The 51,836-nt window shown below is 36.7% G+C and overlaps 1 protein-coding gene and 1 pseudogene across 9 annotated transcripts; both read right to left on the bottom strand.

Annotated features, from left to right (window-relative positions):
• Window positions 1-1,384: 1,384 nt before the first annotated feature.
• On the bottom strand, window positions 1,385-16,020 carry LOC118801885 (annotated as a pseudogene).
• Window positions 16,021-19,211: 3,191 nt separating this feature from the next.
• On the bottom strand, window positions 19,212-45,907 carry LOC118801886 (butyrophilin subfamily 2 member A2-like). 9 transcript variants are annotated; one of them, XM_036562283.1, is made up of 23 exons: window positions 45,508-45,907; window positions 43,041-43,091; window positions 41,593-41,940; window positions 41,201-41,353; window positions 39,914-40,084; window positions 39,735-39,827; window positions 39,614-39,652; window positions 39,390-39,413; window positions 38,392-38,424; window positions 37,867-37,944; window positions 33,693-33,737; window positions 32,427-32,477; window positions 32,084-32,098; window positions 31,715-31,771; window positions 31,155-31,205; window positions 30,879-30,953; window positions 30,589-30,618; window positions 23,308-23,385; window positions 22,516-22,563; window positions 22,051-22,098; window positions 21,484-21,561; window positions 20,828-20,854; window positions 19,212-20,609 (listed from the first exon to the last, which is right to left on the bottom strand). In XM_036562283.1, exons 2-23 carry the CDS (start codon window positions 43,087-43,089, stop codon window positions 20,134-20,136), a joined length of 2,067 nt encoding a protein of 688 aa, XP_036418176.1. In that variant the 5' UTR covers window positions 43,090-43,091; window positions 45,508-45,907; the 3' UTR covers window positions 19,212-20,133. The 9 variants fall into 9 exon arrangements, with proteins under 9 accessions (XP_036418176.1, XP_036418178.1, XP_036418175.1 ...); XM_036562285.1 differs by having other exon boundaries at window positions 31,155-31,202; XM_036562282.1 differs by having other exon boundaries at window positions 19,215-20,609; window positions 30,879-30,956; window positions 32,427-32,474.
• Between the last annotated feature and the right edge of the window lie 5,929 nt (window positions 45,908-51,836).

Raw genomic sequence — 51,836 nt, 5'->3', positions numbered from 1 at the left:
GCAATCAACTGTACGTAGAAACAGTTGATTACAGTACAGTAACTATATAGTACAGTATTAATACTCTAAGTAACCAGTAAATTACTGGCCAAATGTCCGCCAGTAAATGACAGCAGTTTTACAGGGAAGGAACAAGGAAGCTTGCGGTCTTCCCAGGGGGCAGAAGGCTGAACAGTCCTTGGGCAGGGTGGGTGGGGTCTCTGACTATCTTGGTGGCTCTGATTACATTACTGGTGCCATTTAAGGTGGAATGGGACAATTTGAACAAGAAGATGATGAATGAGAAACAGACTAAAGCCTCATATGAAGTCGAACTTTGAAAGACATTTTACAAGAAACTCTTTTGCGGAAAAGTTTTCTCCCAACTGAGATGAGAGCTACATGAAATGACAAATGACAAAATGGCTCTTTTTAATATTTCGGTTGCAACCCCTGAGCTAAGCCTCCTAGTAAGGGGTGATCAGCGCGTGGGGGCAGCGCGTCCCCGTTTGCTCAAACTGTCCACGGCTCAGTCAGGATTGCACAATCGCCACCAGCCCAGTTAACGGCCGCGTTCTGTGGTTCAGATTTTGCCTAGATTGACGGAAGCCTGTGTCAAAATTGTAGCGAAAATTATCACTATAGCTACACAAAAATTTGTAGGCGCTACAGCTACTAGCTACATTTCATAAAACTGTAGCAGCTACAGCTATTAGCTGCAAAAATTTGTAGCTAACTACAAAAAGTAGCACGCTACTTAGCTACTCCCCCATCCCTGGATAAAGGCTACCAGGAACAATAAATGCCAGATGTCTCGGCATGGAGTTGAGGTTCCTAATGGTGTCCTGCGATAATCCGTCCCATGCAGCTTGAATATTCTCATGCAGTTCCTGCAAATTTTGCAGTAGGGTGGTGTGTTGATAGCGCATCCTATAGCGTCCCACACATTTCCAATCAGGGGTAGGTCTTGTGATGCGGCTGGCCATTGCACAGTATCTGTGTCTTCAAGGCAAACTCTTGAGAAGGCAGCAGTATACGGACAAGCGCTGTCCTGTTGCAATAGCGCACCGGAGTGTGCGTTCAGAAAAGTTAGGGCCACTGGTTGTAGGACCACATTGACGTAACATTGGGCTGTCAAAGTGCCTGTTATAAAGACCAAAGATAATCTGGCATCGCACGAAATTGCACCGCAAACCACGAGACCAGGCCTTCTGGACGCGTGACAGCAAACTGTTCACCTTGGCGCTGATTATGGTGCCTCCACACATGGATTCATTGGTCGTCTCCACCAAGACTGAAGTGGGACTCGTCACTGAGGATGTTGCCAGTCGTCGTAACGGTCTGCGTTCATGTAGTCCTGCGTTGGGTGCTCATCTGCCAATGGTGCTGGCACTAACAGGATGACTCATGGGGGCATCACTGCTCGCTGAATGTCCACAATCGTGGCTGTTGGGTCACTCTGCGCATGTCGGACAATCCGTTGGTTTGGTTCATGTAGGTCTCCCAGATCCTTCATGTCGCTGGTGCATGCCTTCTTCTGTCCACTGCAGCCAACAATGTGCTATGGTAATATCCGCACGACCGGTATGGCGCGCCATCTCGCTTCTTGTGATGCGACACCTCTCGAACTCTTCCAACTGCTCAAATTGCTTTCAGACTCTTCTCTGAGTCATCCTTGCTTGCAAAGAATGCTACCAACACAACAGCACAAGTCAGAATGGGAAGCACGTGCAACAGGATGACCTTATATAGCTAGTCAGGTACAGCGATAAGGCCCGCCCTTGCTTACGTCACATGAAACTTGGATCGTTCACATGATCACAATATCAAACCTACGCACCAAATTTCATTCCTGTCGGTTGATTTCTTCTGGGTGCAACTATTTTTTTGATGATGAGTGTATATCCACTATAATAATTATCAGAGAAAATGTTAGAAATTTTGTAGAGCGAACACTGTAAAAATAAAACTTAGAAACGACTGTTACTAAAGCAAATTGTTAGGAAGTTAATAAGTGAAATGCACATTTTGGTGTATCTGCACTGCTAGGGGCACTATAACATAGAATAAAGTGTCATGCAGCCAAAGATTCCCAGCTTTACGTGATTTTATGCATGCTGCAACTATTCAGTGCTATCAGGTTTTTAATCACTTATTATTTTAATCACCCTATCACTATCATTCAGATTAACACTTCATTGTAGTCATTTCTTTGTAATCTTTTGTGCTTTTTTGCCTTTTTAACAAAAAAGAAATAATAATAGTACCATTTTCAACCATTTTTGGTGGCTGAAATTTCAGTACAGCCCTGCAACCCAGAGTGTAGAATTTACCTTTCATTCCATATATGTTGTTTGTCCGCCAGGTGTTTCTGGATCTGTTAAAAGGAAAACAGAGTTAGGGGAATAGTTTGTTGAAAAATCAAATTAACTTGATTTATCACCTACCCGATGTAGTCGATCAGCCAAGACATGGCTGGAACGCTGCTATCAAACACTGGGATTGGACTATCAGCAGACTCATCTGGAGAAGTATGTGCCAAAATCTTATTTTATTTGTTAGATGTCTTGGCTTATCAACTGCATCTTGGGTAAGTGACAAATCATATTACTTAGATTTTTTACAGCACTACTACTTTATTTCACAAACACTCATTCAAATATCATCCATAACACACTGAATTTGAAAATCATTTTGAATTAATAATAATGAGTAAATAATTGAAATATTCATGCTGAGTTTGTGTGTTTTATCATAGTGTTTGCTGTGTGCTACATTTAGTATGTGTTTCCTTCATAACATAGGTCAAAGGTTAGTGCAGTCTCAGTAATTTGAAAGATATGTGAGTTTAAATGTGCCTAAAACATGATTTAATCAGTAAAAGTGGAGTAAAGCTATTTCCCCAATTGAAAATTCCAGGAGGGGAATTGATTCCTCTTGTGCCCTGTAAAGAAACAGCAAATTTACAGCGAAAACACTGCAGTAATGTATTGAATTCCTGTACAAAAGAGCAGATTCCTATGAAAAATGGTCCATTCTGATAGAAACACATCAAGCTTATAGTCGACAAATTTAAAATGTTGGATTTTACAGCAATTAGCTGTTATCTACAAGGCACATTATGAAAGAGGGCGGTGCTTTGTAAAAACCCACATACTCTGTTCTAACTCAGAAACACTTTGGCGGATTGTTATGAAACTTCACAGCATGAACCTTGTTTTATTTGTATATTTGCTTTATTCTTTTGTAATCATGCTAATTTCTCTTCCTACTCGAAATAGAACTGCGTAAGTAAAGTACTTCAAGCGTAATAGAGGTTCTGCCATAAATATCCACAGGAAATATTAACAGCAACTAGATAATATACTCAACAGTTCTTTTATTCAATACTATGTAATTTCTTTCTTTATAGTGTTGATTAACACAAACTTCAAAATTATGTTCTTTCCTAAGAAATCTCATTTTCTTTTCTTAGTAATCGTGTTTCTTTTAAAAGTAGAATTGTTAGAGGTTTCAAGTAGTTTTATGTAACTGCTGTGTGAAATCAGAGTGCTTTAAGTATAATAGGTTGTATGTTCATTAGCAATGCTTATGTATGAAATCACATGTTTAGAATGTTCCTTTACTTAGTTATTTAAATACAGTTTAGATCATGTAAATGAGAAGATGCAGCTTTGTAGAGCTACAGCTCAGTAAAGCTCATCAACCACACTGTCATAATTGTGAATGTAGATTACTGAATTTTACTTTGTGTTTCTTTATCTGTAACTGTTTCTTTATTAGCTGTTTTTGGACCTGCTGAGAAGAAAAGAATCTTCTCATTTTAAATTCTAAATATTTATATGCACAGTTTGTTGCTTTCTACCTTAACAGTGTATTATGATTCTTGGGTTACAGTTTCAGTAGCCTACGTTCAAATGTACTAGTTTTTAGTGTTTTTACTGGCCTTGTATTTTTATATGTATTTATATTGTGTGTAGTAGCAATATTTTAATGTCTAATAAGTTACCTGAGGTCTGAGTGGCTCCGTCAGTTCTGTTTGTTTCTCTCAGAACACAAACTGGACATGGTGGAGGGCTGAGATCTGCTTTAAAGTAAACAGTGTTAGATCTCATGATTTCATACACACTTCTTTACAGATTACAAAATACATCATATTAATTAATACTAACATATTTACAAAATTATTATGACAGTATTTATTATATTCCTGTTTTCTTTGTTTTTAAAGTATCTTAAACGCGTTTAGTGCTTATGTTATTATATGAACTGTATATGATGGTGTATTAGATGGTGTTACCTGAGGTCTGAGTGGCTCCATCAGTTCTGTTTATTTCTCTCAGAACGCAAACTGGACAAGATGGAGGACTGAGAACTGCTTTAAAATATTACATTATTTGATTGCTCAGTGACTCAAAAACTGAAACATTATTAAAATACTGAATTTGTCCATAGAAAGACAGTCAACTCCAGAATTGTTGGCACCCCCTCAGGAAACTGACCAAAACAACTACATCAAATAACCAATTGACACAATGAGGAGAACAACAGATGTGCTACATTTTCAAGAAACACTGTTAATTATTAAAAAATGTGAAAGCTGTTTCTGGACCTGCTGAAAGGAAAACAGGTTAAATGTCATCTCAACTCATTTATACTATATAAAAATAATGATAACATTTTAGGAGTTTCTGCAGTTTATTATAACTTTTGTTTTCTTTATTTTTTTTAAGTGTTTCAATTCTGTTTCTGTTTCTATGTAATTACATGTCCTGTAAATGATGGTGATGGTGATGGATGGTGTTACCTGAGGTCTGAGTGGCTCCATCAGTTCTGTTTATTTCTCTCACAGCACAAACTGGACATGATGGAGGACTGAGATCTGTTTTAAAATAAACATTCATAGATTAATATGCTCATACATGTTTCCTTTTATGTTTTTTAAATGCTTTGATTGCTCAGTGACTCAAAAACGGAATCATAATTTTAATACTGAATTTGTCCTTAGATAGACAGTCAAGTGAAGAAATTATTGGCACCCCTCAGGATCACATAAAACAACGGAAACAGTGATTTAAATCTTCCTCAAAATGTTCAGAGAACAACAGATAAGCTTTTCTTTTTGCTTGTTTAATGTCATCATCATTCATTTAAATCATATACAAAATAATGCTAACTTTTATGCAAAGTTATTATGACAGTATATGCAGTTTATTATAATTTCTGTTTTCTTTTATATTTTAGTAATGTATAGTATAGTATATTGTTGTAATGATATGTACTGTAAATGATGGTGATGGTGATGGATGGTGTTACCTGAGGTCTGAGTGGCTCCATCAGTTCTGTTTATTTGTCTCACAGCACAAACGGGACGTGATGGAGGACTGAGATCTGCTTTAAAATATGACATTCAGAGATAAGTATATTCATGCAGATTTTTGTTACGCTTTACGATGTTTTGATTGCTCAAGTTATTAAAAAATGTAACCGTAAGTACAGTAACACATTTCTCATTAATGGCAAAGTCATTAATATACATAACATGTTTAGAGGACAAGAGTTTCAGATAATAACAATAAAAAAACAATAGCTGAGCTACATTTCAGTTACCTGAGGTTTGAGTGGCTCCATCAGCTCTGATCACTTCTCTCAGAACAGAAACTTGAGTTGATGGGACGCTGAGCTCTTCTTAAAAATGTGACATACAGAATTTCATATTAGCCAAAATATTTACTGTTCTATTTCATCGTTGGATGGAAAACATTGACCTTAATATTTGACAAGAACATTTCCACAAACTGTATGTTTACTGCCACAGAATCTTCATGTAATGGTAACACACTATATGGCCAAAAGTATGTGGACATTCCTCCTAATTACTCAGTTCAGGTGTTTCAGTCACATATTCAGTACTTTTAACCCTAATACAATGATGTCGTATATGACGTATATGACATCGAAGGATGTTGCACTTAAAAGTATAAATTTTGGGAACGCTGCATGCTACAGACTTACTTTTATTTGGAAGGCTAACCGCAGCAATAACTCTTTAACAAGAGAAATGGATACATAATCACAGAAGAGATTCAGTGTTGGGTGTGACATTATAGATTTATTTTAGTCCCAAAAAAGACAGTGCAGCTGAAGCCTGGCTTACAAAGGGATACAATCGCCCCAGAGCCCTCATTAAAATGGCATAATGCTACAAAATAAAAGTAATACTCTTAAGAGGCAGTTTTCCCAAGATTTAGTCTTTGAGGTACAACGTCAAGTGATGAGAAGGGTAAACCTGAGAAGGGTAAAACCTGACACTGTCATAGGATGCCATCTGTGCCACAGGTCAGTTTGTGATATTTCTGCCCTGCTAGATCTGCCCCTGTCAACTGCACTATTATTGTGAAATGGAAGTGTCTTGGAGCAACAACAGCTCAGCCATTAAGCGGTAGACCACACAAACTCACAGAGCGGGGCCACCAAGTGAAGTGTGTAGCGTGTAAGAGTTGCCTATCATCTGTTGCTAAATGGCCTCACACAAACCAAAGATCACTATGTGCAATGCCAAGTGTTGGCTGGAGTGGTGTAAAACACACCGTCACTGGACTCAGTGAAAACATGTTTTCTGGAGCGATTAATCTGGGTTTGGCGAATGCCAGGAGAACACTACCTACAGGAATGCATAGGGCCAACAGTAAAGTTTGGTGGAGGAGGGATAATGAGCTGGGACTGTTCTTCAGGGTTTGGTCCCCTCAGTTCCAGTGAAGGGTGATGTTGATGCTACAGCACACAAAGACATTTTACACAGTTACACACTTCCAACTTTGTGGCACCAGTTTGGGGAAGATCCTTTCCTGTTCCAGCATGACTGAGCCCCTGTTCTTTATAAAGGTTTGACAAGTTTGGTGTGGAGGAACTCCAGTGGCCTGCATAGAGCCCTGACCTCAACCACACTGAACACCTTTGGGATGAACTGGAATGTTGACTGTGAGCCAGACCTTCTCGTCCAACATCAGTACCTCACAAATGCTTTTTTGACTGAATGGTCACATATTTCCACAGACACACTCCAACATCTTGTGGAAAGCCTTTTCAGAAGAGTAGAAGCTGTTATAGCCATAAAGGGGGGACAACTTCATTATTTTTCATGGATTTGAAATGGGATATGGAACAAGCTCGTATAGGTGTGATGGTCAGGTGTCCACATTCTTTTGGCCACACAGTGTATGTATATGTTAAGAAAATCTAAGGCAGAGGCAATACAAATCACAAAATGCCACAAAATCATTAATCCAGTGCAGCTTATACCGATGCAGAGCATGCTCTATTCATTATTAGCTGAAAAAGCTAAAGTAAAAGGCTGTGTAAGTAAAAACGCAATGCAAACATGGACAGCTCCACAGTGGATCACATTTAAAATCAGTGCTTGTTGAGTGACCTTTTCATTTTCATTGTATTTGGTAGATCCATCTTCAAATGTTTCTTAGTATTTTTATCCTCTTTCAAAATGAATTTTATCTTTGATTTGAATGAAAAGTACAACCCCATTTCCAAAAAAGTTGGGATGCTGTGTAAAATGTGAATAAAAACAAAATTCAATGATGTGCAAATCATTTAAACCCTATATTTTACTGCAAATAGTACAAAAACAACAAATCAAATGTTGAAAGTGAGAAATTTTATTGTTTTTTGAAAAATATATGCCCATTTTGAAATTGATGCCAACAACACATTCCAAAAAAGCTGGGATGGGGGCTCGTTTACCACTGTGTTTCATCATGTGAGGTTCAACAACACTGTAAGTGTTTGGGAATTGAGGAGACACTGCTGTAGTTTTGAAAGTGAAATGTTTTCCCATTCTTGTTTGATACAGGATTTCAGCTGCTCAACAGTTCAGGGTCTCCTTTGTCATATTTTTCATTTTATAATGCTCCAAATGTTTTCAGTGGGTCAGGACTGCAGGCAGGTCAGTTTAGCACCCGGACTTCTTTAATGCTGTTGTAATACGTGCAGAATGTAGTTTCACACTGTCTTGCTGAAATAATCAAGGCCTTCCCTCTCTGAAAAAGACACCGTCTGGATGGCAGCATGTCGCCAAAACCTGTATATATCGTTCAGTATTAATGGTGCCTTCACAGATGAGCATGTTGTCCATGCCATGTGCACTAATGCATCCCTATACCATCATGAATACTGGCTTTTGAACTGTGCACTGATAACAAGCTGAGTGGTCTTTAGCCTGGAGGACACAGTGTCCATGATTTTCAAAAAGAAATTTGAAAATGTTGTTTTGTTGGACCACAGGACAATTTTCCACTTCACCTCAGTCCACTTTAAATGAGCTCGGGCCCAGAGAAGGTGGCAGCATTTCTAGATCCTGTTTATATCTGGTTTCTTCTTTGCGTTTTAGAGTTTTAACTTGCATTTGTGGATACAGCGACGAACTGTTTTCGCAGACAATGGTTTTCAGAAGTGTTTCTGAGCCCATGCAGTGATTTCCTCTACAGAATCATGTCTGTTTTTAATGCAGTGCCGCCTGAGGGCCCAAGATCACTGCCAGCAAATACTGGTTTTTGGCCTTGTCCCTTACATACAGAGATTTCTTCAGATTCTCTGAATCTTTTAATGATATTATGTACTGTAGATGATGAAGAGCAAAAGTTCTTTGATATTTTATGTTGAGAAACGTTATTCTTCAATTGTTGCACTTTGATGGTGCAGTCTTTCACAGAGTGGTGAACCCCTCCTCATCTTTACTTCTGAAAGACTGCTTTTTTATACCCAGTCATGTTACTGACCTGTTGTCAATCAACCATTAGGTGTTTTTTAAGCATTACACTTTACCAGCCTTGTGTTGCCCCCGTCCCAACTTTTTTGGAATGTGTTTATGGCATATACTTTTCAAAAAACAATAAAATTTCTCAGTTTCAACATTTGATATGTTGTCTTTGGTGCATTGTCAATGAAATATAGGGTTTAAATGATTTGCACATCATTGCATTTTGTTTTTATTTACATTTTTCACAGCATCACAACTTTTTTGGAAATGGGGTTGTAGTATGAATTCTGTCTTGTTCTTTCACTAGTTGTTAGAATACTGTTTGAATACAACTCTACTCTAAATTAAATGCTAGAATGACAGAACATAAAACATTTGTGCACTGTTTCCAGGAGGATTCTTCTCCGTATGCAAACATTATCACTGTACTAGATAGATGAGGAACAACATTTGAAGGTGAAACAATGTTTAATGTGTTTTACGTCTTTGATGTGTATATGATGGTGCACTGGTGAAGAACTGTTACCTGAGGTCTGAGTGGCTCCTTCAGTTCTGTTTATTTCTCTCACAGCACAAACTGGACATGACGGAGGGCTGAACTCTCCTGTAAATAACTTAGTGTTAGATCTAATCATTTATACTTTATTATTTATTGATCAGTTTTTCAATGTTGAGTATTTGTTCAATAATTGGATCATAACTGGAATGCTGTTTTCTCGTGTGGAAATATCACTATAAACTGTCTTTTCTTCTGTCTTACACTTGCAAAAGCTGCATTCCAGGCTTTGAAATAAAGAGAAAACTAGCTGAGCTACATTAACAGTAAATGCATGGAACTGAAATGGATTAGATTCAAAACCAATAAATCTCTTCCATGCACTTCTTACAGCGTGATTATTAAATACAACTCAGAGCAGCTGTACAGTTTCATGTAAAGTTTGAATTGTTTTTTAATTGTAAGTGAAAATAGGTTAATTGTTTAATAGGTTACTTATGTTTTGCATAGACTACATTTTTTTGACTCTGACTCAGATTTTTCAACCTTCTCCAATGTGTTTAATTCAGCAAATAATCAGTAATTGTGCATTAAAATGTGTAGAAGTGTTTTCTCTGTAGAGGATGTGTAACTTATTTACACTCAGAAAATCAACAAAACGTCATTTGACCAGGGGCGCCCAAACTTTTGACTACAACTGTGAATTAATGATGGTAACTATGCAGCTTTATAGAGGAAAGGAGTAAAGCTCATCCACCACTCTCTGTAAAATACTGTGAATGCAGATTTCAGTGTTTTACCTTGTGTTTCTTTATCTTTACTTGTTTCTTGGTTAATCGTTTCTGGACCTGCAAAAGGAAAAAAGTTACATGGTTAATGTGATCTAGATAGCGCTCTATCTGTACATATTTACAAACATATTCAGATACATATCTGAATGTATTATTAAAACTGGAGTACTGCATAATTAGCAGTTATAATAATATGTTAAACTGCTAAAAATAACTGGATTTGTTATTTTTTCCATCAGAATATTGACAGAGGTGGGCAATATGGCTAAAAATCATGATACTTCAAGACAATTTCATGATACACGATATGTCACTGTTTTTATTTGTATTAAAATACTGTCAAAAACAGTGAGCATAATATTTTTGTCAGTATCTGGCACTAAATCCAGTTAAACAATATATATCGTCATAATGATCAGCCCTATGGACAATAAACAAAGAATGAGTAATAAATAAATAAATAATTTTTGTTAAAAACAGTGGGCATAGCTAGATGATTTTGGGATACCATTCAGATCTTTCAAAAGGGAATTCCACTGATCTTTTGGTTAAGTAAAGAAAGCCATTCAGAGTAGTTTGATGTAAATAAGCTGCCTTATGTGAGTGAAAATGAAAATGCAGTGAAAGGGTTAAGGGTGTTAATCAGCTCTACTCACCAACAAGGAAACATGTTTCTTCTTCTAAATGACCGCAAGAAAAAAAATGATATCTTGAAAAGATTTGCCTCATTTATCTCTTACTTTTTAATAAATATAGTTAGTTCTCATATAGTGCTCAGTAAAAATATTATGCATGTTCAGGCTGCTTTCTGTGAAGATGTAATCAGGACATTTGTATTAATGATGGAGATGCAACTTCCTCACAACAACAAACTGAGTCTTACCTACTGGTGTGGGCTCTGGGTCCTTTTGGAAAATGTGGCCTGATAGCAAAAAATAGAAGACATGATGACAGTGTTATTACAATAACTGAAAGGCAAAAGAAGCATTTTGAAAAAACACTATCAAAAATGATTGTATTTGACAGTTCACACACTGCGCTGCACTAAATCCAATTAAACTGGACTAGTTTTGCTGTCCATGTGATAAAACATGAAGTTAGTGTTCTTTATGCACTGACGAAACCAATAATACACTCAGAAAAGCATATTGTGACATTATCACAGTAATAATAAATATTGTTATATCGTGAACCCCTGCTGATGACTAAACATCCCTTACCTCTGATCTTTAAGATGAGGGCTGCTATTACAACCAACAACAACAGACAGATCACCAGTGAGATGATGAAGGCCGTCCATCCGGGAGAAACTCCTGGTTCTCCTGGTAATAATATACCACATTTTTCCTTATTTATCTGAGAACCAAAACTGTTCAGATGTTTAGATGATCATTAAACCGCATCACAAAGAAAGTTAGTGGTCTTACCTGTTCGATCTTGAGAGGCAGGTCTGAGTGTTAGCACTCTTCCCTCTCTCGTCTCCTGATCAGATAAACCCACAGAACAGGAGATCCACTCTGACTCCGAGGGAGAGAGAAGCAGCCAAGAGCTCACACTGACCAACCCTTCAGAGTCTTAAAGAGAGAGAGAGAGACAGAGAGGACGTAGAACACACTGACACATTGAGCACAAGTAGTAAATGCTCCAGGGGATCCTCATGGCGTCTGTCGAGAAAGTCCCGCCCTATAAGCAAAGGAGCCAAACAGCTTGCTAGTTAAACCACGAGTGGGGAAAGCCCTCCTTGTTGTTGAGATCTACAAAAGTGCAGTAATCCGAGACAAATGCTATGAGGCTGGGCCGGCAGTTGAGCAATGCTACACTGCAGCTATGAGGCTGGGCTGGCTGTTGAGTGATGCTACACTGCAGCTATGAGGCTGGGCCAGCTGTTGAGTGATGCCACACTGCAGCTGTGAGGCTGGGCTGGCTGTTGAGTGATGCTACACTGCAGCTATGAGGCTGGGCCGGCTGTTGAGTGATGCCACACTGCAGCTGTGAGGCTGGGCCGGCTGTTGAGTGATGCCACACTGCAGCTATGAGGCTGGGCCAGCTGTTGAGTGATGCCACACTGCAGCTGTGAGGCTGGGCCGGCTGTTGAGTGATGCTACACTGCAGCTATGAGGCTGGGCCAGCTGTTGAGTGAAGCTACACTGCAGCTATGAGGCTGGGCCGGCTGTTGAGTGATGCTACACTGCAGCTATGAGGCTGGGCCGGCTGTTGAGTGATGCTACACTGCAGCTGTGAGGCTGGGCCGGCAGTTGAGCGATGTTACACTGTAGCTATAAGACTGGGCTGGCTGTTAAGCGATGCCACACTGCGGCTATGAGTCTGATCCGGCAGTTGAGCAATGTTACACTGCAGCTATGAGGCTGGGCCGGCTGTTGAGCGATGCTACACTGCAGCTGTGAGGCTGGTCCGGCAGTTGAGCGATGTTACACTGTAGCTATGAGGCTGGGCTGGCTGTTGAGCGATGCCACACTGCGGCTATGAGGCTGGACCGGTGGATGAACAATGCTTAACTGCATTTATGAGGCCCGGCTGGCTGTTGGTGCGTTGGATCTGAACTCAAGATCAGGATTGAGCACCCCTGGAATAGAACTTCAGGCCAAAATGTAAGACACATGCTCTACACTGCCCTCTGATGGAGTTCAGGGTTCAGACAGCACATAGGTGTAAGCTGAGAACATATAACATAAACATTGGAATCTTATTCAGTTTCAGCCAAACTGGTTTTTCAAGAGTTAATGTTTCATGTTATGCATTGTTTCTGCTGTTTGTAAAGCAGATATAGATCATTAAAACATTAAAAAAAAGGTAATAACCACTTTTAAAGGTCAGGCACATCTTTTCACAGCTGTCCATTGCTTTATATTGTTTTTAGAAAACAAGACTGAGATTATTCTGAATATGTTGCTGTATATTCCACTAGAACTGAAACACATTTTGATTTCTAACTCTACCTAAAGCTATAACCAAGAATGTTGGTCACTTTGAAATTTAACACAGTTTTAAATCTGTTTATAGTGTTTACAAACAACACTGTCAACACTGTTTCTGAGGTCTCTTCCTTCTTCGTTTCTCCAGGTTAGAGTGGGCTTTGGTGACCACCCACTTGATGCACAGGTAACATTCACCTGTTCTCCAGCTTCAGCCAATGAGAGGAGAAGAGGAGATCCAACCACTAGAGGATTGAATAGAGTGTAAGTTGGGTTTGTTCATTATTTTACACTGAATTATACAACACTGTGTAAAAACACTTAAAACATAAACATTTTGCATACAATTGAAATAACAATTGGAGTATTAAATAACAAATTTAGTAACAATGTGGAACCAAGAAAGGTGGTAACATGTCTGTTTAACCTAGTGACAGATCAAGGTTAACCAAAACACCCTGATGAGGGCTCATGTTTATGTGTTAAACCATGTCTTAACCTGGAACAGTGAAGAACATGCTTCCCTTTTCATACCATCGATGACTCTCGACAAAACACACATATTCTCCTCTGTCTGCTACTGTGAGGTTCTCCAGTTTCAGAGAGACGTTCCCTTTCTGCAGTTCTCCAGAGAGACACTCTGCCTCTGTACTGAGGATCTCCAGCGTTCTCCTGGACCTTTCGGTCTTTGTACAGTAGAATTGGGTTTTCTTTGTCATTGGGGCTGTACCAGTGTATTTCATAGTCCTTACAGTTCAGTGGTGGAGAGAGTGAGCACGGCAGGACAACTGAAGATCCTTTCTGTCCTAATACACCATCAGGAACCACCAGAGAGAATTTATCTAAAAAAGAGAGATTATTTTTGTTAAAATGAAATTTGAAATCCAACATTTATGGAAATATAAGACCCTCTTTACATCTGGACCTTTCATGTATCAGGATTATATATAAATAGGGCTCATCCACATAAAAATGCAGGTGTAAATGCACCCATTTAAAACTGAGATCTGAGATCTGAAATCTGATCACTTAAACTACTTCAGAAGGTCCGAGATGCATCTTTAGTCAGATCTTATACAACTCTAAAGGCATCCATCTCTCCAAGTCACATTAGACCAACAAAACCCCTCTTATTACTGTGAAGACGCCTCTACTTGCTGTTTTGCTTATGGAGGAAAATATGCCCACTAGACTGTGATGCCTAAAGAGAAGCATTAACTCCTGAGTTTCTCCTCTGGGACTAATTCAGTAGTCTTCTGCACCCTGAGCCAGTTAAAGCACTAGTTTGGCCAGTTTGGTCTTTACTTCACCTCATCGTTATTCGCTGTTTTGTTTCAGTACATTACATAACAAATGATATGCATGATCAAGGACTTAAAGCCGCATTATGCGAAAATTGGTATGTTTTGCTCTTTGGCTCCCCAATCCATATGCCTGTGTGTATGCGAAGGGGATTCAGATTCTGCCGGGGAGTTGGAATTCTGCACAACACCAGCAAAGGCAACATCAGAAAAAAAGATCCATGTCAACTTACAAGGTAGAGTAGCATTACAGGACTTTATTCCAGGAGGTTGCACACATTCAAGGCTTATTCAGCTGAGACTGACAAAGACTGACCGAACTCTTTGATTGAATGGGATGAGGTTTTTTTTTGCATGCTAGCCCGAAACTAGACTGAGGTTAAATGACTTAATGCATCCGTAAAAACTACAAAACACCATGAGACAGGGTTGACAGATAAGGTTACAGCCTTCGGTGCAATCTTTCATTAATAACTTTGGTAGGGATGAATACTGTTGAATTTTGTTGTTTTCCCGTTAGCCATGACTGTTTTGCATCCTTTAATCTCTTTTAGCTCTCACCAATGAGTAAAAGCCAGTCTGAGATCTTCTCCACTTCCACCGACAATGTCTTCTTCTGTTTCTTTGGAGCCTCTGCCATGATGTCAATGCTGGGAACACCAAGCTAGGTTCTTCTTAAAGCTAGCTGAATACCTATAGTTGTTTGAGTGTGACATGGTGCCAAAATGTGTTGCGCAGTTCCTGTGAGTGTTCTCACGCTGCTCCTCCAAAGTTACATAGCGCTATAGCAGGTGTTCAGGGCCTGGAATGGCAATAACAGAGATGCCACTCTACCATCATAATAATGAGGCTGTCAATTTAACCTTTTAACTCCTTGGGACCACAATAGTCAAATAGATGGGCGATGTCATTTTAAACTCTTATAATAAAAGAAGCTGAACTCACAATTTTTTTTCCTACTGAAAGTCGACCCATTTTTCCACAAATCTGAGCTATAAACTGGATCTTAGATGGCGTCTCTTCAGTGATATGCTCTGTAAAAATCATTTTTATTAAAAAATACAAAGAGCGTCTAAGATTTTTGGCTTTCAGCAGTAAATTGTAAGCATATAGCAATATGCACATAATCATAAAACACATTTTCTGCATCAATTAATATTGTGTCAATTTTTTTAATTGGGGAAATTTAACCCAATAACGAAGGGGCCATGTGGCACAGTACATTTAGCATTCAAGTCCAAAAAAATTATTTCTTGGCAAAATATAAATAGGCCTGGAGCTTTATTTACAGAAAATAATCACATTTAGATCACAATGGCAATATTGGTATGAAAAATCGCAGTTAAATATTTTTCCAAATCGTTCAGCCATGACCACAATAACTAACACAGGAGGCTAATAATTCTAAACAGACAGTATTATAAACACTGGTGTGAAGCCAGTGTAATGAAATTAATAACCTCCTGAAAAATTGTAATTTTCAAAGTGACAACTGTATTTTTTTATAGAGCAGAAAAAACAATTAACAACATGTTATTGGTTGTTGTATATGAGCTGATCTGTATATTACCAATCAAATCTGTCGAGTCTGAAGTGCATTTGCGTTTGGTTAAAATCTTGTTTCAATCCAGATACAAGTGACATGAAATGACCAGGTATAAACAGGGACTAAGGGTTTTGGTGACACCAATGAATTACCTGCATTTGAACAGCTAAGAAGGTTAAACATCAGCAATAGGAGAAGCATAACTGTAAATGGAAAGCAATATTAGTTAGCCTAAGCGTGACCCAGTGCATTAGTTTGTGTATCGCAGTAAAAGCAATTTTACCTGATAAGTGAGCCGCAGCTCCTCTTACTGCACACAAACTCACTACTGTCTATAGGTCTGTGCTATGTAAGTATGCTGAACTCAAACAGAGGGTGGTGGGTCAATGCCCCACTACAGCAGTGGGAGAAATGCTCGCATGTTCCTGAGGTTCTGGTGGCTCTGATGCATACATACACATTGTCCAAAAGTCTGAGACGAAGAAGTTAAAATGCTATTTTGCACTTCTTTCTAATTTAATAGAAGGTTTTTCATTACAAATGACAGTATCAGCACAGCAATTGGAGTGAAAAGTAGAATCTTACTCAATTTCAACATGAATTTCAGAATTTCTTAGTATTTGGTACAGTATGTCCCTCTTTTACTTTAATGAAACTTGAGCTACCAGGAACTTCTGAAAAAAGACTTCAAAAAGTAGATCAGATCTACCTGACAGTCAATGCAAGATGTAAAGATTAATAGAACAGGTCTGACTTGTCTTCTACAAAAGTCCTAACATGGTCAGTGTTCCAAAAGCGCTTAGATTTAAATAGTGACGAAAAAATGATGCAGAATCTTGAACGTCTTCTCCATTTTAGTTGCCATGATTTTTCTTTGTTTTAAATATTTCTAAACTCTTTTGTTCCCTTTTTTGTTAATTAACATTTTTTTGTATTATTTGTTAATTATTTCCAGGTTTAAATGAAAAACATCCTAGATTTTCAAAGTGATCTCAGACCACAGTCCTTATTGACTTTGTCCAGTTAAAGCAACAAAGCACAGTAAGGACTGTAACACACAAAATAAGATACATTTAAGTAGTACTGAATGTTAACAGCATTAAAAATAATGTGATAGAATTATAATAAAATCAAACATGAAAAAATATTAAACAAACACCCTTTTATATGCAATGATGCTTTTAGGACACACCATGTGATATAATCTACACATTATCATCCCCAACTGTGAACGTTCACCATTTCACTTTCACTTTTTAATGTTTTTTTCAACTCCAGTAATCAAGTCATAACACTGTATGTAAAATGTATGAAAATGAGAAACACAGACTGAAACATGATGAACTGTGTTTTCTTTCGAGTCTTCTACATGCAGAGTTAACGTAAAGATGGAGTGTTAAATGAAAAGCTCAGCCTACCTTCATGTGGAGCTGCTGAGGCGTAACTGAATAAGAAGAGCTTCAGGATGGTCTACAGATCCAGAGTCCACCTGCTCACTGATCACTGAGATCATTGAGAGCTTTAATCAGCTCTGTTTCAGACACTACAGTGTTCAGGTTTAATGAGTTTGTAGATCTGGAGCTGCTGAGATCTTTTAACCTCACCAGCTTACCTGGAAACTCCCGGAAGAGGCGCGAGGAGACGCGGGCGGAGAGTCAGAGTCCAGGTGAGGGTTAAAATGAAACTGGTTGAACTGGATAGATAGTCAACTTTATCTCCTCAGTTTATCGTCTATCGACAGAACATGTATGTTCTACTGCTACAAAGACAAACAACTCCAACTATATATATATATATATATATATATATATATATATATATATATATATATATACATATATACACACAACTATGTAACAACTTTTTTCACTGATGTTGAAGGTTTGGTTAACCCAGCCCAGCCACCTGAAGTGGAGGAATTCACATATTTTCAACCGTTAGTGATAAAGGTTACTGAAGCAGTAGTAATCACATTAATAAAATGTGTTTATATGTGAAATACACTTCAAATACATTGTTTCATTTCAAACACCAAAGTACATTCAGCAAAAAAATCTTTCAGAGTCGCTTCCTTTTGATCCAAAATTGAGGTCAGCTGGGCTCAGCATTTCTATGCTTACCACAGAGCAGGTCATGAGTGTGTACCTTAATTGTAACATGTCTGGAAGCACCTGCACTTGTTATGTTTCTCCACTCATTTATTCAGGATTTCCATTCATTTGTTTCTCTCTCCACATGTAACTGTAGTAGTACAGACGATTTCACATCTATAAATCTTTTTCCTGACCTAAACCAAAACCTTAGGCTTAGAAAAAAATGGCCTTACAATTCACCAAGAAAATTACATTTTGTGGCAGGTTTAAAGGAAGCTGCTGTCTTTACTGTGTGTGTTTTGCCTTGTTTTAGTGAAATCTATTGGTACCTTAACTATGCACTTTTGTAACACTCACAGACTGTTGTTTTAGTACATTATGGTCTATTACGGTATTATGTGGCAGAATGTCCTCTCATTGGGAATAAAGCAATATCTAAGACTTTAGATCAGTGGTCACCAACACTCCTTCTGGAGATCTATTTTCCTGCAGAGTGTCATTCAAACCTGCATCTAACATGCTGCTCCACCCAAATCTGTAGCTTCACTCCTGATTCAAACATTAAGAAATCAGAGGCAAGATGAAAGATGATTGGCTCTAGAAAATGTTCAGTAGTTCCTGCTTTATCACATCAGACAAACTCCTGAATGAAGCAGAAAGCTGGTTATAGGTTATACGTTAGGCGTCGAATTACAGTACAGACAAATTTAACTATGTAGTTTGCTCTTAACAAATCCGAGCGCTAGCATTCTGCTTTCCAAAGAATACTTACAAAAACATTAACCTGAAATCATTTACAAAACCAAAACATAGTACAATCACAACTCCAACTGGCTTTTTTTTTTTCTTTTCTTTCGTTCTTTCTAATAATAAACCGTTTGAACAGTTTTCATCCTACTCTTTTACAGTCAGCAGCATAACAGGCTAACTCACGCTGACTAGCATGAGAACAGATGAGTTTAACTCACCGGAGTTGCTCATTAAAAGGAGAAATAATCGACAGCAAAAGATCTTGATGGATAATTTCACCTTTACAGAGTGAAATAAGTAAAATATGGCTCAGTTCTAGTCTTCTGTAGGTCAATAAATTCAATGCTCTTAAGTGTAGTAAATCCGAAGCTAAGCTGCAAGTGGTTTCGTGGTATCGTTCGTCTAAAACTGGTTTGGACCGGTTTTCCCAGCTGGCTCAGACCATCTACAGGAAATTTCGAGAACTGCAACAACTATACCTATATATTTAAGTGTAGTACAAACATGAAATGAAAATAAACCTTCACTTTAAGTGGGTTACACTGTACAGTTCTGGAGTGAGCTTTCTTCTAGATAATGTCGTCAAAGTGTAGAACAAAATGATATAGAAAATATTTTAAAGGCTTATTATGCATTACATATTGTTGTCGTTAATACAAAACCTCATATCTCATATATTTTTCGTTCTTTTTAAAATACTTTTGAAATTTCCAGTTACCCTTCATATTGTGTCAAAATTCCATGATGAACCCACTAATAGATATAGTCCAAAATGAGTTGGAATAAATGACCTCTCCATTAACAAAAAATGTTTTTACTTCTCCTATAAAGTTACTTTCTGGGAGATATGAGGCTTTGTTCTGACAGCGACAATATGTAAGCATAAATGTTCAGTAAAACAGTGGCTGCATTTCAAAACAACAGCTGTTTTGATGATGTAAAGGTGGAAATTTAACAAATATTTATGAAAGATCTGCAAACAGTTTTAATTCATAAATATATACCTTTTTTATGAGGTGGCTTTATGTTAAGTATAGTTTTTACCTTTCACTTATAAAAATACACTGGATCTATCATACCATTTTGTGCTTTCAAGATTTCTAATGTTGTTTCCTTTCTCTGAGAGCCTTTAAATGTGTCTTTAATACCACACTGATTCATAAAAGTAACCGAATTACCTTTTTATATGTGTTGTGTGGTATTAAAAAATAAATAATGCTCAAAAGAATGCTCAGTGCATGAAAATAAGTACAAATTAATCTTATGTACAGCCCATTTTAAGCACTGTCATTGTTCGAAATTAAAATATATGCATAGTCAAGTCATAACTTTGTGCACTGTTACATTTTTTTTCAGATGTATGTATAATTACATTCTTTCATTGTAATTCTTGTCACTATTATAAAACATACAGTACAGATACAGGAACTGATCTTCAATCAAAACTGCTGTAGATAAAGTTCATCACTTTTCACACAGTTTGAGATATTTCGAGTGTATATCGAGGTTTGAGTCCGGGATATAAAAGTGGAATCAGAGATGTTGAAGGTACACCATAGAAAGTGTAGAGATGTGTCTGTTTATCACAGTCGTAAAAAGACAGCTTGTGTTCATCACAGTCTAAAAACACTCCCAGCTTTGAGAACCGATCTCTCACTAGAACAGGAGTCTGAGAGGGATCATTAACATAGTAACCTTTCTCTCCATCATAGTGAAGAACCCAGTAGCCGTTCTGTGGAGTTAAAAGAACTTTTCTCCTCTTCTCTGCTGTTTCAATGGTCACTCCAACATACCAGGATGTTGGACACTTATATCGCTTATCTGAAGATGGAGTGGTTGCTGTTTGTCCTGTCAGTCCAGTCACCTCCCAGTAATATTGTCCTGAAGACATTCTCTCTTTAAATATGGTTCCCAAAGGAAAATTAGATGAAACTGGTTTGATGGTCACTAGAAAAACACATATACATGAAATTCAAACATATTTCTAATAAGAGAAAAGAAATATAGTCATTACTCATGTTACAAAATTTGTACTTGTGCAATATTATTTATTCACAATGTTTCTATTATAAACATTTTTCTTTTGTTGCTTTTATTGCTACCATAATACTGCATTCTAACATAAAAGATGGAGGTGGGGAGAGGGGAACAGGATGGGGGTTTACCTTTGCATACAAGCATCTTTTCCCAATCTGGACAAAAGATCAAAGAGAAGAATTGGAGCATATTTTAAAAGAGCAGATGTATTTGTTTCTTTGCTACATTTCTCTGAGGCTGATCAAAGAAAAACATGTAAATGTTCTCTTGTCCACTGTGAAATGATCTTTTACTGAGATTCAAAACTAAAAATTTAAGAAATCAGGATGAGTACTCCTCTAAACCTAATGGTTACATAACAATGAACTGGATTGGGACACTTTGTACTTGAGTCTAAGTTTTTGACCTGATGGAGCATTGAACTTTAAAGAAAAAGGCTTTAACCTTTAGACCCTGTAGAGGACAAAAAGCCTTTAGAGATTTCTTTGAACTTTCAAATGGCCAAAAACCACCTGCAGGTCCATGTGTCCATTCATCTCTCCTGCAACTTGGTCAGTTTGTATTGTAGTCGATGCAGTTACTCAATCTTTATAATGTATAAGTCTTGGATTTGAAAGGTTTACATTAATAATAGCCTCTTTGTAGAAAGTGTGAAGACCAGGAGAGTCTTTGTGAATGTAATTACTAGTTTTCAGTGTTTTATGTGTTTCTAAAGTGTAACTGTATCCATATTTTGATGCATATATCATAAGTACATGATGGTGTTCTGGTGGAGATCTGTTACCTGAGGCCTGAGTGGCTCCTTCAGTTCTGTTTGTTTCTGTCACAGCAGAAACTGGAGTCGATGGAGAGCTGCCCTCTCCTTTAACGTAAACACCAAAACTTAATATCAGGTACAATAATTTCATATGAACTTTATGATATTGCTATTGAATGAAGAGCATTTACTGCTGAATGACTCAATAACTGGACCATAAGTGCAAAACTGACTGTGTACATGATGGTAATGTTATTACTACTAATGTGATCTTTTCAGGAAGAAACTATATATTTTATTGTATATCATAACTGTGGATTCTGTGTTGTAGATCATCATTTGAAATAAAGAACATTAGTTTAGCTATATTTTACATAAAATGTATGTACAGAGTTGGATCTCATTCAGTTACATTAAAAATGTACATGTATGTATTTTGATACAACACAGTGTGATTATTTAGATATAGTTTAGATGCTATTGATAAAATATAGCTTTAGTGATGGATTATGACGCACACAGCTGTACAATGCAAGAAACAAAACATTTAGACTTAGTTTATTAAATACTCTTACTGTGAGTGTGTAAATGTACCTTGTATTTCGTTATCTGGACGTGTGTTATTATTTGCTGCTTGGGGACCTGTTGAATGAAAAATAATGTATATTTCTTTCAAATATTAATTTAAATGCCCTCCTTAACATACAACACATTTTTGAAGAGATAATATCTCTGTTCATTTCTCTCAGAGCAGAAACTGGACTTTACTGAAGAGTTGAACTCTTCTTTATATTTATATTCTTCTTTATCTTCTTTATTTTATATTTTTCTTCTTTATGATTAATATATGTTGTATTTCTTTATCTGTACTTGTATATTGTTAGTTGTTTCTGGAGTTATTAAAAAGTTTACAATTATGATGATGACACTCATTAAAACCATATAGAAAATAAAACTAACACTTATGCAAAGCTATAAACTTTATAACTGTAAGTTTCAAAACATATTTTGGTTCATCAGCCAAATTTAATATTGTAAATCCTAACTGTGGACAGTTACCTTGTATTTGTTCATTTGTACTTGTTCCTTGGGTATCAGGTTCTTGAACTGTTTTGAGAAAAATAGCATGAATTATTTTATTAACATTCATTTTAAAACCAGAATAAAATACAACACAATCCAAGTAAAACGTTACACTACAAATAATGACAAAAGCATTGAAATATTTGTGTTGAGTTCTTTGCTTATGATCACTTCAGTCAGAATTCAGGCCCAGAGACATTGATGTACTGAGGATGATGACCACCAACCAGCCAACTGCACTGTAGCTGAATCATTAGAAACTCACCCACCTGTTTACGTCATCAGAGGGACACATTTTGGAAAATTAAGAACAACACGTCCCATTTAACTGACTAATATTAGTTACCATAACAATTCACTGCATATCACAGCAGCTAAAGCCTAATTATCCAGAGTCCCACCTTCTACAGCACTAGCAGTAGATGTTTAGGATGAAGGCTGCAAAGGTCTCATCGTTTTTTAACAGTATTGAACTTGTTTACCATCAACATCTACTACTCTCCATCTAGAAAAGTAGCCTATATAAACTAGCACAGCTCAGCTAAGCTCTCTAGAGGAAACTCTCAGGAGAAACAGTGCAGCAAAGCTAACGCTGTAGCGTCTTTACATTAAAAATGACCTCTTTGTAGAAAGTGTGAAGACCAGGAGAGTCTTTGTGAATGTAATTACTAGTTTTCAGTTTTCAATGTGTTTCTAAAGTGTAACTGTATCCATATTTTGATGCATATGTCATAACTACATGATGGTGTTCTGGTGGAGATCTGTTACCTGAGGTCTGAGTGGCTCCATCAGGTCTGTTTGTTTCTCTCACAGCAGAAACTGGAATCAATGGAGGGTCGACCTCTCCTTTAATGTAAACACCAACATTTAATATCAGGTACAATAATTTCATATGAACTTTTTGATAGGTTATATTTAATGAAGAGCATGTACTCCTGAATGACTCAGTAACTGGACGCCATTATGCGGGCCCTCAATTAGCTATGAGGGAATCAGAGATTTGATGGATTTTCTGCAGAACTGACAGACCATATGACAATGGTTAGAAACCATGTTGACAAAGCTAACCGGGATCAGTCTGAAACTAGAGGGCTGAAAAGGGAGGTGAGTATGATTACCTCGGAGATAGACAAATTACGGGAGAAAATAGCTGCACTTGAGGACCGCGAGAGACGCAACAACATACGCATCGTGAATTTTGCGCCCAGTCAGGAAGGGGATGACACCATTGGTTTGTTACAAAAGATGCTCCCAAAGTGGTTGCCCTTCCTCGGTACTGAACCACTACAGATTGAAAGGGTACACAGAATCTACAATCCACAGCCAAAGAATACGGACACTCTGAGCACTCTGAAATTCAAGGTCCTGCGGTACAAAGACCAACAAGCCATACTATAAGGGGCTAGAAATGTGAGGAAGAGCGACAACCCCATTCAAGACACAGGGAGAAACATTCTGTTTTTCGCAGATTACAGTGCCCATACAGTCCAGAGAAGGAAGGCTTTCAGTCTCATTCAGAAAGAACTGTGGGCAAGAGGGATGTCCACGTTTATGATCTACCCTGGTACCCTTCACCTGACATTTCAAGGTAAACAGCTGTCGTTCACATCGGCTCGAGAGGCAGAAGAGTTCACAAAACGTTTGTCCGAGGATACTGACAAAGGTCCGTCTGTTTCTTCGAGACGAAAGCTTCCCTTCGAGGCAATACGTGGTAAGAACCTTGCGTTTGTGTCGTTGTATGCTTCTACAATATATGATAGCACCTTTTTCCCATGGATAGCCAAAGAGCTGTTGGCCCTTTCAGGCTATGATTTCATAATTGGAGGTGACATGAATGTTGTAATTGATAATATTAATATTAATTCATTGGACAGATCAACACAAAATTCACCCATTTCTCAACAACTGGCATAAATGGCTTTGACTAAGTTTATTGAGGATTTAAATCTCCTTGATGTTTGCCGTGCGCATAATTTAGGTGTTCAAGATTACAAATGTTTCTCTATACGCCACAAAACAGTTTCAATAATTTATTTTTTTCTACTTTCCAGAAACTTAAATAGGTTGGTAGAATCTAGTTCAATTCTCCCAGCAGTATTGTCTGATCATAGCCCAGTAGTGGTGGTAATGGATTTAGGAATTAAGGTTAGAAGGTCACCAAGATGGAAATTTAATACTAGCTTACTACAAAGTGAGGTTTTTCTAATTGGTTAGGGTTAGGATTAGGTTTAGGGTTAGGTTAGGGTTAGGGATTTAAATCAAATCTACAAGAATTATTAGTGATTAACAAGGAATCTGTTAAGGATCCAAGGTTGGTCTGGATGGCCACTAAAGGCTTTATAAGGAATTTCTCGTCTGCTTTTGCTGCCCATCTGAACAAGGATAAACTTCACAGAATCAGTATCTTGGAACATCAATACCATGTATTGGAAAGTCTTAAAAGGATATATAATGAAGATTAAAAATAAACTTTGCGTAATTAAAGCAAAATTGAATGATTTGTTAAGAAGAAAAGCTGAGTTCATTATACACAGAGTTCGACAAAGATACTACATTAACGGAAGCAGATCTAGCAAGCTTCTTACTCTGAAATTAAAGCAGTGTGAAAGGTTTGCTATGATATATTCCATCCACTCTTCTTCAAAAGGTTTAGTAGTTGACCCAAAGGACATTAATTATACTTTCAAATCATTCTATCAGGATTTATATTCTTCTAGGGGTGACTTTTATACTGAGGATTGTAGACGATTTTTAGATAACCTTGACCTTCCAAAGCTAAGTGAAGTTGAAGCAGAAGAATTAGGCAGCCCTGTATCTTTAGAAGAACTACATTTAGCACTGAAAAATACCCCTAAAGGTAAAGCACCTGGACCAGATGGTATTCCACCAGATACTGTTACTGTGCTTTTGGGATATTCTTGGTCCGGTGTTGTATGAAGCCATACAGTTTGCAATTGAGGTAGGCTCTTTTCATGACCATATGAATGTTGCTATGATATCCTTGTTACCTAAAAAAGGTAAAGATCTTACTCCAATTTCATTGATAAATTCTGATATTAAATTGTATTCTAAGGTGCTAGCCTATAGACTCGATAAATATATTGGGAAATTAATACACTCTGACCAGTGTGGGTTCTTGAAAGGATAGCTTGTGGCAGATAATATTCGGCATTAAATGCATGTTTTACATGAGTCACAACAACAAGATGCTCAGTGTGCAGTCTTGTCTTTGGACGCTGAGAAAGCGTTCAATAGAATTGAGTGGGATTATCTGTGGATGGTGTCAGAGAAGTTTAGTCTAGGATTTTATTCTTTCTATTGAACCCTTAGCTCAGCATTTAAGACAGAACAAAGTTATATCATCAATTCAGATTAAAGGTTGTCCTCACATCATATCCCTCTACGCAGATGATATCATCCTTTAAATGACCGATATTGTTCAGTCCATCTCCAATTTATTACCAGCATTTGAAAGCTTTTAAGCATTATCGGGTTACAAAATTAATTGGTCAAAATCAGCTTTAATGTTACTTAATAGCAACGCAAAAAATATCTCTGTACCATCAATAATTCCTGTTAGAACACAGCTGAATTATTTGGGTATAAACATTCAGACTTCTTTGAATGGCACAGTGAAATATAATAACGGGAAGAAATATAAGAAAGTGGAGCGTGACTGTGTTTGATGGGCCAACATGCCAGCATCCTTACAGACAAGAGTTGCAACAATTAAAATGAACATCTAACCTCGTATTAATTTTGTTAGTATGATGATTCCTTTACCACCACCGTCTGGCTACTGGATTAAGGTAGATAAACTGCTGTGCAACTATATTTGGAATGGTAAACACCCTAAAATACGTTTTAATTCTTTGCATCGCCCCAAAACAAAAGGGGGATTGTCCCTTCCACATTTTAAACTTTACCACCAGTCTTTCCAGTTGCGTCCTGTAACAACATGGATGAACTCTTCATCATCTGCCTCTTGGAGGAATTTGGAAGAAGCATTGATTCATCCAATCAGACTTCAAGATTTACTGTTTTCTAATATTTCTAACACTAAATGTTTACTTAACTTCAATCCCATTATAGCTTACACAATAGCCAATTTTAGAGTGGTTGAGAAGCGAATGATGATGATTCAGATGGGCTTCGCAGTTTTCAAGACCTTTGTCTCTTGTTTGATATCCCAGGAACATCATTTTTTCTGTATTTGAGGCTATGATTGGCGCTCCGAGCGTATGGGGTTCCTTGGAGATCAGGACTTGTAACTCATCCAGTTATGGAACAGATACTAAAGTGCCCTTCCAAAGGCTTTGTTTCATACATATACTCATGGCTGCAAGGAATATATGTATCCTGTGAGACACTAGGTCCCAGCTGGGAAGGAAACTGGAGGGGCACAAGGACCCAGCAGGAAGGCTAGTTTTCAGAGTTGGGAGCAAGCGAATATCTTGAGCTCTTTTGAGACCCGTAGTATGCCGACATTGTTCAAGCAACGTGCTCAGAACGCCACCGTAGTCTGGAGTATTCTGACTTTTATCTGTGTGTACGCAGTGGAAATAGTATGTATGATTATTTTAACAGGTTTATTGATGTGTGCACAGTGGTAGTTACTCTGTGCAGAAGCTTAACGGGCTGTTTCATTTATTCTGTAGCTGAATGAAGTCTTGGTGGTTTGCTCTGCTTAAACTATCAGAAAGTTGAGATACAGGTAACTACATTCATTTGTAAAGCTAAGCAATGCCAGTGGTGGGTTTTAATGTGTTTTATACAATGGAATGGCTTTCCCAAATGCTACAGTGCTAGCGCTTCTTACTGTTGGATATTTATTATGTGTGTGTGTGTGTGTGTGTGTGTATGTATATATATATATATATATATATATATACAGGGGGGAAAGCATTTATTTGTATGTGTTGCCATTGTATATTTTGTTTGTGTTTAATATTGAAAATAAAAAATTGTGTTAGTGTTTAAATGAATGTTAACGAGAAATATTATCCTTAACACAGTTTTTCAATGAAAATATTTCTGTTTATTTCTCTCAGAGCAGAAACTGGGCTTTACTGAACCCTTGAAAATCATTCATTTCCATTAAGAATTCTAGAGGTCTGTGCAATTATATGCACACATTACAGTGTGATTATTTACATATAGTTTAGTTTATGCTAATAGAAAAAGCAATGCTAACCATGCAGCTTCATAATGGAAACAAGCAAAGCATTAACTCAAGGTGGTTTTGTCAAACACTGTAAATCCAGATTGTGCAGATTTATCTTGTATTTCTTTATCTGTACTTGCATCTTTGTTTCCCCCCTTTTGGAGCTATTAAAATGTTTACTGTTATTAAGATAACACTGTTTAAACCATACAGATGGGTTTCTGTGCAATGTGCATGCATTAGGGGGCAGAAAGCAACAATAACAAGGAGTTGTTGCTCAGTAAACTGCACCAACTGCAGAGAAGATGTTTGGAGAATGTTTAATATCCCAAGGGAATCACATTCCTTTGCCAAGCGCCGCAGAAAATTATGGATCTAGGCCATCAAAAGGGCAGATTGGGGTCCCACAGGTCCTGAAGGCATCACCCAGTGTATGTAGTGTTTTTTTGACATGGTGATCAACACAGGCTATCAACACATCTGAACTACAGTTTTAATACTGATAGCATTTTCTGACACTGTGTTTTGGTCAAGACTGAAGTCAGTTTCCTGTTCACCAGCTTCTTGTTCAAATTTTCACCTTAAATGATGCCTGGCTGGGCAGTGCCCTGAGACACCAGCATGGAACTGCTGCACCATTTAAGGTGGAATGGCAAAATTTGAATAAGAAGCAGGCGAATAAGAATCTGATTTCAGTTTCAAAATATCCTACCTACAGTTTTATGTAGATCTCAGCTAAACTGTCCGTTTACTTAGCTGAGCGACACCAGTGGTACCACCATCATCCTGATACTGTCAGATAAGGAGAGGATAGACTCCACAAACAACTAAACCAGGTAGGCTGGGAAATTCATAGGATGTGTCAGCAAGACGTAAAAGCTTGTGTGATTTGGAGCTCCTATTAGCTAAACATTTAGTGATTAGCAGACTTAGCAGGGCGTTTATTACAGAGACCTGATGACTAGCCGACACTGATAGTCAAAGATTGTTAGCTAACGTTTTACATAATGTTATATTAGTATGCAAGTTAAAGAAAAACAGATTCAACTCAGAAATGGAATTTACAAACAATGCGAAATCTACAACAGTTCACTAACTTCACAATCTTGTGAACAGCTAAGTTACCAAAGCGGTTTTGACCCCTGACTGCGCGCACACAGAAATGTTTGTAGGCAGAAAACCCGTCTATACAGAATAGTGATAGTTCATTCATACATATTTCCAATTTTGTTTGAATACTTTGATTGCTCAGTGACTCAAAAATAGGATCATAATTTGAATACTGAATTTGTCCTTAGATAAGATGTGGGGCCAGATTCATAAAACACAGTGCAAGATTTACTGTGACGTAAGAGCAAATAGCACGGCGGTAGTGTTTGCTCATACATAAACAAGGATTATCGGTAAGTTTTACCGCTCATGCGATGTGAGGCGCGGCCATGCTTCCTTTATTTACCTGCACTGGTTGCAATTCATTATACAGTCCTGCAAAAAATTCAATTAATTTAGCAGAAGCTGATGTGGATTTGGTTAGATTTTCTACAATGCTTCCACATAGATTTTATTGCAAGCAGTTTTAATCCTATTTTTCAATTCGCTATGGATTCAAAGTACATACATGAAATTGACGTTTTGCTAGTAAAACTCTTAGAAGTAAAACTTCTTTAAAACTTGTTTTACAAGTCAAAATTTTATATTTTAATGGAAATTTACTTTGCACTTTACATAAATCAAATTCCTGATATGAAGAAAAATAAAAGCTAAAAATATGATTAGAATTTCAGCATGTCAGTTTTTTTGTATACATTTATTTTTTAGTATCAAAGCGTTTTCTGATAAAGAAACTTCTTTCTTGATTAAAAGTAAAATGGCTGGCTATATCTGTGTGCTGGGACTCCCAGTGATATCTGAATGTTTTTTTCACATTTCTTTTTTTTTTTATCTTTCCCACCTTTAACAACTGACAGCAGCTTGTATACCATTTGCTACTGTTTTTTTTAAGTTCCATAATTGTCTTCTTTATCATTTTCTGCTGTTTAATATTTGTGGTAACTTTACTAAACAGTTTGTATCTCTGGTTCTGAGAATTTTGGGTTTTCTTTGTCATTGTGTCCATTTTGGCAGCCAACTGGAGCTTTACTGATGTGGGTCTTTGGTATTTAAGACTTCTTTTACATGTGGATTTTGATTGGTTCTAGGACATGTAAACACGTGAAAATACTACAGAGTTATAAAGACACCAGTGAGCTAATCACCACCACGATGACTATGAATAGCTGTTATTTACTGTACACCACATTTTAGCACATTAGCATGTGGTGTAGCGCTGTTACCACCAAGTTTTATGTATCTGACCCAATGTGTTCTCTTCTGAAGCTCATCACAATTTATGTGACACAATAAACTTGTTTAAACTTTGCATTAACATGTGTTTCATGATTGGTCCTGAATAAACTTTGGCTGGATTCCATTTACACTTTTCACTAAAATGCAACCCCAGTTTGACCAGATGAGATCCGTTTACACTTTTTCCACATAAAAAGCTCATCAGTGCCATTTCAGTTTTAGTTCTGTTTACATTTTCCCTGTTACATTTTACGCTTACAGCATTTGGCAGACGCTCTTATCTAGAGCAACTAACAATGTGATAATTTTACACAGATAGGTAAAGGTAGTGGTAGGAGTCTAGCCCAAGGACTCTTACTGGTATAGTGTAGGGTGCTTACCCAGGCGGGGTACTGCTCAATGACTCAAAAACTGGACCATTTTAAAATACTGCATTTATTCTTTATAGCAGTGTTATTAATATAAATATGATTTGAGATGGTGGAAATGTGACAGATAATAATGTGGGATTTATGTGAATACAGATTGTGGAAAATTACCTTGTGTCCTGCCAGTTGTTCCTGAACATGCTGAAAGGAAAACATGGTTCATCTTATCTTGCAAACACTGAATTAGAAAACCAATTCAAAATGATCATGATGAGTAAAAACTGAAAGATTGTGCAGGTAAGGACGGTATGAAATTGTGAGGTTTGAGTGGTTCCATGATTTCTGTCTATTTCAGGGCAAAAACTATATGTTATAATGTTTGAGGTAGATACATTTGATATAGTATAGCTCAAATGATCTATATAATATCTACATGATGATGTACTGTGGAGATCTGTTACCTGAGGTCTGAGTGGCTCCAAAAGTTCTGTTTGTTTCTTTCAAAGTACAAACTGGATATGAAGGACGGCTGAGATCTGCTTTAAAATAAACACCATTCATTATTCAGTGGTTGTCCTAATAAGTTTTCTTCTTACTTTTTATTGTGTTATTGAATGGAAAACATTTTATGCTGAATGACTAAATCATTACGATATACTACATCAGCTCCATCAGCTCTGATTATTTCTCTCAGAGCAGAAACAGAGCAGATCATTACTGTACATCCAGAAATTTACCTTGTATTTCTGTGTCTGCATTTGTTTCTTTGTCAGCTGTTTCTGGTCCTGCTAAAGGAAAAACAGGGTTAATCTTATCTAGCTAACATTCATTTAAATACAACCTGTAACACACTTTTAAAATGAAAAAAAGAACAATTAATAAATACTTGGAATGTTTGTGCAGTGTTCATTGGTTTTTGCCATAAAACCTGCTGAGTGTTGTGTTTTTGTGTTACTGTGTCAAACTTTACTACTTTCAGAGTATTTTTAAGTCTTTATTTTTTGTGTTGTAGTCACATTTTCAAAATGCTTATAGTTTTGCCACTACAAAGAAGTAATGTAAATAACAAAAGCTTTAGTAACAATTTCTGCAGCTATACTGAGTGAATGTTCATTTACAGTATGAGTAAATCAACACAGTATCGGGCCGATACCCAATACCACTATCGGTATTGATGCATCCCTACTCTTCGTGTACGTAAGTACTAATTTTTAGGTATTTCTAAGTGTTTTTGTTGTAACCATGTTTGATGCCAATGTGATATCTACATGATGGTGTTTTGTTGAAAAATTATTACCTGAAGGGTTAGAGGCTCCACCAGAAATGCTCATTTCTTCCAGACCACCAATCATGTCTTTAAAATAAACACCATTCAAAAATATAACATTAGCTGCAATACTTTCACACTTCTTTCTTCTCAGATCATTTAATGGAGTGCATTTACTGCTGAATGAGAACCATATTTGGAATACTAAATTTTGACATGATGGCACAGTTATTACTACAATTATATTTTCCTGTGGTACAGTATGATTATTTCGATGCACTTTAGCTCATGCTATAACTGTGTAACAGTGGATTACGAACCATGCAGCCATACAATGCAAGAAACAAAACAACTTATCTTACTTCACTAACAACACTTAGTGTGAGTGTGTAAATTTACCTTGCACTTCTCCATCTGTAAAGAGAAAAGAGCTCTGTTAATTTCTCTCAGAGCAGACACTGGGCTTGATGGAGGGCTGAACCCTCCTTTAAAAGGAGACCACAGATGTGACACCATTTCAGTTACGTTACCAAAGTCTATGCACTTTTATGCAGGTATTACAGAGCAATAATTTACATACAGTTCAGTTTATGTTAACGGAAAGATGGAGCTTTAAGTGTGTATTAGCAATGCTAACCATGCAGCATCATACTTCAAACAAGCAAAGCATTCATTCAAGACTGATCTTGCTTTATCAACCACACTTTGTCAAATACTGTAAATCCAGATTGCAGAAAGTTACCTTTTATTTCTGTATCTGTAATTGCTTTTTTGTTGTCTGCTTCTGGACCTGCTGAAAGAAAAACAGGCAATGTTTAATTGTGACTCATTTAAGTTACATACAAAATAATATGACCATTTATGCAAAGTTATTATGACAGTCTCTGCAGTTTTGTTTTTAACTTATTTTAATGTTTTAGTGTCTATGTAATGATATATACTGTATATGATGGATGGTGACGAGTGGCTCCATCAGTTTGTTTCTGTCAGAACACAAACTGTACATGATTAAGGGTTGTGCTTTTCTTTAAAATATGATAGGCATAATTCAATGTTAGCCAAAATATTGTGACATCAGAGCATGTCTGTGTTGTATTCAGTGCAGGAAATGTTTTGTCCTGTCGGTTTTGGGTTACATTTTCCAGCATTTGCTGCACTTGGACCATTTTGCTGAGAACTGCTGTTGTGTAGGGCGGGGCTTATGTGTGTGAATGCAGGAAGAGATGTGTGCTGAGTGAGAGAGCAAATTTCTCTTCTTGTTCTCTTTTTGCTGCCCTGGTTCTAATTAAAGCTGCATTATGGGCATGAACTTTGTGTTGTCTAACCTTCTTTTGAGAACTCCCCACGTGACAATATATTCATTTTTATTTCATTGGTGGATGGAAAACATTTTCTTAATTTCAATTTCTTCAATTTCAAAATCACCAAGGTATACCAAAATGCTTATTGTTTTGGTAACCTATAATTAAGCTGTCTCTGTGTTTATTGAAAATGTAACAGTCCTGTTATCTTTGGCAATATATGCATCATGTCCAATTAGTGATGGAAAGAGACTTCACTGGTTAACCAGTCAATTAAATATAAATATATAAATATGATCTTATATATTAAAATGTTACATTGCATTGCATAATGAATGGTATATCCAGAGACATATCATCACAACCACCTTCTTGTTTCTACACTCACTGTTCATTTTATCAGCTCCTCTGATCATATAGGAGCACTTTATAGTTCTACAATTACAGACTGTAGTCCATCTGTTGAATAGAACGCATTTACTGCTGGAAGACTCTGTATAAATGGCATGTAACTGAAATACCGAATTTATTCATGATGACAATGTTACAACTATAGATATGACCTTCATAGACACAGATATAAATCCAGAATTTGATGCAGTTGTTGCAGCTGGATTGTTTATGGAACAATTTAGATCATGTTAACAGGAAGAAATAGCTTTCATCAGCCACATTTAATATTGTAAATCCAAACTGTGGACAGTTACCTTGTATTTCCTCATCTGTACTTGTTTCTTTGGCAGTTTCTGGACCTGTTTTGAGAAATATAGCATGAATTATATTACTAACATTCATTTTACAATCAAAATGAAATACAACACCGTATAATAAAAGTATGTTACACTACAATAATGACAAGATTATTGAAATATTTGTGCTGAGTTTATTGTTAATGATCACTTCCTGCAAGTGGTAGTCAAAAATAAGGCCCAGAGACATTGGTGTACTGAGGATGATGACCACCAACCAGCCAACTGCACTGTAGCTGAATCATTAGAAACTCACCCACCTGTTTCCGTCATCAAAGGGACACATTTTTGGAAAATTAAAAACAACACGTCCCATTTAACTGACTAATATTAGTTAACATAACAATTCACTGCATATCACAGCAGCTAAAGCCTAATTATGATTATGGTGATCAACACAGGCTATCAACACATCTGAACTACAGTTTTAATACTGATAGCATTTTCTGACACTGTGTTTTGGTCAAGACTGAAGTCAGTTTCCTGTTCACCAGCTTCTTGTTCAAATTTTCACCTTAAATGATGCCTGGCTGGGCAGTGCCCTGAGACACCAGCATGGAACTGCTGCACCATTTAAGGTGGAATGGCAAAATTTGAATAAGAAGCAGGCGAATAAGAATCTGATTTCAGTTTCAAAATATCCTACCTACAGTTTTATGTAGATCTCAGCTAAACTGTCCGTTTACTTAGCTGAGCGACACCAGTGGTACCACCATCATCCTGATACTGTCAGATAAGGAGAGGATAGACTCCACAAACAACTAAACCAGGTAGGCTGGGAAATTCATAGGATGTGTCAGCAAGACGTAAAAGCTTGTGTGATTTGGAGCTCCTATTAGCTAAACATTTAGTGATTAGCAGACTTAGCAGGGCGTTTATTACAGAGACCTGATGACTAGCCGACACTGATAGTCAAAGATTGTTAGCCTTCTACTTAAAACAGCTCCTTATTCTAGCTCAAATTCCCTCCTCTTTATTGAAACTAAGTTTAGTAATTCAAATCAGTGAAGAGTAATTTGATACGTTGAGATTATAATTACGTGTTAAAACTTATTTTAAAACTTTATTGCAAGCAGTTTTAATCCTATTTTTCAATTTGCTATGAATTTTACAAAGAATTCAATGTACATACATGAAAATGACATTTTTACTAGTAAAAATTCATTTCTTATCAATTAAATTATTTTTTTTTACAAGTCAAAATATTTTAATGGAAATTTACTTTGCACATGTGCAAATCAAATTTTCCATATTAAGAAAAATAAAGGCAAAAAACATGATTAGAATTTCAGCATGTCAGTTTTTTTAATTGTGTGGAAAAAACGACCAGCTTTTTTATACATTTATACATTGATTTTTTTCCAGTATCAAAGCATTTTCTGATAAAGAAACTTCCTTTTTTAATCTTTCCCACCTTTAACAACTGAGAGCAGCTTGTATACCATTTGCTACTGCGTTTAGTTCCATAATTGTCTCTTTTATATGTTCTGCTGTTTAATATTTGTGGTAACTTTACTAAACAGTTTGTATCTCTGGTTCTGAGAATTTTGGGTTTTCTTTGTTTCTTTCTCTTTTTTTTTTCATTGTGTCCATTTTGGCAGCCAACTGGAGCTTTACTGATGTGGGTCTTTGGTATTTAAGACTTCTTTTACATGTGGATTTTGATTGGTTCTAGGACATGTAAACACATGAAAATACTACAGAGTTATAAAGACACCAGTGAGCTAATCACCACCACGATGACTATGAATAGCTGTTATTTACTGTACACCACATTTTAGCACATTAGCATGTGGTGTAGCGCTGTTACCACCAAGTTTTATGTATCTGACCCAATGTGTTCTCTTCTGAAGCTCATCACAATTTATGTGACACAATAAACTTGTTTAAACTTTGCATTAACATGTGTTTCATGATTAGTCCTGAATAAACTTTGGCTGGATTCCATTTACACTTTTCACTAAAATGCAACCCCAGTTTGACCAGATGAGATCCGTTTACACTTTTTCCACATAAAAAGCTCATCAGTGCCATTTCAGTTTTAGTTCTGTTTACATTTTCCCTGTTACATTTTACGCTTACAGCATTTGGAAGATGGTCTTATCCAGAGCAACTTACAATTTGATCATTTTACACAGCTAGGCAATAGTAGTGTTTCGAGTCTTGCCCAAGGACTCTTATTGGTATAGTGTAGGGTACTTGCCCAGGTGGGGAATTGAACCCTAGTCTTTTATCAGCCCAGAATGAAAGAAGGATCTTGGTTTGTCTGATGCTTTTAGTGTTCAATGACTCAAAAACTGGACCATTTTAAAATACCGCATTTATCCTTTATAGCAGCGTTATTAATATAAATATGATTTGAGATGGTGGAAATAATGTAATATGTTAATGGAAATTCACGTTGCACACGTGCAAAGCTATAAGATTATTAGAATTTCAGCATGTCAGGTTTTTTTTATTGTGTGGAAAAAATGACCAGCTTTTTTATACATTTATTTTTTCTAGTATCAAAGCGTTTTCTGATAAAGAAACTTCTTTCTTGATTAAAAGTAAAATGGCTGGCTATATCTGTGTGCTGGGACTCCCAGTGATTTTTTTTTTTTCAAATTTCTTTTTTAATCTTTCCCACCTTTAACAAGGTGGTAACTTTCCCTATTACATTTTACACTTACAGCATTTGGCAGACACTCTTATCCAGAGCAACTTACAATTTGATCATTTTATACAGGTGGGCGAAGGTAGTGTTAGAAGTCTTGCCCAAGGACTCTTATTGCTATAGCGTAGCAGGGGATTGAACCCCAGTCTACAGCATAGAAGGCATATGTGTTACCCACTACCCACTACATTACCATACAAATCGACACGTTTGGTATGGACGGTTTCATCAGCCCAGAATGAAAGAAAGCCCTTGGTTTGTTTGCTGCTTTTAGTGGTCAATGACTCGAAAACTGGACCATTTTAAATACCACAATCATCCTTTATAGCAGTGTTATTCATATAAATATGATTTGAGATGGTGGAAATGTGTCAGATAATAATGTGGGATTTGTGTGAATTCAGATTGTGGAAAATTACCTTGTGTTTTTTTTAGCCTTTTTTTCTTTGCAGGTGAGGAAGGTATTACTGAGTAGCATAAGTAATATATGAGTTTAAGTGTGATTCAAACATGATTAAGTTGCAGACATATTTTGATGTGTCCTGACATATCAACATGACAACATGAACAAGATGAATGTAATAACCCACTTTCTGCACACCACCTGACTTAGACTGAGATAGTGAGATGGGGATAGTAAAAGCAGAACACATGACTTCTAAAAGAGTTAGACCTATATAGGTGCAGTGCTAAGAAAGAAAAGCACAAAAGATTAAAGCTTTAGAAGAACTGATCGTACTTGATTGAAACCGTATCTGCATCTAAAGTGTATGAAGTATTGTTTACAGCCTGCTATACTGTTATATATAAGGACTATTTCAGGAAATGATGTAACACAGAGATGTAGCATGAAATTGTGTGTTGAGGTTTGAGTTGTTCCATCATTTAGTCTATTTCTATCAGGGCAGACTTGATAGATGGAGCCAGTCATAACCTAATATTAGACAATAATTTCACATTTATTTCTTCTGTTTATTATGGAATTAAGATCATTTACTGCTGAATAGCCCAGTAGTGATATTTCCTGCGGAAGTTACATTATTACATTATTGTAGTTTCTTTCACAGCACAAACTGGACATGAAGATCTGATTTAAAATTAACACCATTAATTATTCAATGGTAGTCCTAATAAGTTTTGTTCTTACTTTTAATTGTTATTGAAAGGAAAACAGTTCATGCTGAAGGACTAAATCACTGGAATGTACTACATCAGCTCCATCAGCTTTATTTCTCTCAGAGCAGAAACAGAGCAGATTATTACTGTACATCCAGAAATTTACCTTGTTTTTCTGTGTCTGTGTTTGTTTCTTTGTTGGCTGTTTCATTGGTTTTTGCCATTAAAATCTGCTGAGTGTTGTGTTTTGTTACTGTTTCAGTAGCCTGTGTTAAACTTTATTAGTTTTCAGTGTATATATGTTTTTGTTGTGGTCACGTTTTGATGATAAATGTAAGTGTTTTGGGGAAGAACTCTTACCTGAGGTCTGAGTGCCTCCATCAGTTCTGTTTATTTCTCTCACAGCACAAACTGGACAAGGTGGAGGGCTGAAATCTGCTTTAAAATAAACACCATTCATAACAATGTTGGATATAATAATTTCATGTCTTGATCATTATTAATACTGTTCAATAAATGGGGGATAATTTAAACACTTACATTTCCAGCATTGAAATGTAGCCACTGTAAATAATCTTTTCATCTTTCTTACATTTTGCAAAATCTGCCTCTCAGGTTTTGAAATATAAAAACTAGCTACATTGTCCGTAACTGCATGGAGCTGAAAGTGATTCAGTTCCATTATAAATCTACAAATCTCAGCAGTTCTATGCACTAATTACAGTGTGATTATCTAGATATTATATGATGAGAAGACAGCATCCGCTGTGAATTAGCAATGCTAATTATGCAGCTTTGCAGAGAAAACAAGCACAACCTTCATCAACCACACTTTGTCAAAGACTGTAAATCCAGACTGTGTAAATGTACATTGTTTTTCTTTACCGTTACTTTTTTCTGTGTGAGCTGTTTCTGGATCTGCAGAAGGAAAACAGGTTTGATGTTATTTTGATGACGCTCATTTAAATACACCATATGCAAAATAACACTGACATCAATGCAAAGTTATTAAGTTATTAAACAGTATCTGTAGTTTATTACATTTCTGTTTTCTTTGTTTAAAATATTTTGGCCATATTTTGGTCTCTATATAATGATATACACTGATCAGGTATAACATTATGACCACCTCCTTGTTTCTACACTCATTGTCCATTTTATCATGGTTAGCATGGGTCTAATTAACCTTGTCTCTGTACTGTTTTTTCTCAACTCCAGCAGCACTACTGTGTCTGATCCACTCAGACCAGCGCAACACACACTAACACACCACCACCACGTCAGTGTTACTACAATGCTGAGAATGATCGACCACCCAAATAGTACCTGCTCTGTGAGGGTCCATGGGGGTCCTGACCACTAAAGAACAGGGTAAAAGGGGGCTAACAAAGTATCAGAGAAACAGATGGACTACAGTCTGTAACTGTAGAACTACAAAGTGCACCTATATAGTAAGTGGAGCTGATAAAATGGACAATGAGCAGAGAAACAAGGAGGTGGTTGTAGGGTTTAGGGATGATTGGTGTATACCTTTAAGTCTTATTATTATTGTTATTACTATTATTATTATTGTTATCATTAATATTGCAATTTTCATCATGTAATGCCGTATATCAATATTTAAATATATAAGTACATATGTATATTTATTTTAGATTGCAAATGATGCATTACCTGACAAAGATAAAAGGATTGTTGCATTTTCAATAAACATGCAGACAACTTAATTATAGGTCACAAAATCAAACATTCTGGCATAGCTTGATGATATGATTTTGGCATAAAATTTAAAATGGACAATGCTGTGACAGTGAACTGTCCACTGCACATTATACAGTGAACCAGTGAGGTTAATTAGAGCCACGCTGACCACGTCTACTCACCAACAAGACGACATGCTTCCTCTTCTTAATGACCATAAAAAGAAAAGAGAAAAATATCATCCATAATATTCACACCCTGAGGTCACAAAACTTTAAATAATTCGATATAACAATTAATAGCTAGTTGCTAAACAATAAGATACATTTTACAAAGCGATACTTTCTGAAAGGAAAACAATTAAATGACTATTTCAGCCTCCTCACATCATCATACAGAGTCTTACCTGCTGGTGTGGACGTTGTGCCTTTCTTGAAAATGTGACCTGCATTCCAGAAATTTCCAAAAGTTAGATTGACAGTGTGAGGCTTTTAATTAAGATTTGCTGATAAGTGAAAATTTCCTACCTCTAAACTTGAGGAAGATGATTGTCACCACAGTGAGAACCAACAGACTGATAACCAGTAAGATGGTTGCAACTTTCCATCCTGGAGAAACTCCTGATCAAATACAACACATTATAAGTAAATATTAACGCTTTAAGAGGATCATTGAACCAGTTCAGGAGGAGCACTATGTCCTTTACCTGGTTCTGTTGTTGAATCAGTTTTCGTGGCTGGGTGGTGAACAGATTTGAGTGGTAGAACTCTGCTCTCTCTCATCTCCTGATCAGATAAACCCACAGAACAGGAGATCCACTCTGACTCAGAGGGAGAGAGAAGCAGCCAAGAGCTCACATTCACCAACCCTTCAGGGTCTTAATGAGAGAGAGAGAGAGAGAGAGAGAGAGAGAGAGAGAGAGAGAGAGAGAGAGAGAGAGAGCGCAACAATGTATAGGTTTAGTAGCCATTAGAAAAGGCCCAGTTTTACGAAGGAATGATATCAGTTAACGTAGCTTTTCTCAGAGATTTTCACTCTGTCATGTTACAGTCATCTTCTACACCACTGAGTAAGGAAGGAAGTTTCCTTACAATGAAACTTCAGAACTCTGGAGCTTTGGCACATTCACTAGCTGTACTAGTAATGAGTGATATACCAGGTAAAATTCTTCCTCAGGTTTTATTTTTAGTTTTGTCATAACCATTTTAACTGACTGTGGCTGAGTTAGGAACGTTTCAGTCACATTTCAGATGAAACCGAAAACGCAGCAGATCCTCAATCCGTTACATCTTAAGTAGTCCACTTTTAATGCATCAGACATAAGGGAATTGATTTAGCCCACGTGTCAAACACAAGGCCATGTTAGGCCTATGGCACAATCCTACTATATATATGTAATTAATGCTATATTCCACACCACAGTTTCTTAATCCTGTACCTGGCAAACCGCAGCCCTGCACAGTTTCGAGTGTTCCTTGTCTCTACATTGATCCAGCTCATCAACTGATTGTGGAGCCCTTCATGAGGTGGAGCAGTTGGGTTGTTGATCTAGCTAGATGTCACTACAACTGTCCAATATTTGCTGGATTACATTAAATGTTAAACATCATGAAACGTCTGCAGTCACTTTCAAGTTAAAATAAACACTTTTTAAAACTTTTCAGTGGCATGTAAAATATAATGCCCTCAAACTAAAACGAGGCCCCCCTAAAGTGAAAATCTGGCTAAGCCACCACTTTATTATTGATTTTTTTTCTTCTTTAATCAGATTAATAATAAAACACTGATTAGGTATATTTCTTTTTACACATTTTCTTGTCCAAGGTCATTTGGAATGCAAACTAATAATAAACAATGAATTTGCTTTTTTAAATAGCAAACAAATGCAACAATAACACTGAGATGCTGTGTAATTAACATGAAAGAGCAGAATAAAGAACAGCAACTGCCGTTTTTTTGTTTTGTTTTGATGGTATTAATGGTATTTACAAACCTGTGTAGTCATAATTAACACTGTCTGTGAGTTCTCTTCCTCCTCTGTCTCTCCAGGTCAGCGTGGGCTTTGGTGACCATCCACCTGATGCACAGGTCACATTCACCTGTTCTCCAGCTTCAGCAAAGGAGAGAAGAAGAGGAGATCCAACCACTAAAGTAAAGAACAGAATATAGCATTGAGTAAAGCTGTTATAACTGAATCAGAATGTAAAAAATAAGTTTAGTATAAATAAAATGGATAAAACATATATAAACAGATGTAATCTTTTAACAATTTGGAATTTTACTATTAGTGATATGAATAAAGTGTGAAGAAAAACTAGTGACAGGTCAAGGTTAACCAAAACATTCTGATGAGGCTCATGTTTATATATTACATCATATCTTTACCTGGAAGCCTGAGAAATACGCTCGCCTCTTCATACCATTTATAACTTTTAACATAGCACAGATATTCTCCTCTGTCTGCTACTGTAAGGTTCTCCAGTTTCAGAGAGACGTTCCCTTTCTGCAGTTCTCCAATCAGAGACACTCTGCCTCTGTACTGAGGAGCTCCAGCGTTCTCCTGGACCTTTAGATCTTTGTACAGCAGAATTGGGTTTTCTTTTTTGTTGGGTCGATACCAGCGTACTTCATAGCTCCTAATGTCCAATGCAGTGGAAAGTCCACATGGCAGAACAACAGAAGATCCTAAGTGTCCTGATGTATCACCGTCAGGAACCACCAAAGAGAAGGTATCTAAAAGAGGCAGATTATTTTGTTAAAATATAATTTGAAATCCAAACGTTTTAAAGGTTTGAAATATGAAAATAAAAAAAATGAAATGAAATGACAATGAAAATGCTAAAACCTTGTTTATACCTGGTCACTTCATACATCTTGAGCATCAGGATTATATCTAAATAGTGCTTGTCCACATAAAAATGCAAGTGTAAATGCCACCAAGACATTTTCAAAATTTAGGTCCACTTACTCAAACCACTTCAGGAGGTGCATATTAGCCGGTTGTCATACAACTGTAAATGCATCTCTCACACGAAGCCACATTAGACACCCCTCCGATTACTGTGACAACACCTTCATCTGCTGTTCTACGGGGAAAAAACGCCCACTGGGATGCTGCTACTAAACAGAGCTTTCGCTGCTCCTTTAGTTTAGCTCTGGAGTTTCTCCTCTGAGTTGATTCAGTAGTGTTCAGTGGCGTGAGCTACTTAAAAATAAAGCACCAGTTTGGTTCACCATTACTACGCATCATCACTATTCACTGTCTTGCTACCATACATTACACTTCAACCAAACTTCACATTATTCAACATTATCAACATTAAAACATTAACAAGTTTTAATTGGAGAAATTTAACCTAATACCACAGAGCTCATCTTACACACTACGTTCAGTATTCAAGCCTCAAGTCCAAACAATGTGCTGATCTTAATTTATAGAAAATAATCACATTTAAATTCCAAACGCAATATTGGTTATAAAAATCGCAATTAGATTCGATTATTTTCATCAAATTGTTCAGTCACTATCACCGCAATGACCAATACATACTAATTATTTTAAATAGATAGTCGAATAACAATAAAAATAATATTAAACGAATAACATGCAAAATGGTGATTTTCGAAGCGGCAACCATCTTGTAAACAGAACAGGAAAAATTAAGTATAAACTAGGTAACTGATCGCTGTATATGACCTGACTTGCATATAATATAGATGCATGTGGTTAAAACCTTATCAGGTTATATCCCAGATTGAAGTCACATGAAATGATCAGGTGTAAACAGGGTCCAATGGTTTAGGATGAGCTGAGGGTGACATTAATGAACTACCTGCATTTGAACAGCTGAGAAGATCAAACATCAGCAATAGAAGAAGCATCACTGTAAATGGAAAACAATATTAGTTAGTGTTTATTACTGGGTTAGTTCAATGGACACTGAAGTGTCTAACTTTTAGATGACTGTGCAGATGTGGGAGGTCAAATTACTCGTGCCTTTTTGCTTTTATGAAATGGTGATAACATTAATTATGACAAAATACACAACATTTTAATAAATAATTCAAGCTGTAATTAATAATAATCCTAATGAACTATTCTTCTGTGAATACATGTAATTCATTTCAAAAAGCTATTGTTGCCACCTACCATTGTATACTGCAGTCTTTTTTTATGTCATATAATACTGCAAATATCATAAAATGGCATTTAATACTGAAACTTTCGCCTTAAAAGAAGTTTTTGCTTACCAAATTTCCACAGTGCTGACAACGCTAACTACCACTAGCACCTTTTACTAGCACCTACAATATCCTGTGTTGTGTTAGCATGAAGCTAACGGTTCCACACATTAATTTTTCCACACTGAGTTTAACACTATTTGAGGCAGATGTACCAAAAACACAGACATTTGACACCTGATAGACATTTAACACTCTTTGCTGTTCATTATAATTAAATACTTCAATTCAAAGCCGAACACTTACTATTAATGGACGAGCAGCTTAGCTTGTTAGCTATCATTTAGCCTGTTTAGCCTGCTATGTTTTAGCCTAGTTGTTACCTCAGTTGAAACAAAACCAGGTTCCTGTTGGTGGTTGATGTTAGCGCTATAGCTAACAGTCCATTCATAGCACAGTGTTTTTTAGTGACTTCGGCGCATTAATATAGAATCCAGTTGTTGTGATGCGGCCAGGTTTGCACATATTTTACATTGGCTTTCAGCGCAGCACAGCCAATCAGATTTTAGGACCAGAACTATCCATTTGATGAAGAAACACTAAAGGGGAATTCCACTGATTTTTCTAAATTTCTTTGGGATTCAGTGTCTGAGATGTAAACAGAGTCATTCAGAGTGGTTTGGTGTGAAATGGCTCATATCTCTTTACAGTGGTGCTGATAGGAACCAGGCGTCGTCATGACTACAACACAAATATAGACATTTTATTTACCATCCAAAACCACTAGTGAACCTACACGAGTCCTTTGAGTTTTTATTTGTAATGTTGATTATGGTAAAATAGTGCCTGCTGACATAGAAACCATTAAGTGTTTCTGTTGGCTCTTAATGGTTCTGTAATGTGTTTTGGCTTTTTTAATTGATTAATATCACAGTTTAAAGGATCCTAATGGTTTAACAGGTGACCAGTGGCTGATTCTAAATGCATGTCATGGTTTCCTAATGGGATCTAAAGGTATTCTACAGTAAACGAGTGGTCTCTATTGTAAACCATTTAGCCAATTCCCTTTGACAAGCAAAACCATTAGGTTAATGCTAATGGTTCCTAATGGAGCTTTTTCAGCAGGGTGCTCATCTGGAAAAATATGTTTTCTTTTAGGCCTTTTTTACATAGAACACCATTCATGTATCCCTCTTTTACTTAATACATGTAAAAACGTCATCACAAAACTAAAACAGTGTCTCAGACATCGGGCAGTGGATTCATAATTATTTTGTGTAATAACTTTCTGTGAGGGAGCTTTTAGAGGTGGACGTCTGGTTCCTATCACCACCACTGTGAACAATTCTGGCTCTGTAAGGTTCTCTAGAACCAAAACCACTCTGAATGACTTTGTTAACATATTAGTCATTTAATTATGCAGCAATTTTGAAAAAATGGATGGAGTTCCCCTTTATTAACAAAACTGTGATATTCACAGATGCATCTACTCAAAAACAGTAACAAACCCAAACCACCACCAGGGGCAGCTGCAGTACTAGAGAGCTGTTTTCAGTGAAAAAAATATATGCAAAACGAGGTCACTCAAAGGCGAGTGCAGTACAAATACTGACTGTACTAAATTTACTGTTGTTGTTCTTTAGGTTTGGGACTAAGAAAGTAGCTTGTCTCCACAGCGTATCAGTAAAACATTAATCATGTCATAAAGCAAATGTTGGGGGTGGCTAAACCAGTTATAGTAGCAAAGGTCAATAAGGACTAAAACACATAAGATCAGATAAGATACGCTTAAATAGTACTGAATATTAACCGCATTAAAAATAATGAATAGCTCACACAAGCAAAAGAAAAAAAAATATTTTACATGCATCGATCTCAGGACAGACCACTGTGATATAATCTACACATTAACACCCCACACACACACACACACACACACTCTGAACTCCCACCATTTCACTTTCACTTTTACTAAACTCAAAAAAAAAAGTCATAACACTATTAAAACGTATGAAAATGAGAAACACAGAGTGAAACATGATGAACTGTGTTTCCTGCCGAATCTATAGCGCGCAATAGAGTCTTATATACCGGATAGAGAGTTTAATCACTGCCTACCTTCGTGTGGAGCCACTGAGGCGTAACTGAATAAGAAGAGCTTCAGGATGATCTACAGATCCAGAGTCCACCTGCTCACTGATCACTGATCAGAGCCTTAATCAGCTCTGTTTCAGACACTACAGTGTTCAGGGTTAATAAGTTTTAATGAGTTTGTAGATCCGGAGGTGCAGAGATCTTTGAACCCCACCAATTCCCTGGAAACTACCGGAAGAGGCGCGAGACAGAAAGCAGGAGTCCAGGAGAAAAACGAAACTGGATAAATTGGACAGGATGGCCAACTTTATCTGTTCAGTTTATCGTCTATTAGACATAACATGTATGATCTACTGCAGAGAAGACAGAGAAACAACTACAGCCGAGTATATTGTTTTAAACACGTCTTTCCATGGACGATGAATGTTTGGAAACGGGGCTACTTTTAAGGGAGCGTCTAAAAAGTGTCTGAAGTGGAGGAGTTCACACTGACAATCTCAGTCAACGGGAGCAGCTGCTCTTCTGTTTTTCCTTAAATATCACTGATGCACGAGCGCCACAGTCACTGACTGGGCACTTCTAACATTATTTACCAATAAAGTTTTATTTCTCACAGATTTAAATGCAGATGTCACTTTATTCACTGCTCCCTTTGAAACACCACAGTCTTACAAAAGTAAAAAGATGGTTCAAGGGTTCTTTAGTAAAGTGGATGGTTCTATATAGAACCATGAACACTCAAAGAACCATTTGCATGATTTCAGGTTTCTTGGCAAGGGTTCTTCAGATTGATGGATAATGTGCTGTATGTGGTTCTATATAGATACATTTATATAGAACCAAAAAGAGTTCTTCAGATTGATGGATAATGTGCTGTATGTGGTTCTATATAGAACCTTTTTGAAAAGGTTTTTATATAGAATCAAAAAGGGTTCTTCTGTTGTTATGATGTCAAGCTTGTACCAAGAACCCTTTTTTGGTGCTATATAAAAACCTTTTCAAAAAGGTTCTATATAGAACCATCCCCAGTAAACATTTGGCCGTTGAAACAACGTTGAAATCACGTGTCTGACTGCCGTTTAAGCTACGCTTTATTAAGGTTCAAAATGAAAGTTAAAAAAAGACGTCTAAACTTAGCCGTTGAAATCACGTACATAACTGCTGTTTAATTTACGTTTTCTTATGGTTGAAAATGAAAGTTGAAAAGACGTCCAAGCTCAACTGTTGAAAAGACGACCAAAAAAGTCACAGTAAAAACGTCATTTTAAGGTGTTCTAAGGCCTTGGAAAAAATTATTGTTACGTCTTGTGTCTGGCCTTTTCCTTTTTCTCTGTCTGAGTGTTTTCAGGTGGACGTTGCTGTATGACTGACGTCTCGTTTTTCCCGACATGTGATTGGCTGTTCCAGTTGGCGCCGGTTATAAAAGGCCCTTGGTGATGGATCAAGAGGGAGCGGTTTTTATTTGGCATCGCATGGTTCCGCTCTCCTGGCTGCCCGCCAGTCGACAGACCAGTTATTGTTGGTGATTTGCTGGCCTACCGGTACGTGTGGGCCAGTGAAGACATTTTTGTAAATTTGTTTCTTTTGTTTAGAAAGGGAATGTAGGGGTGGCCTGCCCTTTTTGTTTGATATGTTGGTCATTTTTTATTGGTAGTGTAGTGAGGTTAGTGGTTTTGTAATTTTCTTTTGTGCGTTAGTTTAGTTAGTTATTTTTTTTATTAGGTTTTTTTGTATGTTGTTTTGGGTCTTGGGCCTCCCTGAAGTTATGTTTCCCTTATTATTTTTTTTTTTTGGTTTCTTGTTCAGTCGCAAGCTGAAAATAATTTTGATGAAGTGCACAGTGCAAAAGCATTGAATAAATTGTTAAATACGTATTTGATGTGATTATTATTATTATTATTTATTAATTAGAAGTTTTTTTTTGTTTTTTTTTTTGTTCTGGTCTGGCGTCTGAGCGGGCAGTCTTGCTTCCTCTTTGTGCGTCTTACCCCTAGGAGACGTAACAATTATAAATTATACATTAAAAGGCATTGAAAAGTCATCCAAAATTAATTTCCACTAGTACACTCTCAAAAAAAAGATAGCACTTTACCATGAATCCTATATAGAACCATTCCATGCTTAATACACTGTACAGCAGAAGAACCTTTTTTGGTGCTATATAGAATGAATTTTTCTATATAGAACCATATACAACACATTCTCGGTTAATGTAAAGAACATTTTCACCATGCAAAGAATCTTCCTGTAGTTAAGTAACAATTTTGATTCCAATGTAAACATAAAACAAACTTTTAAATGGAAACTTTATTGAAAATGTGTAGTTATTCTTAATTTCATTTGTGGAACATAAAACTGGACCATGAACTTCGTCAGGACTATGACAAAGATCCTATGCATCAATTCATAAAGAATTTTCACCTTTGAACCATAAGCTGTGTCAGTACTGTATAAGATTTTCAATCTTTTAATGTAAAGGAAATCAAGGTGATTATTTAACAACACAAAATCTTGCATTTTAGTTTCTGAGAAGTAAGAAAAAAAAAATAAAGTAAAAAGCTCTGCAGGGGGCGTGCTTGAGGTGATCGGCCATGGCAGCGTCCATCTCATGAGCTGTGGCTTTGTTGTTCCACTTCAGAACTGCAGCTGATATAAAATACAAACAAGACTGTTACAATTAATGCACACACAAATCATTAAAATCTCCTGGCAAAAACAGACGGATCTGTGGAAGGTGACAGCCATTCTAACATCATACTTATTACTTATTTAATCTTCCTTATCAGTTAATAATCACAATGCCACAAGGCCTTTGACAGCTTTTAATTCACATATATTTAAACCTTTCAGATCTGAAATATGTTTCCATATAATATAAATAATATTTTCCTGTCTGAAATGTAGCCAATAAGGAGTCATCTGATAATTCCAAATCTTTTTTTTAGTTATTTTTAAATGTTTATTTCAGTGGGCTTCTAAACAACTGCGAAGTAGTGATGTTGTGATATGTTCTTTTAAATGCAAAGGGCTTGAGCTTGTCTCTAATTTTATATACTGTCTCTAATTTTATATATTCTCCTAAGACCCATGAGATTTCTAAACTCTATACTAGACTGCTGGAAACTGAAAAGGCTCTCTCTTATTTTGGTCAGTGTTTATTTGTTAAAAGAATAAAGCACAGTCCAAAGAACGAACTGGGTAGTAAATAGTACAGAATGCAGCTGTATAACATACGAAGCATCACAGAAAAGCTCAGTATTATAATTTGACTTTTTTATATGCCTTACAAATTCCAATATCAAATTTGACTGAAATGACTACAATTAATGATTCTGCTTCTTTAGATTAGTACTGGTGTTATATGTAACATTGCTCAAACACTAGAAGACAATATTAACTATGTTTTTCCATAAAAACATCCCTGAAACTTCTCTCAATCCTCTCAAACCTCATCTAGGTCTCCATTAGAGTCAGCAGACATGTCAGTGTAGTGTAGGACACACAATGACTTACTTTGAACTATAGAAATTAACAAAACCTCCCCACTACGGCCATTTCAGGCAACACAAAGGCTGCACAGGACTGATGTTGGATCAGTAATTATGACTGTCATTTCCATAAAAAACGATTCTAGATCAGCAATCCTACTCCTGAGACAGAGAGGTTACCCACGGCACTTACTCTTTGATGTTTTGTTCACTTTTATAGCCCACAGTATGTCATATTGTGTTGTACACCACATTGAGAAGCCTGCGCCACCTTAATGAAGACATGAAATGATTTAGGTGAATATTGACTTTTAGGGTTTGTTAGAAATGTTAGCTTCACAGCTCCATTGCTAAACTAAAGACACAAACTTTGGACACCAATTATGTCTTGGCCAAAAGACTACATTGGGGGTAAGCAGAAAATTGTTTAAATTTTATATTTTGCTGAACCATTCCTTTAAACAGGTTCTTAGTCATAAAATGAGTGTGGCAACTGATAACCAGGAAACCTGTACATAAATTGTTAACACATTACGTTCTATTCTGTTTGTGATAATACTTTTTTAACTTGTGTGCATTATTTGACCACTGCCAGTATGTTGTTGTGGCACACAGACAAATCCAGTCAGCTTCTGAAACAAATATTTGTTTGTTATTTCATTGTCTAATAAAAACTTACTAATGATTTCAACTTGTGTAGCCAAAGCTAATGAACGAAGCATCAGAATGACTGCCACATTTCCACTCTCCACCAACATCTAGAAACACAGCTGTAGCTTCTGCAGCTGTATAAAAAAATAAGCTAGCTAGCGTTAGCTGCTAAAATTACCTAGCTGCATAAGCTAGCTACTTTCAAATATTGTAAAATAATCATTAATTGTGGTACTTCGTTTCAAAGTCAAAATATGCTCCTGGCAGTTTTAAAATGAGCCTCGAGCTATTCATGTATGTGACTACAAGCTTATGTAAATATAGCTAATGTAGCTCAATATAGCTAACGGCTAACTTTTACAAATGAGCCCGCGCAAAAATCCAAGATGAACGCCGACGTAGACACTATATGGAGCACTACATTCACAATATACAGCTGCTATTCACGTTAGCGTTTTACTAGAATGATTATGTGGTGTTTCTAAGAAGTTATTAGCAAATACTTATACGGGGCAACAACAGAAATAGCTAATGTCAGAAAACGTGTGTTGTGGTGATGAATCAATAGTATTAGCTAGCGAGCTTAGCTTTTATCAGGACCGTTTCCATCAATCACACTGAATTAAGGGAAATAAAATGACCTTTACCTTCGTTAATAAGCTTTTAATTCGCTATATTCAGCCAATACAGACAAATCTTTAAATCTACGTTAATGCCGTGCAGCACCGACCGCTGTTTCCCGTAGTTAGCACGACTGTTCAGCACTAGCTAACCTTAGCAGGACGGCTTCAGCAGCTGTATCAAATACTAACTAGCCAGCTGGCTAACATGTACCCTCTATTCATGAAAAAACGATAATACTAATATTTAAAGATTCGTTGTAAGCTTAGCTATGGCAAAAGGTCTACCTAAAACGGCCAGCCAACGTTTACTCACCTGGGTCATTGTGGACAGTACCGCCGTATGCTGTGGGCGGCTCGCTGAGAACTTTCTCAGACGAGGACCTTCCATAGGGGCAGTGATCGGTGTCCGTTCAGATGGATATCGCGGCTTCTTTAACCCGCTTGATACATCCAACAAACCCACAGCGCTTAAATGACAGGACTGCCTTGCTGACAGTGGAAATGCAGCTGCAAACAGGATTGCAAATATTCATTTTGGCAGAGCTGAAGGGCCATGATGACGAAATACAATAAAATGGGCGTTTTTTTATGTCAGAGTCAGACCATATTAAGATAATGAAAATGAATGGTCAAAAACGCTGCTTTTCTATATTAAAAGTTGCCAGCTATTATACAATACAATAAATTAAAACGCAAATAGTTTTGCATTCAAATTCAAATTGTCTTAAATAATGCATACTGCTATGAGATATGCAATTACAAACACCATTTAGCACTTGCATTAAAATTTGAAAAAAGTCCAGAAAATATAGAAAAGCTGATGGCACCATGTGAAATAATGACAACCACACTCCATGTGACGTCACATGGCATGTTCTTTACACCATAAAGACAAGTGAAATATTATCAAGCTTCAGCAATCAACATCTAACATAACGGTAAGCCCATCTATATTTAACATTTGGTATCTTTGAGAAAAGAAACATAACATAATATCTCTGGAATGGAATACAGATTTCTTTTTGTTGTTTCTTCTTCTTCTTCTTCTTATTATTATTATTAGTAGTAGTAGTAGGAGTAGGAGTAGCAGTCGTAGTTGTTGTAGTAGTAGCAGTAGTCTAGAAGCAGTGGTACTGGTATTGTTATCATGATCATTATCATTATTTTTGGGTTATAGTGAAACGTCCATTGACGTTATTAACAGGTCACCAATGAACTGACCTTTTAAAACTGATTTTGAATGTCTATTAACGTTATTAACAGGTCACCAATGGACTGACTTTTTAAAACTGATTTTGAATGTCTATTAACGTTATTAACAGGTCACCATTGGACTGACTTTTTGAAACGGATTTTGGACGTCTATTGACGTTATTAATAGATCACCAATGGACTGACTTTTTGAAATGGATTTTGGACGTCTATGGACGTTATTAACAGGTCACCATTGGACTGACTTTTTGAAACGGATTTTGGACGTCTATTGACGTTCATAATAGGTCACCAATGGACTGACTTTTTGAAACGGATTTTGGACGTCTATTGACGTTCATAATATGTCCCTGACTGACCGACTATTTTTAAACACATT

The sequence above is a fragment of the Colossoma macropomum genome, unplaced genomic scaffold (assembly GCF_904425465.1).
Source record: "Colossoma macropomum unplaced genomic scaffold, Colossoma_macropomum, whole genome shotgun sequence".
Lineage (NCBI taxonomy): Eukaryota > Metazoa > Chordata > Actinopteri > Characiformes > Serrasalmidae > Colossoma > Colossoma macropomum.
This window is presented reverse-complemented; position numbering and strand designations above follow the sequence as displayed.

What these genes read in the sequence shown, in the direction of transcription:
- LOC118801886 (XM_036562278.1), bottom strand. Translation starts at nt 43,089, where the DNA reads ATGCTTCTTCTATTGCTGATGTTTGATCTTCTCAGCTGTTCAAATGCA. An exon ending in TCTCAGCTGTTCAAATGCAG is followed by an intron (nt 41,941 to 43,040) that starts GTAGTTCATTAA and finishes TGCCTCTTTTAG; the next exon opens with ATACCTTCTCTTTGGTGGTT. An exon ending in TGGAGCCACTCAGACCTCAG is followed by an intron (nt 30,619 to 30,878) that starts GTAACAGATCTC and finishes TTTTCCTTTCAG; the next exon opens with CATGTTCAGGAACAACTGGC.